This window comes from Lithobates pipiens, unplaced genomic scaffold (assembly GCF_037356315.1).
Source record: "Lithobates pipiens isolate NorthernLeopardFrog02 unplaced genomic scaffold, aLitPip1_a1.2 Scaffold_19, whole genome shotgun sequence".
In the NCBI taxonomy this organism is placed as follows: domain Eukaryota; kingdom Metazoa; phylum Chordata; class Amphibia; order Anura; family Ranidae; genus Lithobates; species Lithobates pipiens.
The window spans coordinates 591,218,898-591,290,986 of NW_027507764.1; the positions used below are offsets into that span (position 1 = coordinate 591,218,898).

At 48.2% G+C, this 72,089-nt stretch overlaps 1 protein-coding gene across 1 annotated transcript; it reads right to left on the reverse strand.

Annotated features, from left to right (window-relative positions):
- Nucleotides 1-19,019: 19,019 nt before the first annotated feature.
- Nucleotides 19,020-34,687, reverse strand: LOC143997777 (uncharacterized). Its single transcript, XM_077493567.1, has 2 exons — nucleotides 34,435-34,687; nucleotides 19,020-20,973 (listed from the first exon to the last, which is right to left on the reverse strand). Exons 1-2 carry the CDS (start codon nucleotides 34,454-34,456, stop codon nucleotides 19,454-19,456), a joined length of 1,542 nt encoding a protein of 513 aa, XP_077349693.1. The 5' UTR covers nucleotides 34,457-34,687; the 3' UTR covers nucleotides 19,020-19,453.
- Between the last annotated feature and the right edge of the window lie 37,402 nt (nucleotides 34,688-72,089).

Sequence of the window (72,089 nt, forward strand, 5' to 3'; positions counted from 1 at the left end):
CATGTGATACAGGACAGCCAATTGAGACATGACAGCACATGGACACTTGGACATTCCCCCTAACCTATAAATACACCCGATCCGGCGGCCATTTTACATTCTTTCTTCTGTCACTATAGGGACAGGTTCCTGTGTGGAGTAGGGAGAGATAAACCACTAGCTATTTGGTACACAAAAGTTCTTTTCAGGACTGGTATAGGTGTTAGGTGTTTATAGGTTTGCTGTGCTGCTGATTCTTGCAGCAGCCTGAGTGTCTTTTGTTAGTTTAGAGAAAGGGAAAGGACGGTGTATGCTACAGGGACAGCCAGATTAGTCTTTCATCATCATCATCATCATCATCATCATCATTAGCTGTTACTATCAGGTCCACAAAAGAGCTATTCCAGTAACCACTAATCGTTCCAGCCTACTCTTTTTTGCCAATTTGTATAGGGACAGGAAGGAAGCAGTGTTGTCAGGCAGTGAGGGTAATTTTAAAGACTTGCTGTTACTATTAGTTCCACAAAGGTTCTTTTCAGGACTGGTATCAGTGGTACGGTAATAGGCTTGTACACGTATAATATTCTTTCTTCCAAATATAGAAAGAATATTATACTTGACTGCTGCCCTTCTGCTGCAGTCTGCTAAACATTCACAACTCACTTGTTCCACAAAGCTCTTTATCAGGACTGGTAACTTGGTCTGTCTAGGGTGCTACGGTACATAGGCTTGAGTGCGGTACAGTCTGCTGTTCTGTAAGGACCGCTATCGGTCCACAATAGATAGGGTTGACGTGCACCACTGCTGACCGCTGCCCTATACTGCAGCAGTCCTTCAGCGGTATAGGGACTGACGTACAGTCTGCTAATCACTAACACACAACCTGCTTGTTCCACAAAAGTTCTTATAAGGACTGGTAACTTGGTATAGGGTGCTACGGTACATAGGCTTGAGTGCGGTACAGTCTGCTGTTCTGTAAGGACCGCTATCGGTCCACAATAGATAGGGTTGACGTGCACCACCGCTGACCGCTGCCCTATACTGCAGCAGTCCTTCAGCGGTATAGGGACTGACGTACAGTCTGCTAAACACTAATACACAACCTGCTTGGTCCACAAAAGTTCTTATAAGGACTGGTAACTTGGTATAGGGTGCTACGGTACATAGGCTTGAGTGCGGTACAGTCTGCTGTTCTGTAAGGACCGCTATCGGTCCACAATAGATAGGGTTGACGTGCACCACTGCTGACCGCTGCCCTATACTGCAGCAGTCCTTCAGCGGTATAGGGACTGACGTACAGTCTGCTAAACACTAATACACAACCTGCTTGTTCCACAAAAGTTCTTATAAGGACTGGTAACTTGGTATAGGGTGCTACGGTACATAGGCTTGAGTGCGGTACAGTCTGCTGTTCTGTAAGGACCGCTATAGGTCCACAATAGATAGGGTTGACGTGCACCACTGCTGACTGCTGCCCTATACTGCAGCAGTCCTTCAACGGTATAGGGACTAAGAGTTTTGTCACAGGGTGATTTAAAAAATGACAGGCAGAGGAAGAGGCAGGCCCTTCCGCAGGGGTGGTAGGGTTAGGGCAGGAGCAACAGCCTTGAGCCAAAGTGGGAAGTTGCAGAAGGTGCGTTCAATTACTTTAAAGGACGCACCAGACTTGGTTGAGTGGCTCACTCAGCCTTACTCTTCTGCACCCTCCTCATCCTCTCGATCTGCACCCTCTTCTTCACTCTCTGCTATGTGCACCCCCAAAGACACTACCACCAACAACACCACCACCACCACATACCTTCCGCTTGAGTCACAGGAATTATTTTCCGATCCATATCAAGAGGACATTTCTGATGCGCAGCCACTCTTGGTATTGGATCAGGAAGAGGAGGTAGCAACAAGCGCTACTCAGCAGTCTGACGACAGTACCCAGATCAGCCCAAGGAGGAGGTTGGTCCCCGGTGTTGCTGCCTACTCCGAGATCTCTACTTATAGCGGTGGGGAAGGTGACGTTGATGATGACGTGTCTAGTGATGTCACGTGGGTGCCCACAAGAGAGGAAGAGGAGGGGAGTTCAGAGGGAGATATGGACCAGCAGATAGGGAGGAGAAGCAGCAATGACTTACATTGCACAGCAGGGACAAAGCAGACTGCAAATGTATCAGGAGCGAGTCATCGACCATGTACGGTCACATCTGGCGCTCCCAGGACACCGGCACATGGCTCCGCAGTGTGGGCTTTTTTAACGTGTCCGCTGCTGACAATAGCGTTGCCATCTGCAATCTTTGCAGTCAACGCGTTAGTCGCGGTAAGCCCAATACTCACCTAGGGACGACCACCTTAAGAAGGCACATGAGCAGCCATCACCGAGCCCAGTGGGAGCAACGGAACATACAAAGCCACACTGCAGGCTCTCACCGTCCAGCCTCGTCTTCTACTTCTCCTTCTCCTCTCTCCTCACAATTGTCCTCCACTCCACCTTCCATCACGCCAAGCTCACGTTTTTCTGCAAAAAGGCAGGTTTCCGTGGGCCTAATGTTCGAGCGTAAAAAAATGATGACGCCGGATAACCCTCTTGCCCAACGGTTGACGGCTGGCTTGTCAGAACTCATAGCCCGCCAACTACTGCCATATAAACTGGTGGACTCGGAGGCCTTTCGCAAATTTGTGGCCATTGGAACACCACAATGGAAGGTCCCAGGAAGGAAGTATTTCTCAGAGAAGGGCATCCCAGAGCTATATGGCCATGTTCAGCGGCAAGTGAATGTATCTCTGGCACACAGTGTCGGTGCCAAGATACATCTGACCACAGACACGTGGTCTAGCAAACACGGGCAGGGAAGGTATATCAGTTTTACTGCCCACTGGGTGAACCTTCTGACGGCCGTCAAGCATGTAACCCGTGGCACCCGTGTAGATTTGGTTTTACCGCCACGGATTGCATGCAGGCCTGACTCTTCTTCTCCTCCTCCTCCTACTCCATCCTCCTCCCTCTCCTCCTCAGCTGCCTCCTCCTTTTCCGCTGCTAGCGTCTCTTCCGCTGCACCGCCCAAGCTCCCCAGAACCTATTCCACATGCCAGGTGAGACGTTGCCATGCCGTGCTGCGTCTGTTGTGCCTGGAAGCAAAGAGCCACACTGGCCCGGCACTCCTTTCAGCTTTGCGTTCACAGGCAGATGAGTGGCTAACACCGCTCAATTTCACAGTTGGTAAAGTGGTGTGTGACAACGGTGCCAATCTGCTTAGCGCATTGAAACAGGGCAAAATCACGCACGTGCCGTGCATGGCACACGTCTTAAACTTGGTCGTGCAGCGATTCCTTGTCAAATACCCTGGGGTCCAGGACATCTTGCGGCAGGCAAGGAAAATCTCGGCCCATTTCAGAAGATCTTACACGGCCATGGCTCACCTTGCTGACATTCAGCGGCGACACCATCTGCCGGTCAGACGTCTTATTTGCGATTGCCCGACGCGATGGAACTCAACCTTCTATATGCTTGATAGGCTGCTCCAGCAGAAACGTGCAGTTAACGTCTACCTGTATGAACTCTGCGAAAGAAACGGTTCTGGGGAGCTGGGTTTTTTTTCACCGCGCCAGTGGCTGCTCATGCGCGACACATGCAGACTTCTGCGGCCATTTGAGGAGATCACCAAACTGGTCAGTCGCAGCCATGGCGCCATCAGTGACATGGTACCTTATGCCTTCTTTATGGAGCGTGCATTGCGTCGTGTCATTGATCAGGCTGTGGAGGAGCAGGAGCGGGAAGATGAGGAAGTCGCAATGCTGGATAAATTCCCAGGGGGGGCTACTCTATCTGAGACAAGTCAACAACAGGAGTCTGATGAGGAGTCAGAGGAGGATGGTGCCGGGGCGGATGAGCAGGAGCAAGAAGAGCATGCTTTAAACCTTTCTGGGATCCCTGTTGTGCGAGGATGGGGAGAGGAGAATGAAGAGGACGACATTATCCTGGATCATGAGCAGGAGCCAGGCCACCACACCGCTTCCACTTTAGTGCAAATGGGGGCCTTCATGCTCCAGTGTTTTAATAGGGACCCCCGTATAAAAAGCATGAGGGTCAAGGACCAGTACTGGGTGGCAACGTACTTAGACCCCCGGTACAAACACAAAATGGCGGAAATGTTACCGCCGTCGCAGAGGGCTGTCAGAATGCAGCACTTCCAGGCCTTGCTTCGAGAAATGCTGCATTCAGCTTTTGCGTGCGCTGGCAGAGGAGCAATTCCCACTCCCAGAGAAGGATTTGCGGGTACCAATCCAACAGCGCCTGCAAGAAGAGGCCGGTTTGAAGATGTGTTGGTGACTTCGGATATGAGGTCATTCTTTCAGCCGACCCATCGACAGGTGTCATCCGGATCCAGCATCAGGGAACGCCTAGACCGTCAGGTGTCCGACTACATTGGGTTAACGGCCGATGTGGACGCTCTGAGGAGTGATGAACCCCTAGACTACTGGGTGGGCAGGCTTGACCTCTGGCCAGAGCTTGCCCAATTTGCAATCGAACTGTTGGCTTGCCCCTCATCCAGTGTCCTGTCCGAAAGGACGTTCAGCGCAGCAGGGGGGATTGTGACCGATAAGCGTACTCGCCTAGCTCACGACAGTGTTAACTACCTCACATTTCTAAAAATGAATGAGGCATGGATCTCGGAGGAATTCAACACATGTGACCAGTAGACCATGTATATGTCTATAAACTATTTTTTTAATCAAGCACACAGACCTTCTTAATTCATTTGGCTCACTTCCTTGACCCAAAAAAGCACACCGTACTATATGCCCCTACCCTCCTCTTTGAAGAGGTTGAGCGGTGTCATATTTCTACTGGGGCTGCTTATGATATCCCTGTGCTGTGCTGACTTCCTCCTGGGGGTTCTTATTATGAAGGGATCACACCATCCCTGTGCTGTGCTGACTTCCTCCTGGGGCTGCTTACGGTGCTGCTGTCAGCGCTGTATGTCACGGTGCTGCTGTCAGCGCTGTATGTCACGGTGCTGCTGTCAGCGCTGTATGTCACGGTGCTGCTGTCAGCGCTGTATGTCACGGTGCTGCTGTCAGTGCTCTGTATTACGGTGCTGCTGTCAGATGCCTCTATCACGGTGCATGTGTCATTCCGGTATGTCACGCTGCTGGTGATCATCTCCTGCACCCTCTTCTTTGCCTACCCTGGTCCCTGACCTTCCCTCTCCTCCATTGCCTTCATTAGCTCCATAGTCCTGAATTGTTAGAACAATTTCCCAAATAAAAAAAAAATGCTTGTAGTTATCGATCCCAAATTCACCTCATACATGTATTATGTCATTGTCCAGATGGTGGGACTACGTTTTACCTCCTAATAATTACCACGTGGCCGCAAATTCGACATGAAGGTTTGCAAAGTTCGCCTCCCATTGAAGTCAATGGGGCCCGCGGCGAACGTTCGGTTTCGCGAACGTTTGGGTCCGTTCGCATTTCGCGTTCGCGAAACGTCCCGTCGGAAGTTCGTCCATCACTAGTCCAGGGGTTCATCACTCCTCAGAGCGTCCACATTGGCCGTTAACCCGATGTAGTCAGACACCTGACGGTCTAGGCGTTCCCTGATGCTGGATCCGGATGACACCTGTCGATGGGTCGGCTGAAAGAATGACCTCATATCCGAAGTCACCAACACATCTTCAAACCGGCCTCTTCTTGCAGGCGCTGTTGGATTGGTACCCACAACTCCTTCTCTGGGAGTGGGAATTGCTCCTCTGCCAGCGCACGCAAAAGCAGAATGCAGCATTTCTCGAAGCAAGGCCTGGAAGTGCTGCATTCTGACAGCCCTCTGCGACGGCGGTAACATTTCCGCCATTTTGTGTTTGTACCGGGGGGTCTAAGTACGTTGCCACCCAGTACTGGTCCTTGACCCTTATGCTTTTTATACGGGGGTCCCTATTAAAACACTGGAGCATGAAGGACCCCATTTGCACTAAACTTGAAGTGGTGTGGTGGCCTGGCTCCTGCTCATCATCCAGGATAATGTTGTCCTCTTCATTCTCCTCTCCCCATCCACGCACAACAACAGAGACCCCAGAAAGTTTTAAAGCATGCTCTTCTTTCTCCTCCTCATCCGCCCCGGCACCATCCTCCTCTGACTCCTCTTCAGACTCCTGTTGTTGACTTGTCTCAGATAGAGTAGCCCCCCTGGGAATTCATCCAGCATTGCGACTTCCTCATCTTCCCGCTCCTGCTCCTCCACAGCTTGATCAATGACACGACGCAATGCATGCTCCATAAAGAAGGCATAAGGTACCATGTCACTGATGGCGCCATGGCTGCAACTGACCAGTTTGGTGATCTCTTCAAATGGCCGCAGAAGTCTGCATGCGTTGCGCATGAGCAGCCACTGGCGCAGTGAAAAAACCCCCAGCTCCCCAGAACCGGTTCTGCCGCAGAGTTCATACAGGTAGACGTTAACTGCACGTTTCTGCTGGAGCAGCCTATCAAGCATATAGAAGGTTGAGTTCCATCGCGTCGGGCAATCGCAAATAAGACGTCTGACCGGCAGATTGTGTCGTCGCTGAATGTCAGCAAGGCGAGCCATGGCCGTGTAAGATCTTTTGAAATGGGCCAAGATTTTCCTTGCCTGCCGCGAGATGTCCTGGACCCCAGGGTATTTGACAACGAATCGCTGCACGACCAAGTTTAAGACGTGTGCCATGCATGGCACGTGCGTGATTTTGCCCTGTTTCAATGCGCTAAGCAGATTGGCACCGTTGTCACACACCACTTTACCAACTGTCAAATTGAGCGGTGTTAGCCACTGATCTGCCTGTGAACGCAAAGCTGAAAGGAGTGCCAGGCCAGTGTGGCTCTTGGCTTCCAAGCACAACAGACACAGCACGGCATGGCAATGTCTCACCTGGCATGTCGAATAGGTTCTGGGGAGCTTGGGCGGCGCAGCGGAAGAGACGCTAGCAGCGGAAAAGGAGGAGTCAGCTGAGGAGGAGAGGGAGGAGGATGGAGTAGGAGGAGGAGGAGAAGAAGAGTCAGGCCTGCATGCAATCTGTGGCGGTAAAACCAAATCTACATAGGTGCCACGGGTTACATGCTTGACGGCCGTCAGAAGGTTCACCCAGTGGGCAGTAAAAGTGATATACCTTCCCTGCCCGTGTTTACTAGACCACATGTCTGTGGTCAGATGTATCTTGGCACCGACACTGTGTGCCAGAGATACATTCACTTGCCGCTGAACATGGCCATATAGCTCTGGGATGCCCTTCTCTGAGAAATACTTCCTTCCTGGGACCTTCCATTGTGGTGTTCCAATGGCCACAAATTTGCGAAAGGCCTCCGAGTCCACCAGTTTATATGGCAGTAGTTGGCGGGCTATCAGTTCTGACAAGCCAGTTGTCAACCATTGGGAAGAGGGTTATCTGGCGTCATCATTTTTTTTACGCTTGAACATTAGGCCCACGGAAGCCTGCCTTTTTGCAGAAAAACGTGAGCTTGGTATGATGGAAGGTGGAGTGGAGGACAATTGTGAGGAGAGAGGAGAAGGAGAAGTAGAAGACGAGGCTGGACGGTGAGAGCCTGCAGTGTGGCTTTGTGTGTTCCGTTGCTCCCACTCGGCTCGGTGATGGCTGCCCATATGCCTTCTTAAGGTGGTCGTCCCTAGGTGAGTGTTGGGCTTACCGCTACTAATGCGTTGACTGCAAAGATTGCAAATGACAACGCTATTGTCAGCAGCGGACACGATTTAAAAAAAGCCCACACTGCGGAGCCATTTGCCGGTGTCCTGGGAGCGCCAGATGTGACCGTACATGGTCGATGACTCGCTCCTGATACATTTGCAGTCTGCTTTGTCCCTCCTGTGCAATGTAAGTTATTCCTGCTTCTCCTCCCTATCTGCTGTTCCATATCTCCCTCTGAACTCCCCTCCTCTTCCTCTCTTGTGGGCACCCACGTGACATCACTAGACACATCATCATCGACGTCACCTTCCCCACCGCTATAAGTAGAGATCTCGGAGTAGGCAGCAACACCGGGGACTAACCTCCTTCTTGGGCTGATCTGGGTACTGTCGTCAGACTGCTGAGTAGCAGTTGTTGCTACCTCCTCTTCCTGATCCAATACCAAGAGTGGCTGCGCATCAGATATGTCCTCTTGATATGGATCGGAAAATAATTCCTGTGACTCAAGCGGAAGGTATGTGGTGGTGGTGGTGTTGTTGGTGGTAGTGTCTTTGGGGGTGCACATAGCAGAGAGTGAAGAAGAGGGTACAGATCGAGAGGATGAGGAGGGTGCAGAAGAGTAAGGCTGAGCGAGCCATTCAACCAAGTCTGGTTTGTCCTTTAAAGTAATTGAACGCACCTTCTGCAACTTCCCACTTTGGCTCAAGCCTGTTGCTCCTGCCCTACCCCTACCACCCCTGTGGAAGGGCCTGCCTCTTCCTCTGCCTGTCATTTTTTAAATGACCCTGTGACAAAACTCTCAGTCCCTATACCAATGAAGGACTGCTGCAGTATAGGGCAGCGGTCAGCAGTAGTGCACCTCAACCCTATGTATTGTGGACCGATACCAGTCCTTATAGAATAGCAGACTGTACCTCACTCAACCCTATGTACTGTAGCACCCTATACCTTACCAGTCCTTATAAGGACTTTTGTGGACCAAGTAGGTTGTATGTGAGTGATTAGCAGACTGTACGTCAGTCCCTATACCGATGAAGGACTGCTGCAGTATAGGGCAGCGGTCAGCAGTAGTGCACCACAACCCTATGTATTGTGGACCTATACCAGTCCTTATAGAATGGCAGACTGTACCTCACTCAACCCTATATACTGTAGCACCCTAGACAGACCAAGTTACCAGTCCTGATAAAGAGCTTTGTGGAACAAGTGAGTTGTGACTGATTAGCAGACTGCAGCAGAAGGGCAGCAGTCAAGTATAATATTCTTTCTATATTTGGAAGAAAGAATATTATACGTGTACAAGCCTATTACCATACCACTGATACCAGTCCTGAAAAGAACCTTTGTGGAACTAATAGTAACAGCTACTGATTAAACTGACCCTCACTGCCTGACACACTGCTTCCTGCCTGTCCCTATATAAACTGACAAAACAGAGGCTGCTGGAACAATAACTGGTTACTGGAATAGCACTTTTGTGGACCTGATAGTAACAGCTAATGATTAAACTGACTGTCCCTGCAGCACACACCGTCCTGTCCCTTTCTCTGAACTGACAAAAGACACTCAGACTGCTGCAACAATCTCTAGCACAGCACTGCCTATCCTGAACTACACCTAACACCTATACCAGTCCTGAAAAGAACTTTTGTGTACCAAATAGCTAGCGATTTGGGTCACTGTAATCTCTCCCTGCTCCACACAGCAACCTCTCCCTATAGTGACAGAAGAAAGAATGTAAAATGGCCGCCGTCTCGGGTGTATTTATAGGTTAGGGGGAATGTCCAAGTGTCCATGTGCTGTAATGTCTCAATTGGCTGTCCTGTACCCCATGATGAATGTGTCATCATAGGTCAAAGTTCTTTTACACAGTAAACACGGAAGTCCGCCGGGCGAATGGCGCCAATAGTCCGCCGAATGGGCGGACCGCGAACAGCCGAAATTCGCCGCGAAACGACCGCCGGGCAAACTGTTCGGCCATCACTACACCCAAGCAGCAAATGCACACTCTTACAGACCAAATCATCATGGAGACACCCACACTGTTGTCTTATCTCTCAGATTCTCCCCTGAATAACTGAACAACAAGATAGATCAATGAGCTATGGTACCGAGTAGTACCTATTATAAGGTTGACTCGATATCACGCATTTTACCATGCCTGACATCTGCCCTCCATCTGGATCCTATACTGTGTGCACATGAGAACCTAGGTGTTGACTAGATGTTTAGTAGATACTGTATGTTTTTTCCTTGGGTTTTCTTTATTCCCTCATAACAACCATTGTTTATTGTTTACTTATTATCTGATATCAAAACGACTGTATGATGATTCTGTAATCTTGCTATGTTGAACTTTTCTTCAATAAAATTTATTAAAAAAAAAAAAATAAAGAATAATAAAAATGATTCAATAATGTAATCAAATCCTAAAACACTGAAAAAGGGACACTTTTTTGGTTGTTATGGACAATCTCCAAATTCCAGGCAGAAAAAAAACTATTTATAATATAGAAGTTCATGCAGGGCACTGCACAGACCACTAGGGACAAAGGGGGGGTGTAATTTTTTTATACAGTACTATAATCTGTAAGATTACAGTGCTGTGTGTGTTTTGTGTCTTTTTACTTTTTTGAATTTGCCGCCGTTCTCCGCTCCCGTGCACCGTAACGTCGCAGGGAACGGAGCTTGGTGGCATTCAGTACTGTGAATCTAGTGGAGGACGGCTCGATCACACAGCCCGGAGGACATCGCTGGATCCAGGGGACAAGGTAAGTAATGCCGCGTACACACGATTAAACAATCCGGTGGAAAAGTCCGGCAAACTCAAGTCCGCCAAACAATCCCCCTGTGTGTAGCCTCCGGCATACTTTTTTGACCCGAAAGTACGGTGGACTTAGAATGCCGTGTTGCACTCCAATCTTCCCGCCGGACTCGCATTTCGGCGGACAATCCGGCCGTGTGTATGCCAGTCCGCCGTACTTTTGAAATGAGCGGACTTTTCCCCGCCCGGAGAAAAGTCCGCTCATTTCGAGCGGGTCTCCAGGTAGGCGGGGCCCGCGAAGGAGATGTCGCTGGCCCCGCCGCCTGGTATGGACTTAAAGGGGAACCCCAACGCCGGAAAAAATTGGCGTGGGGGTCCCCCCCCAAGTCCACAACAGACCCTTGTCCGAGCACGCTACCCGGCCAGCCAGGAAAGGGGGGGCGAGTGAGCACCCCCCCTCCTGAGCCGTACCAGGCCGCGTGCCCTCAACATGGGGGGTGCCTTGGGGAAGGGGGGGCGCGCGGCCCCCCCACCCCAAAGCACCTTGTCCCCATGTTGATGAGGACAAGGGCCTCTTCCCGACAACCCTGGCCGTTGGTTGTCGGGGTCTGCGGGCGGGGGGCTTATCCGAATCCCGGAGCCCCCTTTAATAAGGGGGCCCCCGGATACCGGCCCCCCACCCTATGTGAATGAGTATGGGGTACAATGTACCCCTACCTATTCACCTGTAAAATAAAAGTACAAAAAAAACACAACACACGAGATAAAATACTTTATTGCACAGCTCCGGGGCTCTTCTGTCTTCGGGGGTCTTCTCGCCGGACTCCTCCGCTATCTTCTTGTAGCTCTTTTACTAGCGGAGGAGCCCGGCATTCTTCTTCGCCGCCAGCCTCTTCTTCCGACTTCGGGGGTCTTGTCCCCCTCTTCGGTTCTTCTGCTGGGCCACCACGCCTTCTTATAGCTCTTTTACAGGCGGTGGCCCGGTCTTCTGTCGCCGCCGCCGCCGCCACCTTCCGTTCTTCTTCTTCTTCTTCTTCTTCTCCAGGAGATGTTGACTCGACGATCTCTCCGGCCGCAATGCCAGGGACGCGCTGCGCTGCCACTTATATAGGGACAAGGGGCGGTGTCACATGGGTTTATGTCACATGGGTTGGTCACATGGGTTGATGTCACATGGCGACAGTCCCAGCATCCTCCGGGACTGTGACATCGTAAGGGGCGGGGTCACCATGTGACACCAACCCATGTGACATAAACCCATGTGACACCGCCCCTTGTCCCTATATAAGTGGCAGCGCAGCGCGGCCAGAGAGATCGGCCGGAGAGATCGTCGAGTCAACATCTCCTGGAGAAGAAGAAGAAGAACGGAAGGCGGCGGCGGCGACAGAAGACCGGGCCACCGCCTGTAAAAGAGCTAGAAGAAGGCGCGGTGGCCCGGCAGAAGAACCGAAGAGGGGGACAAGACCCCCGAAGTCAGAAGAATAGGCTGGCGGCGAGGAAGCGAGCTAGCAAAAGAGCTAAAAGAAGATAGCGGAGGAGTCCGGCGAGAAGACCCCCGAAGACGGAAGACCCCCGGAGCTGTGCAATAAAGTATTTTATCTCGTGTGTTGTGTTTTTTTGTACTTTTATTTTGCAGGTGAATGGGTAGGGGCACATTGTACCCCATACTCATTCACATAGGGTGGGGGGCCGGTATCCGGGGGCCCCCTTATTAAAGGGGGCTCCCGGATTCCGATAAGCCCCCCGCCCGCAGACCCCGACAACCAAAGGCCAGGTTGTCGAGAAGAGGCCCTTGTCCTCATCAACATGGGGACAAGGTGCTTTGGGGTGCTTCCCCAAGGCACCCCCCATGTTGAGGGCACGCGGCCTGGTACGGCTCAGGAGGGGGGGCGCTCGCTCGCCCCCCCTTTCCTGGCCGGCTGGGTAGCGTGCTCGGACAAGGGTCTGTTGTGGACTTGGGGGGACCCCCACGCCGTTTTTTTTCGGCGTTGGGGTTCCCCTTTAAGTCCATATCAGGCGGCGGGGCCAGCGACGTCTCCTTTGCGGGCCCCGCCTACCTGGAGACCCGCTCAAAATGAGCGGACTTTTCTCCGGGCGGGAAAAGTCCGCTCATTTCAAAAGTACGGCGGACTGGCATACACACGGCCGGATTGTCCGCCATAATGCGAGTCCGGCGGGAAGATTGGAAGGCAATACGGCATTCTAAGTCCGCGGTACTTTCGGGTCAAAAAAGTATGCCGGAGGCTACACACGGGGGGATTGTTTGACGGACTTGAGTTTGCCGGACTTTTCCACCGGATTGTTTGATCGTGTGTACGCGGCATCAGTCTCACTGCGTCCTCCCCTGCATCGAGCGAATCGATCCCGAGTCTGGCTCGGGGTTACCGCTCCTATCAGTAAATTCCTAACCCGAGCCAGACTCGGGATTACCGCCAGGGAGGTTAATTGTGATACAGCACATACATAATTGACTTAGACAGTACATTACACAATTCATATATTTACAAAAAATATGGTATCATCAACAACAGACACAATTGACAATATTTGTTTTCCAGCTTTCATGCAATTTGACCTAAACCCCACTGTATTACAGCACATTACAGTGGGTATAGGAGAAAAAACCCAACGCGTTTCGAGATCTTGTATAAAATTCTCTTCATCAGGGGTGTACGTAATTCACATGAAACAGTGATCAAGGATTGTACATCTGAGATTAGAACAAAATCAAAGTAAATGCAACATGTCAACATCTCAAGCATCTAATAACATGGGAGATGGAATACTCAGTCAGAACTCAAGGAGACTTATTTCGTCTAAGGGGAGTGTAACTAACTTAGACAGCTTAGAACCACCCCAAAAAATAAAACTAATACAAAAATGGAAATACCCAAACACAGCGTGGGAAATGGTATAACCTCTAATTAAAGTTCTCATATTCATCAAGCTTTGTATAAACAATAAACATAAGATTGTATATCAAAGTGCTAAGTGCATCTTGTGCCTATAGAACACATTTAGTATCAAAAAGTGCTGAGCGCATATATAAAATAAAATTTCAACACACGCAATAATCTAATTGTGAAACGAATTTGCATAAAGAATGCTAAGTGTATATAATAAACACAAAGTAATTAGTGCATAACGAATCTTCTTCCACACAGGTGAATCCACGTGTAATTACCTCTCCGCTATATAAAATATAGCGTATATGTCGCCTCCTCAAAGATACAACAGGAGTCAGGGGGGGGGGGAGGAGGGGGAACTTCAGGGAACCACTCTCAGATCTCCGTCCATGTGAATTCCATCAATATACTCCACTATGGCTCAAAGAACAAATATAAGCGCAACCATAGTTTAGCAAGTTTAAAAACTGTCACTATTTTATTTAACCACTTGCTTACTGGGCACTTAAACCCCCCTCAGTCCCAGACCAATTTTCAGCTTTCAGCGCTGATGCACTTTGAGTGACAATTACGCGGTCATACAACACTGTACCCAAATGACATTTTTATCATTTTTTTCCCACAAATAGAGCTTTCTTTCGGTGGTATTTAGTTACAGCTCGGAGTTTTATTTTTTGCTACACAAACAAAAAAAGATGCAAAAAAAAAAAGAAAATAATCTTTTAATAGTTTGTTATAAAATTTTGCAAACGGGTCATTTTTCTCCTTCATTGAAGTGCGCTGATTAGGCGGCACTGATAGGCTGCATTGGTGGGCACTGATGGGCTGCATTGGTGGGCACTGATAGGCTGCATTGGTGGGCACTGATAGGCTGCACTGGTGGGCACTGATAGGCATAGTTAAGGCGGCACTAATAGGCACAGGTAAGGTGGCACCGATGGGCACAGATAAGGCGGCACTGATGGGCAAAGATGGGCACGGATGGGTGGCACGGATGGGTGGCACGGATGGGCACTGAAAGGTACCACTGATAGATGGGACTGATGGGCACTGATAGGTGGCACTGATAGGTGGCTCTGATAGGTGGCACTGCTGGGCACTGATGGGCGGCACTGCTGGGCACTGATGAGCGGCACTGCTGGGCACTGATGGGTGGCACTGGGGTGCAGCACCTTTGAGGCAGATTGTGGGCACTGTGGGTGGCACCGTGGGCACTGCTGAGTGGCACTGTGGGCACTGCTGGGTGGCACTGTGGGGGGGCGCTTACTTTTTATTAGGGTGGCACTGCAGGGGGCAGGTGGGCACTGGCAGGGGGCAGGTGGGCACTTGCATTGCTGGCCGTGATCGGGACTGATGTCCCGAACACGGCCGCCGGTGATCGGCTTTTTTTTTTCTCCTCGCGCTGTCAGCGCGAGGAGGAATAATAGCCGATTACCGGCTCCGTTATATCACCTGATCAGCTGTCATTGGCTGACAGCTGATCACGTGATAAGGGGTCGGGATCGACCCCTTGCACGGATCGGTGATCAGGCGAGTCTCACGGACTCGCCGATCACAGAGCGCGCATGCCGCTCGTACACGGGACGACGTCAATAGACGTCGTCCCGGAAAAGGAGATCCGCGCTGTAGCCGTCATTTGGCTATAGCCCGGATCTCAAGTGGTTAAAGGTTAAAATACTCACAAACAAATGGGGTGAGTCAGGCAATACTAGCAGCAAAAACAATACAAGCGAACCGCTCAGGTGCAAGCGTCACTTCCAGTCTCCGTATCCTAAGCGTTACGTCACTTCCTGTGACTTCAACTGGGATATGATGATATATGATATCCCAGCGGGGTCAACAACCGCAATTTCGTGTGACGCACAAGGCAAAACTCCACAAAGGACGCCAAAAGATAAGGATTGCAAAGAAACCAGACGTCGATACGCTCTCTTCCAAAACTCTTGAATTGTTTTTCCCCTCGTAAAAACAACTGCAACTGCACAGGAGAAGATATACTAGACCTGGCGTTTTGCAGTATTGCTCACAATTAGGGAGCACTAAGTTGGTAGTGGTGTTCATAACATGGCAGTAGCCACACCCGCCACATGTAAAAGTCCCAAAATGTCTGCATGGGTCCCTCTGGTTACCCTCCTTAAATTCACTGGACACTAGTTGGTCCCGTAAGGACCTGGCCTTCCTAATTTTCCCATTTAGCTGCTTGGTCTTTCACACGTTCTTATGCAGTGGGTTCAGCATTTCGCTGGTCACACTCTGGATGCAATTTTTGAGAACCAACTTATTTTGTGGGGTAATGGTTGGCTTCGCCTTCCCCTTACTCACTTTGTATAGAAAATATAATAATTTCCATGTTAACTAATATGGATATTTATGTATATTTATTGATAATAGTGGGTTTTCTCTCTCCCCCCCCCCTTTTTTTTTCCAGTTATCCTGCATCCTGTATATCTTTTGGCGTCCTTTGTGGAGTTTTGCCTTGTGCATCACACGAAATTGCGGTTGTTGACCCCGCTGACTCACTTTGCCATTTAAAAACTAGAGAGAGGGCTCCCTTGTCTCTGCCTGCATTATACATACCTTGTGTGTCTGTGATATACAATCCGGACATTGTATTGGTCAGTATTTTTCTCCTATTTTTCTTCTTTTTATTTATGGATGACAGGCTTTACTGATTGTTATTAGATGCTTGAGATGTTGACATGTTGCATTTCATTTGATTTTGTTCTAATCTCAGATGTACAATCCTTGATCACTGTTTCATGTGAATTACGTACACCCCTGGTGAAGAGAATTTTATACAAGATCTTGAAACGCGTTGTGTTTTTTCTCCTATACCCACTGTAATGTGCTGTAATACAGTGGGGTTTAGGTCAAATTGCATGAAAGCCGGAAAACAAATATTGTCAATTGTGTCTGTTGTTGATGATACCATATTTTTTGTAAATATATGAATTGTGTAATGTACTGTCTATGTCAATTATGTATGTGTTGTTATCATTTTAAGTATCACAATTAAAAATGATATGTTTTATTATATTTGGTAAAATTTTCTGGCCTCCTAGCCCACTTTAAAGTCCTTTCCCTAGAGGAAACAATTTGGTTTTCAAATCAAAAAGAGCTGTCAAAGGACACCAGAAACAAAATTGTAGACCCGAACCAGGTTGGGAAGACTGAATCTGCAATAGGTAAGTAACTTGGTGTGAAGAAATCAACTGTGGGAGCAATAATTAGAAAATGGAAGACATAATCTCCCGCGATCTGGGGCTCAACGCAAGATCTCACCCCGTGGGGTCAAAATGATCGCAAGAACAGTGAGCAAAAATCCCAGAACCACACGGGGGGGGGGGGGGGCTAGTGAATGACCTGCAGAGAGCTGGGACCAACGTAACAAAGGCTACCATCAGTAACACACTACGCCGCCAGGGACTCAGATCCTGCAGTGCCAGACATGTCCCCCTGCTTAAGCCAGTACATGTCCGGGGCCCATCTGAGGTTTGCTAGAGAGCATTTGGATGATCCAGAAGAGGATTGGGAGAATGTCATATGATCAGATGAAACCAAAGTAGAACTGTTTGGTAGAAACACAACTCGTCGTGTTTGGAGGAGAGAGAATGTAGAGTTGCAACCAAAGAACACCATACCTACTGTGAAGCATGGGGGGTGGAAACATCATGCTTTGGGGCTGTTTCTCTGCAAAGGGAACAGGACAATTGATCTGTGTACATGAAAGAATGACTGGGGCCATGTATCGTGAGATTTCGAGTGCAAACCTCCTCCCATCAGCAAGGGCATTGAAGATGAAACGTAGCTGGGTCTTTCAGCATGACAATGATCCCAAACACACTGCCCAGGCAATGAAGGAGTGGCTTTGTAAGAAGCATTTCAAGGTCCTGGAGTGGCCTCGCCAGTCTCCAGATCTCATCCCCATAGAAAACCTTTGGAGGGAGTTGAAAGTCCGTGTTGCCCAGCGACAGCCCCAAAACATCACCGCTCTAGAGGAGATCTGCATGGAGGACATGGAGGCCACCATACCGGCAACAGTGTGTGACAACCTTGTGAAGACCTACAGAAAACGTCTGACCTCAGTCATTGCCAACAAAGGATATATAACAAAGTATTGAGATGACCAATTACGTATTTTCGCCATAATTTGCAAATAAATTTGTTCAAAAATCAGACAATGTGATTGGCTGGATTTGTTTCCACAGTTTGTCTCTCATAGTTGAGGTGATACCTATGATGACAATTATAGGCCGCTCTCATCTTTTTAAGTGGGAGAACTTGCACAATTGGTGGCTGAATACTTTTTTGCCCCGCTGTAAATTCAAACATAGAGCAAAGCTTACATTGTATATTTCCAGGACAGTTTAAATAACTTACCTATGAATACCCTATTATTATGTTTATAATACAACATTTATAAAGCGCCAACAGCGCTTTACAACATGAAGGCAGACAGTACAGTTACAATTCAATACAGGAGGGATCAGAGGGCTCAGCTCCTTAGAGCTTACAATCTAAAAGAGGGTCAAGTGATACAAAAGGATATAACTGTGGGGGGTGGGCTGATGGAGAAAATAAATGTAGTTGTTAGGTGGGGGCCAGGTAGGCTTCCCTGAAGAGATGAGTTTTCAGGGAACGTCTAAAAGTGGATAGAGTAGGAGATAGTCAGACAGATTGAGGTAAGGAATTCCATAGGATAGGAGAGGCTTTGGAGAAGTCCTGGGGGCGAGCATGGGAGCAGGCGATGAGAGAGCTAGAGATTTTGGGAGGAATGAAGAGAACAATTTGGTTAATATTCTGATACTAGATTAGTGATGAAGCTGGCGGCCATGTTGTGCATGGCTTTATAAGTTATTGTTCGTATATTGAATTTCACTTGTTGGCTGAGCAGAAGCCAATGGAGGGATTGGTGGAGAGGGGTGGAGGACACTGAATGGAGACCAGTGGAGGGATTGGTGGAGAGGGGTGGAGGATACTGAATGGAGACCAGTGGAGGGATTGGTGGAGAGCGGTGGAGGATACTGAATGGAGACCAGTGGAGGGATTGGTGGAGAGGAGTGGAGGATACTGAATGGAGACCAGTGGAAGGATTGGCAGAGAGGGGTGGAGGACACTGAATGCAGACCAGTGGAGGGATTGGAGGAGAGGGGTGGAGGATATTGAATGGAGACCAGTGGAGGGATTGGTGGAGAGGGGTTGAGGACACTGAATGGAGACCAGTGGAGGGATTGGAGGAGAGGGGTAGAGGATACTGAATGGAGACCAGTGGAGGGATTGGAGGAGAGGGGTGGAGGATATTGAATGGAGACCAGTGGAGGGATTGGTAGAGAGGGGTGGAGGACAATGAATGGAGACCAGTGGAGGGATTGGCGGAGAGGAATGGAGGACACTGAGCCGTTGGTAAGATGGATGAGTCGGGCAGCAGCATTCATGATGGACCGAATGCTTGGATTATCCAAATGATGATAAGTTCTCTTATAGACACAACAATGCTTTCCTTTGAAACTCAGATAAAACTGTTTTTTTAGTGACTGAAGAACGCGTGGCCACTCACTAAAATTAGAAGAGAGGTTTAATCCTAAACTACATAGAGGGTTCTTTACTGTAAGAGCGGCAAGCATGTGGAATTCCCTTCCACAGGCGGTGGTCTCAGGAAGGGACATTGATGGTTTTAATAAAAAATAAGCACCTGAATGACCACAACATACAGGGGTATACAATGTAATACTGACATATAATCACACACATAGGTTGGACTTGATGGACTTGTGTCTTTTTTCAACCTCACCTACTATGTAATATCAGATATAATTTTATTGGCTCCCACATGACAATAGCAGAAAACATGCTGAAATTCCAAATGGGTCTGTCTATGTATTCACTAATTATCACATGTTCTATGGTATGGATGGGTAAAAAAAGGAAAACAACGAGTAGCGTGAGGCACACACGGGTATTGTTCTCTATCATATATAAAAATGGGTGAGATGGGAGGTATTGGGGAACTGCTTAATAAAAAAAAACAATAATTGGGACCAACAAGATTTACAATGGCACCTTATTTTTTTCAGTTTGGCCATTTGCCATTCCATATTTTACTGACATTTCCATATTTTTTAATGTTTTCTTCCATTGTTTTAATTCTCTCCAAAAATCCAGTCTTTCCTTCCTTTCTTCTCTTTTTCGATGAGCAGCTTTATGTAATCTGTGGCAGACATCGGGTTTGGTTTTAAGACGATCTCCTGGAGACGTTGGAGGATCTCAGCAATCTTCTCAGTAAGTTCCCGTACCTCATCCTCTGCCTTCCTAATGTCTTCCTTCAATTTAAATAAAACCTCTTCTAGATCCAGCACCTTCTTCCCTACTTTTTCATGTTTTTCTTTAATATCAAAACACGTTATCTTTTTGATTTCAACAAAAGTTTCCCAGTAAGACTTCTCTGAAAAGTGTCTGATGGTGCCATGTTTACACACACCACAAATTCCCAGCCAATTAAAAACGTGACAGGTATAAACCATGGAGTCCAAAAACACGGGGCAGTCTTTGTGACATGTAGAGCTGCACTCCCGGCAGTTGATTGAGGATTGGGATGAGTTTACCTTTCTTCTTACAGTTTCCTGCACTTCATACTCAAAATTCTGATTGCATTTAACCTCCGCCCTGTTTTCATTCAGAGCTCTCTCATTTTGCTCCAATTCATGCTGTTTCCCAATCACCATCACAATTTGTTGGCCAAGTCCATCCAAAGTTACCTCCAAAGCATTTATTTTTGCTAGAACTTCCTTTGTTAAAGTTAAATCTTTACTGGCTAATCCAGGCAAATATTGTAAAAAAAATTCCTCAATGCTTTCCATTGCCAATTCCCACTGCATTTCCTGAGCCTTGTAGACACGTTTGCCAACTTTATCAGGGTTGTTATCAGTGTACAGCATGCCGTTATTGACCATAAAATACACAGGTTTTCCATCTTCAGATTTTGCACAGGGAACATCAGCCTCAGTAATTGCTGAGAGAACGCTCGGTTCCTGGAAATCAGAGAAGGTGGTGAAGAAGACTATATTATCCTTGATGTCTTTCCCAAAAATGGATAAAATGTTGTCATAGATGTACTTCTGTGTTGGAGTTAACCGAGCCCAAGTAGACGGAACCACAAAACAAATCGCATCGATTTCTGTGAATGCGCATTTAGAAAAAAATTCTCGTATCTTCCTCATGATTTTCTCATCACAATCCATCCCTCTGGTGTCTCCAAACCCCGGAGTGTCAATGATGGTTATGGAGTACGGGATTCGAAAGCCATCTTCATGGTGGATCTGGTAAGTAGTGACATGCGATGTTTGGCTGTGGGCTTGACTCTTCCCACTACTCTCTTCAATTAGCTGGAACCGGAGATCATCCTTCCACTCCACACCAAAGATGTAGTTGATCATAGCATTAATCAGGGTTGTTTTACCAGATCCAGTTTCACCAAACATCATGATCACTTTGTTGTTCTTATTGAGCTTCACTTTTTCATATTCCCCTTTACTCTGCTGGTCCATTTTCCTCTTGTAAATGGTCAGAGATCCAACCTTCTCCGTGCTGCTCGTTAATTTGTTCAGTTTCTCCAGTAGAGACCTTTTACGATCTTCTACCATAGAAAGGCCGCGATCAGTACCTACAAAATCCACACAGTTATTAATATCTTTATATGATCACTACAACAAGTCACCAAACACTGAATATCATACAAGGGCACAAGCAGACAGGTTATGGTGAGGTGGGCAAAGCCCTATCACTTTCTATGCACCGAATAAGCAAAAACAACCTATTTCCTTGTCACAAACACCTATAGGACAGCAGGACAGCAGAAGCAACAAAGTTGCAACATTGTATTTTATTAATGTTCTCAAAAAAAAACCACAATGAATACATTACTGTAGCCACTGTGTGCTGCTGTTAAATATATCCTTGCAAAGGAGTACCCAGGGCACCCCATGAATTAAAGAGGAGCTCCAGCTCCCCCCCTCCAAAAAAATATTAAAAGTCAGCAGCTGCAAATACTGTAGCTGCTGAGTTTTAAATGGACACTAAAGGTTCCCTTTTTTTCTTTTTAAAATAACAAACATGTCATATTTACCATATTTATTGGCGTATAACACGCGCCCCAAGTTTAGGAGGGAAGTTTAAGGAAAAAAACTTACATTTAAATGTCCATCAATGCAGCCTTATCAGTGTCCATCTGAAGCCTTGTCAGTGTCATTTGCAGCCTTGTCCATCATTGCAGCCTTGTCCATCATTGCAGCCTTGTCTCCTTGTCTGTGTCATTTTCAGCCTTGTCTGTTTTATTTTTAGCTTTCCTTTTTAAAAATTGAGCCGCCGAGATGTCCTGTGTATCTTGGCTGCGCTCGGTAGTTCTCGGCCGCCTTCGGCCGTTCTTATTGGCTTTCGGCCGCCTTCAGCCCTTCTCGGCGTCTTTCGGCCGTTCTTGGCCATTCTCAGTGGAGGAAAGCCGATGAGAAGAGCCAAAGGCGGCCGAAAGCCGCTGAGAAGGGCCAAAGGCGGCCGAAAGTCGCAGAGAAGGGCCGAAGGCGGCTGAAAGCCGGCGGGAAGGGCTGAAGGCAGCCGAAAGCCACCGGGAAGGGCCGAAGGTGGCTAAAAGCTGCCCAGAGGCTCCAAAATGGTGGGGGATCGGCGTATAACACGCACCCACTATTTTCCCCTGATTTTAAGGGGAAAAAAGTGCGTGTTATACGCCAATAAATACGGTACATCCTCTGTGCAGTTTCTTTTGCACAGAGTGGCCCCGATCCTCCTCTTCTGGGGTCCCTCCGTGGTGCTCCTGGCTCCTCCTCACAACAAGTGACCCGTTGGAGAAGAGCTTTCCTTCAGGGGACCGTCCGTAGACACAGACAGCAGGACTTGGCGCACCCGCGTCATTGAATTTGATTGACAGCAGTGGGAGCCAATGGCTACGCTGCTATGAATCTATCTTCAACCAAGAGCCAAGACATTAGCCAAAGAGACTGTGCGCATCTCCCGAGTGGGAACAAACTGGCTCAGGTGAGTAAAACGGGGGGTCTGGGGATCTGGTGCACTACAAACACTAGGTTTTTTACCTCAATGGATAGAATGCATTGAGGTGAAAAACCAGGAGGGTTTACAACCCCTTTAATATTAGGGTACTTACCTGTCTAGACTTCTTCTCAGCCTTTTGGATAAGATCAAGTGTAGTAGACTATCCCCCCTTTCAGTCCATCATGAACGTTGCTGCCAGGCTCATCCACCTCACAAACCGCTCAGCATCCGCTATACCCCTCTGCCAATCCCTCCATTGGCCGTCACTCAGCCAATTAATTCAATTCAAGATACAAACTATGACTTACAAAGCCACCCACAACCTGCCCCTCAGCTACATCACTAACCTGGTCTCAAAATACCAACCAAATCGTTCTCTTCTCTCCTCACAAGACCTCCGGTTCCCAAACTCCCTCGTCACCTCCTCCCATCCTCGCCTTCAGGACTTCTCCAGAGCCTCTCCCATCCTCTGGAATGCTCTACCCCAATCTGTCCAAATTTCTCCTACTTTGTCCACTTCCAGACGATTCCCTGAAAACTCATCTCTTCAGAGAAGTCTATCTGCCCCCCACCTAACAGCTGTACGTTTATCTTCTCCGTCAGCCCATCCCCCACTGTTATCTCTCAACCTTCCCTCATAGATTGTAAGCTCTAAGGATCAGGGCCCACTGAAACTGTTGGCGCTATATAAATACTGTATTATAATAATAATAATAATATCCAAAATGAAACAAAATATTTTTTTTCCATTCTGCACATGTCTACTGACAGCGTGGCAGAAGAAAGTCTTCCCCTCAGCTGTGGATGTGAGAGGAGTGAAGGAATAGCCCCCTACAGCTTTGCATATGAATGAGTCAGAGGTGGGATTTGAATATTAAAGATCCACTATAGCTCATTCATATACAAACCCTCCCATCAGATCATTTCCAAATTTACATATTGCGTGTGAATTTACATGTGAATGCCCATTTTTTTTTCACGTTCGTTTTTTTTTTTTTGGTTAACCACTTGCCGCCTGCCCTATAGGCAATTGACGGTGGCAAAGTGGTTGCATAATCCTGATCGGACTTCATATGACGTGATCAGGATTATGAGCTGCTGCGTGCCCCCGGGGGCGCGCATCGCGGCGATCGTTGTTGCGGGGTGTCAGTCTGACACCCGGCAACTACGATCTCGGTAAAGAGCCTCTGACGGAGACTCTTTACCACGTGATCAGCCGTGTCCAATCACGGCTGATCACAGTGTAAATAGGAAGAGCCGGTGATCGGCTTTTCCTCACTCGCGTCTGTCAGACGCGAGTAGAGGAGAACCGATCGGCTGCTCCTCTGACAGGGAGGGGGTCTGTGCTGATCGATTATCAGCACAGCCCCCCCGAGGATGCCCACACTGGACCACCAGGGATGCCACCAGACCACCAGGGATGCCCAGCAAAAGGTAATCCTCCCTAGACCACCAGGGATGCCAGTCAGTGCCACAATGGATGCCAATCAGTGCACATAATGGATGCCAATCAGTGCACATAATGGATGCCAATCAGTGCCCAAAATGGGCATCGCTGATTGGCATGCATTATTGTTTGGCACTGATTGGCATCCATTAGTATAGTATAACATAATACAATACCGCCTATCAGTGCCCACCTGTGCCGCCTATGAGTGCCCACCTGTGCCGACTATCAGTGCCCATCCGTGCCACCTATCAGTGCCCACCCATGCCCATCTGTGCCACCTATCCATGCCCATTTGTGCTGCCCATCCATGCCAATCCGTGCCAGCTATCAGTGCCAATTTGTGCTCCCTGTCAGTGCCCATCTGTGTCGCCCATCAGTGCCACCCATCAGTGCCGCCTATCAGTGCCCACCCATGCCCATCTGTGCCGCCTATCCATGCCAATCCGTGCCAGCTATCAGTGCCAATTTGTGCCACCTATCAGTGCCCATCCGTGTCGCCCATCAGTGCCACCCATCAGTGCTGCCTATCAGTGCCACATATCAGTGTCCATCAATGCCACCTCATCAGTGCCACTTCATTGGTGCCACATCATTGGTGCCCATCAGTGTCGCCTTATCAGTGCCCATCAGTGCCCATCAGTGAAGGAGAAAACGTACTTATTTACAAAGTTTTGAAACTGAAACAAAAAAAAACATATTTTTTTTCCAAATTTTCTGTATTTTTTTATTTGTAGCGCAAAAAATAAAAACCGTAGAGGTGATCAAATACCACCAAAAGAAAACTCTATTTGTGGGAAAAAAATGATAAAAATTTCATTTGGGTACAGTGTAGCATGACCGCGCAATTGTCATTCAAAGTGCGACAGCGCTGAAAGCTCAAAATTGGTCTGGGCAGGAAGGTGTTTAAGTGCCCCCCTGGTATTGAAGTGGTTAACTTTTTTTGTCTGTCTATAGATCTATGTTTATCCCATGCATGTTTGAAGCCATTTACTATTGACTGTCTCACTACCTCTGTTGGTAGTTTATTCCAATCATCAACTACCTATTCAGTAAAATAATACTTTCTAAGATTAGTTTTGAACTTTTCTCCAGTTAGTTTGAGGTCATGTTCCCCGTGTTCTTGATTTTGGTTTCATATTGAAAAAAAACTGCCCTCCTGAACCTTATTCACCCCCTTGATGTATTTTGAAGGTAGCGCAATCTGGGACTGTTAGGAGGTAAGTCTGGACATACACTAGTAGGGTGCAGCCAAACTGCCCTGGATTCTTTTTCAGCAGGGTTCGGTGAACTTCAAAAATTTTGGATGTGGAATCCTCACCCACTGACATTAATGGGAATCAAATCTGTCCAATTAAAAACACCAATTTTCTAGTCAATTTGGCAAGAAGGTGTCAAAAAATTAATATCACAGGGGGGGGGGGGAGGGGCACTACCTTGGGAAACGTACCACTAAATTCCATTCGCCCAGGATCAGTGATTTCTTTTTTTAAATGCTTAAAGTGAACCATTAATAATGTCCAGTTACATGTTGTTATGGACCAGCGGGCATCCCGTGTCGGTGCTTCCACCTCTCCAACCCAGTGTGCAGTTGGGTCACCATATTCCCTCTGACCTTTAACCTGTACAAGATTAATATTACACCTTTCCATCCACTCCAGAAGGAAAGCTTTATTGTCCTTATTCAGAGAATGAATTCAAACCTCGCTCTCAGCGTTCATCACATTGTCCATCCTTAGAGAATGATCTTCTCTCTCCATGGGATCAGATGTGGAACTGAGCTCTTTTTCATGCTTTGTCCGGGAGAAGCCGACAAATCCCCAGTCTCCTCCATTAGCAGTGGGTAGGAGTCCCCTCCAAAAGCCCCTGTCTCCGTTGGGTCTGTCACATTTCTCTCCCCAGCAAATGTAGAATAACCAGGTCCCAGATCTCCGCCTGGTCTAGACCTGTGTTAGTCGGGCAGAGTGACACCACATAGTCCATTTTTATTCTTGGCCACAGGGAAGGGCTGTTGTCAGTAGGTGGGACAGAGGTCATGAACCCTTTGTCCAGCTGGCAACACTTCAGCTGGGTGGTCTTTACCATTCTAGGACTTGGTCTGCTGCTGGGGAGAGGGGCAACTCCCCTGACTCCCTGGAGCTCTGAAGTTGTTTCCAGTGCTGGGCAGAGGTTGGTAGCACTCTGCCCTGATGCCAGCACTTATGTTCGATCTGGCTAACTGTTGGGGAGGGAAGCCGACTTCCTCCACTCCCAGACTTTGGATCTGCCGCTGGGGAGGGAGGACAACCACCAACTCTCCCAAACTGTAGATCTGCCGCTGGGGAGAGAGGACAACCACCTACTCTCCCAAACTGTAGATCTGCCGCTGGGGAGAGAGGACAACCACCTACTCTCCCAAACTGTAGATCTGCTGCTGGGGAGGGAGGACAACCACCTACTCTCCCAAACTGTAGATCTGCCGCTGGGGAGGGAGGACAACCACCTACTCTCCCAAACTGTAGATCTGCTGCTGGGGAGGGAGGACAACCACCTACTCTCCCAAACTGTAGATCTGCTGCTGGGGAGGGAGGACAACCACCTACTCTCCCAAACTGTAGATCTGCCGCTGGGGAGGGAGGACAACCACCTACTCTCCCAAACTGTAGATCTGCTGCTGGGGAGGGAGGACAACCACCTACTCTCCCCAAACTGTAGATCTGCTGCTGGGGAGAGAGGACAACCACCTACTCTCCCAAACTGTAGATCTGCTGCTGGGGAGGGAGGACAACCACCTACTCTCCCAAACTGTAGATCTGCCGCTGGGGAGGGAGGACAACCACCTACTCTCCCAAACTGTAGATCTGCTGCTGGGGAAGGAGGACAACCACCTACTCTCCCAAACTGTAGATCTGCCGCTGGGGAGAGAGGACAACCACCTACTCTCCCAAACTGTAGATCTGCCTTTGGGGAGGGAGGACAACCACCTACTCTCCCAAACTGTAGATCTGCCGCTGGGGAGGGAGGACAACCACCTACTCTCCCAAACTGTAGATCTGCCTTTGGGGAGGGAGGACAACCACCTACTCTCCCAAACTGTAGATCTGCCGCTGGGGAGGGAGGACAACCACCTACTCTCCCAAACTGTAGATCTGCTGCTGGGGAGGGAGGACAACCACCTACTCTCCCAAACTGTAGATCTGCCGTTGGGGAGGGAGGACAACCACCTTCTCTCCCAAACTGTAGATCTGCCGTTGGGGAGGGAGGACAACCACCTTCTCTCCCAAACTGTAGATCTGCCGTTGGGGAGGGAGGACAACCACCAATCGATTAAATCCCTTTTTTCTTAAATTGTATTATACTGAACCTGTACTGTCCCCTTCATATTGTAAAGTGTTGTGCAAATTGTTCTCTCTACATAAATCCTGAATAATATAAATATTAAATATTGTGCAAAATACGACATCCAGATGAATGGAAAGTGTAATCTCTATGTATTCATTCATTTTTCATGTTTTTCCTTCTCTCTTCTTTCTTTGTTTTCTTACTTATGAATATAAAGGCAAGAAACATGTAGGAATTTTGTAAGGTAAGGTTTAAAAATAAAAAAATGTAAAATACAAAAAGATCTGAGAGACCCTCCACTACCCTCATATCCCCCCATTACCCCCTCCGTACACCCCACTACCCCCTCCGTATACCCCACTACCCTCTCTGTACACCCCATTACCCCCTCTGTATACCCCACTACCCTCTCTGTACACCCCACTACCCCCTCCGTATACCCCACTACCCTCTCTGTACACCCCACTACCCCCTCTGTACACCCCACTACCTCCTCTGTACACCCCACTACCCTCTCTGTACACCCCACTACCCCCTCTCTACACCCCACTACCTCCTCTGTACACCCCACTACCCTCTCTGTACACCCCACTACCTCCTCTGTACACCCCACTACCCTCTCTGTACACCCCACTACCTCCTCTGTACACCCCACTACCCCCTCTGTACACCCCACTACCCTCTCTGTACACCCCACTACCTCCTCTGTACACCCCACTACCCCCTCTGTACACCCCACTACCCTCTCTGTACACCCCACTACCCCCTCTGTACACCCCACTACCCCCTCTGTACACCCCACTACCCCCTCTGGAAACCACACTACCCCCTCTGTACACCCCACTACCCCCTCTGGAAACCACACTACCCCCTCTGTACACCCCACTACCCCCTCTGTACACTCCACTACACCCTCTGTACACCCCACTACCTCCTCTGTACATCCCACTACCCCCTCTGTACACCCCACTACCCCCTCTGTACACCCCACTACCCCCTCTGTACACCCCACTACCCCCTCTGTACACCCCACTACCCCCTCTGTACACTCCACTACACCCTCTGTACACCCCACTACCTCCTCTGTACACCCCACTACCCCCTCTGTACACCCCACTACCCTCTCTATACACACCACTACCCCCCCATCCACCACACTACCCCCTCTGTACACCCCACTACCCTCTCTGTACACCCCACTACATCCTCTGTACACCCCACTACCCCCTCTGTACACCCCACTACCCTCTCTGTACACCCCACTACCCCCTCTGTACACCACACTACCTCCTCTGTACACCCCACTACCCCTCTGTACACCCCACTACCCCCTCTGTACACCCCACTACCTCCACTGTACACCCCACTACCCCCTCTGTACACCCCACTACCTCCACTGTACACCCCACTACCCCCTCTGTACACCCTACTACCCTCTCTGTACACCCCACTACCTCCTCTGTACACCCCACTACCCTCTCTATACACACCACTACCCCCCCATCCACCACACTACCCCCTCTGTACACCCCACTACCATCTCTGTACACCCCACTACCCTCTCTGTACACCCCACTACATCCTCTGTACACCCCACTACCCCCTCTGTACACCACACTACCCTCTCTGTACACCCCACTACCCCCTCTGTACACCACACTACCTCCTCTGTACACCCCACTACTCCCTCTGTACACCCTACTACCCTCTCTGTACACCCCACTACCTCCTCTGTACACCTCACTACCCCCTCTGTACACCCCACTACCCTCTCTATACACACCACTACCCCCCCATCCACCACACTACCCCCTCTGTACACCCCACTTTCATCTCTGTACACCCTACTACCCTCTCTGTACACCCCACTACCCCCTCTGTAACCCCACTACCCTCTCTGTACACCCCACTACCCCCTCTGTACACCACACTACCTCCTCTGTACACCCCACTACCCCCTCTGTACACCCCACTACCCCCTCTGTACACCCTACTACCCTCTCTGTACACCCCACTACCCCCTCTGTACACCACACTACCTCCTCTGTACACCCCACTGCCCTCTCTGTACACCCCACTGCCCCCTCTGTACACCCCACCACCCTCTATGTACACCCCACTACCCTCTCTGTACAACCCACTACCCCCTCTGTACAACCCCCTACCCCCTCTGCACACCCCACTCCCCTCTCTGTACACTCCACTACCCTCTCTGTACACCCTGCTACCCTCTCTACCTCCTCTGTGCACACCACTACCCCCCCATCCACCACACTGCCCCCTGTCCACCCCATTGCCCCCCCGTACACCCTACTACACCCCTGCCCAACCCACTATCCCTCCATACACCACGCTGCACCCCTGCACACCCCACTATCCCCCCGTACACCCCACTATCCCACCGTACACCACACTATCCCCCCGTACACCACACTGCACCCCTGCACACCTCACTATCCCCCATATACCCCACTGCACCCCTGCATACCCAACTATCTCCCCATAAACACCTGTCCACCCAGCTGCAGTGGGGAGGTAGTGAAACTCACTACCTCCCCACTGCACCTCTGCACACGCCACTATCCCTCCATACACCCCACTCCACCCATGAACACCCCACCATACCCCCCATACACCCAACTGCACCCCGTCCACCCCACTACCCCTCTGTTAAATTCACTACCACCCCCGTCCACTCTCACTACATTGTACATTTCAAAAGCCAATATAAAGGAATAGTAGTGGTAAAAAAAATAAAAAATCACTTGTGGGTTTAACTTTTTTTTGCATAATTTTTCCTTTAAAGGGGTGTGGCAGGGGGCATGTCCTATGCCTACATATGTTTGCTTATAGGTGTCCCTCTCGCCCATCTCATAAAGTTGGGAGGTATGTCACCTCTGTACACCCTGCTACCCACCCCTGTCCACCCCACTGCCCCTGCACATCACACTACATCCCTGTACATGCCAATGACCCCCTGCACACCACACTACATCCCTGTCTACCCCACTGCCCCCCTGCACATCACACTACATCCCTGTACATGCCAATGACCCCCTGCACACCACACTACATCCCTGTCTACCCCACTGCCCCCTGCACATTACACTACATCCCTGTACATGCCAATGCCCCCCTGCACACCACACTACTTCCCTGTATACCCCACTATCCCTCCGTACACCACACTACTTCCCTGTACACCCTGCTGCCCCCCTGCACACCACACTACTTCCCTGTACACCCTGCTGCCCCTCTGCACACCACACTACTTCCCTGTACATCCCACTGCTCCCTGCACACCACACTACTTCCCTGTATACCCCACTGCCCCCTGCACAGCACACTACATCCCTGTACACCCTACTGCCTCCCTGAATGAATGAATGAATGAATGAATGAAATATTTGTATAGCGCACAACGCAAACTGAATCGCCTCTAGGCGTTGTGAAGAGCTTAGTTGTCATCAACTAGAAGAGGAAGGTCTTGAGTTTTTTCCTAAAGGCCTGGTGGTTTTCTTCCAAGCGGATGTTGGTTGGTAGAGCATTCCATAGCCGAGGTCCTTGGACAGCGAATCTCCGATCCCCCTTGGATTTATACCGGGCTTTGGGCACGAGGAGGAGGTTTTTGTTGGCTGATGGAAGACTGCGGTTTGGTGTGTAATGATTTATTTTCTCCATTAGGTATTGCGGAGCTTCTCTATGCACGCATTTGTGGGTGAGGCAAAGGGTCTTGAACGTGATCCGATTCTTTACGGTTAGTCAATGTAAGCTCCTCAGGGAAGGAGAAATGGATTCCCAGGTTTTTTTCCTGTTATCAGCCTTGCCGCCGTGTTTTGGATCAGTTGTAATCGCGCAAGTTGATATTGTGGTAATCCTATGTAAAGCGAGTTTGCGTAGTCCAGTTGTGAATTAATGATTGTTACAACTACCACTGCTTTGTCATTCTTTGGGATAAAAGGGAGGAGTCTGCGAAGCATGCGCAGCAGATGGTGAGATCCACTGACTACAGATCCTATTTGCGCATCCATTGACATTTGTGAGTCAAAAATGACCCCGAGACTCTTGGCCTTGGTCTTTGGGGAGGTGGGTTGCCCAAAGATGCACACCACACTACATCCCTGTACATGCCAATGCCCCCCTGCACACCACACTACTTCCCTGTACACCCTGCTGCCCCCCTGCACACCACACTACATCCCTGTACACCCCTCTGCACATCACACTACATCCTGTACACCCCACTGCTCCCTGCACACCACTTCCCTGACTCCCTGCACACCACACTACTTCCCTGTACACCCTGCTGCCCCCCTGCACACCACACTACATCCCTGTAAACCCCACTGCTCCCTGCACACCACACTACTTCCCTGTACATCCCAATGCCCCCCTGCACACCACACTACATCCCTGTACACCCCACTGCTCCCCTGCACACCACACTACGTCCCTATACACCCTACTGACCCCTGTACACCCCACTGCCCCTGTACACCACACTACGTCCCGGTACTCCCCACAGCCCCCTATACACTCCACTGTCCCCTGCACACCACACTACTTCCCTGTACACACCACTGCCCCCATGTACACCACACTACTTCCCTGTACTCCCCACAGCCCCCTATACACTCCACTGTCCCCTGAACACCACACTACTTCCCTGTACACACCACTGCCCCCATGTACACCACACTAGTTCCCTGTACACCCCACTGCTCCCTGTACACCACACTACTTCCCTGTACATCTCCCTGCCCCCCTGTACACCACACTACTTCCCTGTACATCCCACTGCTCCCGCCACATCACACTACCTCCCTGTACACCCCACTGCTCCCATGTACACCACACTACTTCCCTGTACACCACACTATTTCCTGTACACCCCGCTGCCGTCCTGCACAGCACACTACTTCCCTGTACATCCCCCTGCACACCCCACTGCCCCCCTGCACACCACACTACTTCCCTGCACATCCCTCTGCCCCCTGCACACCACACTACTTCCCTGTACACCCCACTGCCCCCCTGCACACCACATTGCTTCCCTGTACACCCCACTGTCCCTAGTACACCCCACTACATCCCTGTACACCCCATTGCCCCATCCATGTACACCCCACTACACCCCTGTACACCCCACTGCCCCCTGTACACCACACTACATCCCTATACACCCCACTGCTCCCTGCTCACCACAGTACTTCCCTGCACACCACACTGCCCCCATGTACACCACACTAGTTCCCTGTACACCCCACTGCTCCCTGTACACCACACTACTTCCCTGTACATCTCTCGCCACCCTGTACACCACACTACTTCCCTGTACACCCACTGCCCCACTGTACAGTACACTACTTCCCTATACACCCCACTGCTCCCTGCACACCGCACTGCCTCCCTGTACACCCCACTGCCCCCTTGTACACCACACTATTTTCTGTACACCCCACTGCTCCCTGTACATACCACTGCCCTCCTGCACACCACACTACTTCCCTGTACATCCGACTGCCCCCTGCACACCACACTGCCCCCGGCACACCACACTACTTCCCTGTACATCCCACTTCCCTCCTGCACACCACACTACTTCCCTGTACATCCCACTGCCCCCCTGCACACCACACTACTTCCCTGTACATCCCACAGCCCCCCTACACCACACTACTTCCCTGTAAACCCTGTACACCCACTGCCCCCTGCACACCCCAGTGCCCCCCTGCACACCACACTACTTCCTTGAACACCCCACTGCCCCCTTGTACACCACACTATTTTCTGTACACCCCACTGCTCCCTGTACATCCCACTTCCCTCCTGCACACCACACTACTTCCCTGTACATCCCACTGCCCCCTTGCACACCACACTACTTCCCTGTACATCCCACAGCCCCCCTACACCACACTACTTCCCTGTAAACCCTGTACACCCACTGCCCCCTGCACACCCCAGTGCCCCCCTGCACACCACACTACTTCCTTGAACACCCCATTGCCCCATGCACACCACACTACTCACCTGCACACCCCTCTGCCCCCTGCACACCACACTACTTCCCTGTACACCCCACTGCCCCCTGCACACCACATTACTTCTCTGTACACCCCACTGTCCACAGTACACCCCACTACATCCTTGTACACCCCATTGCCCCATCCGTGTACACCCCACTACACCCCTGTACACCCCACTACACCCCTGTACACCCCACTGCTCCCTGCACACCACACTACATCCCTGTACACCCCACTGCCCCCTGTACTCCACACTACATCCCACTGCCCCTGCACACCACACTACTTCCCTGCACACCACCCTACTTCCCTGCACACCACACTACTTCCCTGCACACCCCACTGCCCCCTATACACCACACTACTTCCCTGTACACACCACTGCCCCCTATACACCACATTACATCCCTGTACACTCCACTGCACCAGTACACCCCACAACTACCCCCCTTTACACCCCACTGCCCCCTGCACACCACACTGCCCTCCTGCACACCACACTACTTCCCTGTATACCACACTGCCCCTAAAGACCCATACACACTATCAGATTTTCTGCTGATTTTTGTCTTCAGATTTACCAAAACTATGTAGTGCAAGGGCCGGCCTGATTGCATAAATATTGAAACTCCTAAGGTTTGACCTCATATTATATGGTTTTGGTAAATCTGAAGGAAAAAATCTGATAGTGTGTATGAGGCTTTACACTACTTCCCTGTACACCCCACTGCATCCTCAGTTCATCCCATTATCACCTCTGTACATCTTTCTGCCCCCTATCAAAACAAAAAAATACAAATAGAGAAGAATGATAAACAGACTGACTGCAGAATGTATATAAGAAGTCTGTATAAAATTATATCTATTAGATGATGTGTCATTTAGTAATGATTTGCAGTGATCTGTGTCATTGTTATTGAATTCGGATGTAATTAATAAACAAAGAATACGCCTTCAATCACACCACTGACAGCCTGTCATTGTATTGTACGGGAGAAGCGGCTGCAGCTATCCGCTCACAACTGCCAAACCCAGGAGCATGTGTCAGTAAATTTCCCATGTGAATGGAGGATGAGAAAGCTGAATTGTTGGACACGAACACCAAAAAATTATTTTGTTACTTTTAGGATATAAAATGTTACAAATTTCTTATTGGACTCAAATAAAGAGGAAACCCCTCTTCCCACCAACAATGTGACTAATAAAGACCCTCCGATAATTTCCCTCCAATCCCCCCCCTGGTTATAACACTATGTAGTCATACCTGTCCCTGGAGCAGCAGCCATCGTCTCTGTGTCTGTCTGTTATCTGTTACCAGTCCTGACTCCTCTCTTATATACTCTTCACCTTCTTTCACTTTCTCTTCACCTGGATGTCGGCCAGCAGAACTTTCATCATTTTTTTTCTTACAAATAACATTAAACTTGTACTTCTCTCTCCATGAATAGTAAATTCAAAGAATACAATATAAACACCGCAATCACTATCAGCAGAGGCGGCTGGTGCTCAATACCGGGGGGGCAAATCAACTCCACCCCCCAGTGGGAGATGGTGGGGGGGTGGCCATCACTCCCCCCTGTGGGAGACGGACAGTAGTCACGCCCCGGTTAATTTTCTTTGGAGGGGGGCAGCAAAGAAGCAGTTTTTGTGCCCCCCCCCCCCATAAGCAGCCTTAATGTCCCCGACCGCTGTGAGCTGTCCCTACCTGACATGTTTTGTTTTTATTACAACATTCACAATCATTTTAAGAGGTGAAAACACAAAATATTATTATAAGACCTCAGATCACCTCAATTCCTGCACCTTCACCCCTCAGATCACCCCAATTCCTGCACCTTCACCCCTCAGGTCACCCCAATTCCTGCACCTTCACCCCTCACGTCACCCCAATTCCCACACCTTCACCCCTCAGATCACCCCAATACCCGCACCTTCACCCCTCAGATCACCCCAATTCCTGCACCTTCACCCCTCACATCACCCCAATTCCTGCACCTTCACCCCTCAGACCACCCCAATTCCTGCACCTTCACCCCTCACGTCACCTCAATTCCTGCACCTTCACCCCTCAGATCACCCCAATTCCTGCACCTTCACCCCTCAGATTACCCCAATACCTGCACCTTCACCCCTCAGATCACCCCAATTCCTGCACCTTCACCCCTCACGTCACCCCAATTCCTGCACCTTCATCCCTCCGATCATCCCAATTCCTGCACCTTCACCCCTCACATCACCCCAATTCCTGCACCTTCACCCCTCAGATCACCCCAATTCCTGCACCTTCACCCCTCAGATCACCCCAATTCCTGCACCTTCACCCCTCAGATCACCCCAATTCCTGCACCTTCACCCCTCAGATCACCCCAATTCCTGCACCTTCACCCCTCACATCACCCCAATTCCCGCACCTTCACCCCTCACATCACCCCAATTCCCGCACCTTCACCCCTCACATCACCCCAATTCCCGTACCTTCACCCCTCACATCACCCCAATTCCTGCACCTTCCCCCCTCACATCACCCTAATTCCTGCACCTTCACCCCTCAGATCACCCCAATTCCTGCACCTTCACCCCTCACATCACCCCAATTCCTGCACCTTCACCCCTCAGATCACCCCAATTCCTGCACCTTCACCCCTCAGATCACCCCAATTCCTGCACCTTCACCTCTCAGATCACCCCCCAATTCCTGCACCTTCACCCCTCACATCACCCCAATTCCTGCACCTTCACCCCTCAGATCACCCCAATTCCTGCATCTTTACCCCTTAGATCACCCCAATTCCTGCAGATTCACCCCTCACATCACCCCAATTCCTGCACCTTCACCCCTCACATCACCCCAATTCCTGCACCTTCACCTCTCAGATCACCCCCCAATTCCTGCACCTTCACCCCTCACATCACCCCAATTCCTGCACCTTCACCCCTCAGATCACCCCAATTCCTGCACCTTCACCCCTCAGATCACCCCAATTCCTGCATCTTTACCCCTTAGATCACCCCAATTCCTGCACATTCACCCCTCACATCACCCCAATTCCTACATCTTCACTATTCGGATCACCTCCCCATTCCACACTGCACCACCCTGAATGCTGTCCCCCCTTTCCTGCACACCTGTGCCCCCCCCCACCTAATGCCTGTTCCCCTCTCTAACCCCCAAATCCTTTTTACAACTGTACCTCCTACATACAGTACCTGTTCTTCACTGTAAACCCCCCCAACCAACACACACGCACCTTTGCCCTTCTGTACCTCCTACATACCTGCGTTTTCCACTGTGACCCCCCCCCCCCCCCCCGCTCTGCTGTTGTAGAACTAAGCGTGACATGCTGCATCTCCTCCTGCTACAGATTCCGATGATCGGGGAGGAGGTGGATAGAGGGGATATCAGGCAAGTAAGAACTTACATGCCGGTCTTCTGACGCACCCGCCCCGCGGCCGTGGTTCCCTAGTCATGCCGCTTGGATAGTTGCAGGCTTCTCTTTATCCTGGCTATTTCCTCTCCTGCTCGCGCTGCAGACACCTTTTTCCAGTGAGAGCTTGAGACAGTCACGGCAAATTTCAAAGTGCTTGTGCAATCTAAGTGCTTCCTTAAATTTGAATTGCCTCTGTTCCTTAATTCAGTGTCCATAAAACAACATTAAACTGGGAAGATCAGCATTAAAGTTGATCCAATACAAAGGAATAACCCTTTTTGAGCAGTCATTAAACGCTTCACTGGCAGCAGGACAACATTTGCCGTGACCGTCTCAAGCTCTCACTAGAAAAAGCATACTGACCGATTGAATTTGTTAAGCACGCTTCTCTAATGCTGTGTACACACGATCAGAAATTCGGTCAGCAAAAGACCGATGAGACCTTTTGGTTGGAAAATGCGACCGTGTGTAGGCTCCATTGGAATTTTGCTGGCTGAATTTCGGCCAGCAAAATATTGAGAGCATGTTCTAAATTTTTCACTCAGAAAAAGTTCCTATCCGAAATTGTGCAATTGGCTACTGGCTATTGAACTTCCTTCTTCTAGTCCCGTCGTACGTGTTGTAAGTCATTGTGTTCTTGACAGTCGGAGTTTGGTGTGACCGTGTGTATGCAAGACAGCTTGAGCAAAATCCCATCGGAATTCTGTTGGAAAAACTATCAGAGCTTTTTCTGACCGAAATTCTGACCATGTATAGGACAAACAGGCTCAACTGGAGGGTATTTGTTCTTCCCTCCTGCTCTTGGCACAGACATCCCCGATCAGACCTCCTGGAGGGGTTTAGGGATTATTTGGAACCATAATCATTAAGGGTGATATTGTATGTAAAGGTACTACAGAAGCTCCAGACGAAGCTACGATTGTGGTGAAACATGGAGAGGCAACCATTCTGTATTGTAACCACAGGGCTGTTTTTGCCTGAATATTTTATAGCAATTTTTTATTGTCTATGTAATATAATAAAAAAAATTTTTTTTTGATAATTTGATGTTGATCAATTTTTTCTGTACCTCAAATCTCCATCTTTCTACCCTTTCGGTATTTTTTGCTCTGGTCCTTGCTTCAGCTACTCGCTGTGGTCCCTGGTAATAAGGTCCCTTAGTGGCGACAGCTTCCCCTCTACTTCCGACCATGACAGGTTCTCCGTCCGGCAGAACCGTCACTTCTGGTTGGACTGCAAGCCGCAATCCCAACCCTGCGCTGCTCTCTTGCTTCTGAATAGGCCCTCGGACAGCCTGGCAGCCAGATGTGCCCGGGATAGGCCCACACTCCGGCCTAGCAGCCTGGGGAAATACAACACACGTCACCCAGACAACCATCCAGGTGGTACAGGACACCGATCACCTGACTCCACCCAAATATATAGGTTCTCCAAGCAGGCCAAGGGATTCAAGAAAACCCCTGCCAATTGGCTGAGATACCCCATATACCCATAATCTGACCTTGCATTGCCCTTCTCGTATTAAATGCCATCAGGTACCCGGCCACCTACCGGCGGAGGAGATGGTGTTATATGTGACACTGAAAGTGTGCTGAGATAGGCAGGAGGAGAACCAGGAAAGAGTAGAATCGCAGAGGCTAAGGAAGTAGAGTTTGTTGAGGAGGAGCAGGTGGTCAACTGTGTGATTATATAGGGGTGATTCTTTCCTATACGCACTGTACTCAGGGCCAATGGCAGGGGGGCACCGCAGCTGGTGCCAATCCTCCTGCATCCCCACCTCTACATCCCGCTAGTGGACCGACACCAAACCCCCCCCCCACTACTCCGGTCCCCCGCAGCACTCACCTCCTCTCCCTGGGTAGCTGTGCAGTATGTGGACGGGCTGGATAAAGACATAATCCTAAGCACTGAATATTGTTCTCTTAGGGCAGGATGATGAGATCAGGATAGACACCACATCCCAATTTTATGAAAGATACATGAAAAAGGATGGAAAACGATGGGACTTTTAAGGTGTAAAAATAAATGAGTAATAGATTGTATATGAAAAAACAGAAATTTTATTAATATTACAATTCATAAAAATTCCTTGTTGAACTATTAGGTCAATTCATATACAGATACAAACACTACTGCTCTACATGTTTCGCTTCAAAGAGCTTTTTCAGGAGACTTTAAAGTGTTGTATAGATTGAATGCTAAAAAAATATAACAAAAGAACAGCAAGAAAATAATTACATAAAGTTTTGAAAAAAACAAAAAATTACATTTATCATATGAGTTCCGCCTTTTAGATTTTGCGCATTCGCATTAGCACCCAAACAGGCGCCTGTGTTCCAGAAGTGACGTCAGAGGCTCCAGCAACAGTGCGGTTATATAATTTTGGCTGCAGCCACCATTACTCTGTCAGAGGGCACCTGCAGTGAGAGATTATACATATCTCTTCCCTCTTTTATGCCTCAACCCATATCCAACTGATTGGTAAGTCTCTTTCCTTGAAAAAAGTTGCTTTGTTCCCTATGTACTCTATTCTCTCACTCTTATGGCCTATTCTAAGGCCAGACCTCTCTATATTATACCCATTTTATAGTTGTGCTCCTAGTGATCTACCCTGGAGTTTATCAGTTCTGGGGTGATCAGTTGAGGAGGAATTTTAGGCGGATCAATACTACTCTGCTAATCCTCAAGACTTCTCACCAGTACCATCTTGATTTACAGGCCTTCTCTCTTCCTCCATCTAGCGCTCAATGTTTTGGGGTCTTGTTCTCCATCGAGCACTAAATATATTGATCCCATCATACTATTAGGATGAAGGTAATCTCCTGTTCATCTATTGAAGTTAGGAATACTTTTTCAATATCTATAATATATATATATATAAAATGACATATTTATGCCTCCTCTTTCCTAGAAAAGAGGCGATATTCCTTATCCCCTCTCTGTGATTTCTTGATCTATTGGATTAGGGCTTTCATCTTGTCTTGTCTGGCAATCGGAATTTCAGTATCTCTTTGATCCTATATTTGTTCTCCCGCTCTTTTCTTCCTCCGCTTTCCATCCTGTCTGCTGCCACGGATAATCTAGATGGAGAGCGGGGGAAGGAAAGAGCAGGAGAACGAGTGCCGTGGAAGGATATGTTATAACTGTGTTTGCCTGTCTTTCCGGATCGTACGATGAGCTTCTCAGTGCGGAGGATCATGTCTTTATTCAGCCCGTCCTCTGCCACATACTGCATTGCTAGCCAGGGAGAGGAGGTGATCGCTGCGGGGGACCAGAGAAGGAGGGGGAACAGAGGAGCAGAGGGGACCAGAGGAGCATGGGGGGGGGACCAGAGGAGCATGGGGGGACCAAAGGATAAGGGAGGGAAACAGAGGAGCATGGGGAGGGCAACAGAGGAGTATGGGGGGGGCAGAGGAGCATACGGGGGACCAGAGGCATACAGGGCGGACCAGAAGAGCATGTGGGGGACCAGAGGAGCATTGGGGGACCAAATGATAAGGGCGACCAGAGGAGCACAGGAGGGACCAGAGCAGAATAGGAGGGACCAGAGGAGCATGTGGAGGACCAGAGGAGCACGGGGGGGGGGGGGGGGGTTTGAGGAGCACAGGGGTACAGAAATGCGTGGGGGGGAATAGAGGAGCAGGAGGGAACATAGGAGCATGTGCAGACAAGTAGAGCACAGGGGACCAGAGGAGCATGGGGATACGAAAGAGCATGGGGGGAATAGAGGAGCATGTGTAGTACCAGAGGAGCATATTTGGTACCAGAGGAGCATGGGGAGAATATAGGAGCATGTGGGGGCCAGAGGTGTACAGGACAGACCAGAGGAGCATGTGGGGGGCCAGAGGAACATGGAGGGACCAAAGTATAAGGGGGGACAGAGGAGCAGGGGGGACCAGAGGAGCATTGTGGGGGATCAGAGGAGCATGGAGCATGGAGGGACCAAAGGGGGGATCATGTCTTTATTCAGCCCATCCGCTGCCACATACTGCATCGCTAGCAGGGGAGAGGGGGGGCAGAAGAGCAGGGGGGACCAGAGGAGCATGTGGGGGACCAGAGGAGCATGTGAGGGACGAGAGGAGTACGTGGGGGACCAGAGGAGCATGTGGGGGACCATAGGAGCATGTTGGGGGCCAGAGGAGCATGTGGGGGACACGAGGAGCATGTGGGGGACAGAGGAGTACAGGAAGGGGGGGGACAGAGGAGCATGTGGGGGAGTAGAGGAGCTTCGGGGGGACCAGAGGAGCATGGGAGTACAGAAGAACATGGGGGAAAAAGAGGAGCAGGGGGAACATAAGAACATGTGTGGTACCAGAGGAGCAGGGGGGGCTCCAGAGGAGCATGGGGGGAATAGAGGTACAAGGGATAACAGAGGAGCATGTGTGGGAGGAGCATGGGGGAAGACCAGAGGAGCAGGGGGGCAACAGAGGAGCAGGGGGAACAGAGGAGAAGGGGGGGAACAGAGGAGAAGGGGGCAGAGGAGCACAGGGGGGGACAAAAGAGGAGCACGGGGGGGCAGAGGAGCACGGGGGGGGACAGAGGAGCACGGCGGATGGGGACAGACAATTGACTTAACAGCTACAGCCTAGGAGTTTCTCACTTTCCTGCCTGATCTTGTCCTGGTATGGGGGGGGGGGGGGTGTGGAGGGGGAACGCCAAACATAGTATTTGCCCCGGGTGAAAGAATGTCTAGCTTCACCACTGAATGTACTCTTCACTCTCTTTCACTTTCTGTAGGTCTGGACATTTGCCAACAGAAACGAATCTGCTTTCATTTGCTTGGAAATACCGCTGAGATATTATATTTCTACAAAAAGAACAATGTAAACACCGCTGTCACTATCAGAGTAATTCTGATTGATTGATTGGTTGAGTTCAGGGTGGCTCCAGGCAATGTGCAACTTTCCTTATACAAAGCTTTTATTAGTTCTATACTGGAGTATATCTACGGTGTATATACTTATGGTTAAGGTTAAGTGCTGGTTGCAGTAGCTCCTCTGCCCCCAATGACTTTGATTAGATTACTGGTTCATTTCCCAGGAAGGGACTCCTTTCTGTTCTTGCAGATTGCAACTGCACTTTGAAAAGTTGACAGTCTATTTGCTTTTAGTAAATCAACCTTTCATTACCTCCATTCTCACCACATAGATATTGAATGGTTGCAAAAAGCACATTTGAAGCATATCTGTGCACCAAAATACTTCAGTGCTTGTGTAGCGGTGTGTTGCCACTAGTTACTAACAACATCCACGTATATTCACCCCTCTGCCAGACTTTCACACATCACTCTCCAGTAGACAATGAACAGTCATTTGCGTTGTTTTGTTTTATTTGGGGGATATAACTTGGTTGTGGAAGGGATATGGGGTGCCCATAGAACAGATTACATTCGCCATGTTATAGCAGTTGTGCTTTAAACTGGAAATGGTCAATTGTGACTTTGCTGATTAAACTTGAAGAATTGTTATAGTAGTTGCACTTTGCATATTCTTGAATAGAGCACTTAGAAAACTGATGGACTCTAACCTTGACAGACTTTACACTCCTCCTCTGCACGAACTCTAGGAGACTGTAAGACCCCTTTCACATTGCTGCCGGCGGCGTCGGCGGTAAAGTGGCGGTATTTTTAGCGCCACTTCAGCTCTCAGCCCTGTGCCTCTTCCAGAACATTCTCACTGAAAGCAGGGTAGGTGCCCAAGAGCTGAAGCACATGTCAGTCACATCCACTGCTACACTAACCACTCCCTGCCCCCAGATCAAAAACAGCTCACAGCATTAGGCCTGCTTAAATTTACCTGCGCCTATGGTAGAGGGTAGTGATGGACGAACTTCCAGCGGGACGATTTGCGAACGTGAACTGCGAAAAATTCACAGATAAAAAAAGAATGCTTGTTGTTGTCGATCCCAGATTCACTTCATACATGTGTTATGTCAGTGCCCATGTTGTGGGACTATGTGTGCACAGCTAGTAAGTATTTTGTGGCTGGAAATATGACCTGTAGGTTTTTAAGGTTCGCCTGCCATTAAAGTCAAAAGTTCGTGAACTTTTGACTTTAATGGCAGGCGAACCTTAAAAACCTACAGGTCATATTTCCAGCCACAAAATACTTACTAGCTGTGCACACATAGTCCCACAACATGGGCACTGACATAACACATGTATGAAGTGAATCTGGGATCGACAACAACAAGTATTCTTTTTTTATCTGTGAAATTTTGACAATTCAGGAGCGCATGAGGGCCATGGGGGAGAGGCAAGGTCAGGGCAGCCTATGAACGGGGTGCAGGAGATGATCAGTGCCACAGTCAGGGCAGCGGAGTCCTGTGCCAGTGTCCCAGTGTGCCTACCTGTGCTTGAGCCCCTTCCTCTGCCCGGCCCTTACCCCCACCTATGCAGGGCTCCACTCCGGTGGTCCGGAGGTGCCAGTCCAGTGCTGATCCTCAGCCATGGTGCTGGCACTGCCTGCTGATTGGCTTCTCTGTTGCTATCTCCCTCACTGACACCAGCACTGAGATAGAACACTGACACCAGCACCGTGATAGAGAGCACTGACACCACACCAGCACTGAGATAGAGAGCACTGACACCCCACCAGCACCAAGATAGAGAGAGAGCACTGACACCAGCACTGAGATAGAGAGCACTGACACCAGCACCGAGATAGAGAGCACTGACACCAGCACCGTGATAGAGAGCGCTGAGACCACACCAGCACCGAGATAGAGAGCACTGACACCAGAACCATGATAGAGAGCACTGACACCAGAACCATGATAGAGAGCACTGACACCAGCACCGTGATAGAGAGCACTGACACCAGCACCAGGATAGAGAGCACTGACATTAGCACTGAGATAGAGAGCAGCACTGACACCAGCACCGTGATACAGAGAACTGACACCAGCACGAGATAGAGAGAGAGAGCACTGACACCAGGACCATGATAGAGAGCACTGACACCACACCAGCACCGAGGTAGAGAGTACTGACACTAGCACTGATACCAGCAACTCGCTGTGGGACCCAAAAATATGACACCGCTCAACCTCTTCAAACAGGAGGATACGGGCATATAGTACGGTGGGCTTTTTTTGTACAAGGAAGTGAGCCAAAGGGAGAAAAAAGGTCTGTGTGCTCGTTTAAATAAATTGTTTATAGATTTAGGCATATACATGGTCTGCTGGTCACATGTGTTGAATTCCTCCGACACATCCGGGCCTCATTCATTTTTATAAATGTGAGGTAGTCAACACTGTCATGAGCTAGGCAAGTACGCTTATCAGCCACGATCCCCCCTGCTGCGCTGAACGTCCTTTCGGACAGGCACTGGACGAGGAACAGCCAACAGTTCAATTGCAAATTGGGCAAGCTCTGGCCAGAGGTCAAGCCTGCCCACACAGTAGTCCAGGGGTTCATGACTTCTCAGAGCGTCCACATCGGCCGTTAACCCGATGTGGTCAGACACCTGACGGTCTAGGCGTTCCCTGATGCTGGATCCGGATGACACCTGTCGATGGGTCGGCTGAAAGAATGACCTCATATCCGAAGTCACCAACACATCTTCAAACCGGCCTCTTCTTGCAGGCGCTGTTGGATTGGTACCCGCAACTCTTTCTCTGGGAGTGGGAATTCCTCTTCTGCCAGCGCACGCAACAGCAGAATGCAGCATTTCTCTAAGCAAGGCCTGGAAGTGCTCCATTCTGACAGCCCTCTGTGATGGTGGTAACATTTCCTCCATTTTGTGTTTGTACCGTCGGTCTAAGTACGTTGCCACCCAGTATTGGTCCTTGACCCTTATGCTTTTTATTCAGGGGTCCCTGTTAAAACACTGGAGCATGAAGGCCCCCATTTGCACTAAACTGGAAGTGGTGTGGTGGCCTGGCTCCTGTTCATCATCCAGGATAATGTCGTCCTCCTCGTTCTCCTCCCCCCATCCACGGACAACAACAGGGATCCCAGAAAGGTTTAAAGCATGCTCTTCTTGCTCCTCCTCTTCCGCCCCGGCACCATCCTCCTCTGACTCCTCTTCAGACTCCTGTTGTTGACTTGTCTCAGATAGAGTAGCCCCCCTGGGAATTCATCCAGCATTGCGACTTCCTCATCTTCCTGTTCCTGCTCCTCCACGGCTTGATCAATGACGCAACGCAATGCACGCTCCATAAAGAAGGCATAAGGTACCATGTCACTGATGGCACCATGGCTGCGACTGACCAGTTTGGTGATCTCCTCAAATGGCCTCAGAAGTCTGCATGCTTCGCGCATGAGCAGCCACTGGCGCGATGAAAAAAAACCCAGCTCCCCAGAACCTGTTCTGCCGCAGAGTTCATACAGGTAGACGTTAACTGCACGTTTCTGCTGAAGCAGCCTATCAAGCATATAGAAGGTTGAGTTCCATCACGTCGGGCAATCGCAAATAAGACGTCTGACTGGCAGATTGTGTCGCCGCTGAATGTCAGCAAGGCGAGCCATGGCCGTGTAAGATCTTCTGAAATGGGCCAAGATTTTCCTTGCCTGCCGCAAGATGTCCTGGACCCCAGGGTATTTGACAACGAATCGCTGCCCGACCAAGTTTAAGACGTGTGGCATGCATGGCACGTGTGTAATTTTGCCCTGTTTCAATGCGCTAAGCAGATTGGCACCGTTGTCACACACCACTTTACCAGCTGTCAAATTGAGCGGTGGTAGCTACTGATCTACCTATGAACGCAAAGCTGAAAGGAGTGCAGGGCCAGTGTGGCTCTTGGCTTCCAGGCACAACAGACGCAGCACAACATGGCAACGTCTCACCTGGCATGTTGAATAGGTTCTGTGGATCTTGGGCGGTGCAGTGGAAGAGACGCTAGCAGCGGAAAAGGAGGTGTCAGCCGAGGAGGAGAGGGAGGATGGAGTAGGAGGGGGAGAAGAAAAGCCAGGCCTGCATGCAATCCATGGCGGTAAAACCAAATCTACACAGATGCCACAGGTTACATGCTTGACGGCCGTCAGAAGGTTCCCCCAGTGGGCAGTAAAAGTTATATACCTTCCCTGCCTGTGTTTGCTAGACCACGTGTCTGTGGTCAGATGTATCTTGGCACCGACACTGTGTGCCAGAGATACATTCACTTGCTGCTGAACATGGCCATATAGCTCTGGGATGCCCTTCTGTGAGAAATACTTCCTTCCTGGGACCTTCCATTGTGGTGTTCCAATGGCCACAAATTTTCGAAAGGCCTCCGAGTCCACCAGTTTATATGACAGTAGTTGGCGGGCTATCAGTTCTGACAAGGCAGCCATCAACTGTTGGGCAAGAGGGTTATCTGGCGTCATCTTTTTTTACGCTCGAACATTTGGCCCATGGAAGCCTGCCTTTTTGCAGAAAAACTTGAGGACGGCATAATGGAAGGTGGAGTGGAGGACAATTGTGAGGAGAGAGGAGAAGGAGAAGTAGAAGACGAGGCTGGACGGTGAGAGCCTGGAGTGTGGCATTGTGGGTTCCATTGCTCCCACTGGGCTCGGTGATGGCAGCTTATGTGCCTTCTTAAGGCGGTCGTCCCTAGGTGAGTGTTGGGCTTACCGCGACTTATGCGTTGACTGCAAAGGCTGAAGATGGCAACACTATTGTCAGTAGCGGACACGTTAAAAAAAGCCCACACTGCGGAGCCATGTGCCGGTGTCCTGGGAGTGACAGATGTGACCGTACATGGTTGATGCCTCGCTCCTGATACATTAGCAATCTGCTTTGTCCCTCCTGTGCAATGTAAGTTCCGCCTGCTTCTCCTCCCTATCTGCTGGTCCATATCTCCCTCTGAACTCCCCTCCTCTTCCTCTCTTGTGGGCATCCAAGTGGCATCACTAGACACGTCTTCATCGGCGTCACCTTCCCCACCACTATAATTAGAGATCTCGGAGTAGGCAGCAACAGTGGGGACAAAGCTCCTCCTTGGGCTGATCTGGGTACTGTCGTCAGACTGCTGAGCGGCGGTTGTTGCTACCTCCTCTTTCTGATCCAATGCCAAGAGTGGCTGCACATCAGAAATGTCTTGATATGGATCAGAAAATAATTCCTGTGACTCAAGCAGAAGGTATATGGTGGTGGTGGTAGTGTCTTTGGGGGTGCACATAGCAGAGAGTGAAGAAGAGGGTGCAGATCGAGAGGATGAGGAGGGTGCAGAAGAGTAAGGCTGAGTGAGCCACTCAACCAAGTCTGGTGCGTTCTCGGATGGTGGATAAGCAGCCCCAAACAAGTTCCAAAGAAATTCAAGCTGTCCTGCAGGCTCAGGGACCATCAGTATCAGCGCAAACTATCCGTCGACATTTAAAAGAAATGAAACGCTATGGCAGGAGACCCAGGAGGACCCTAGTGCTGACACAGAGACATAAAAAAGCAAGACTACAGTTTGCCAAAATGTACTTGAGTAAGCCAAAATCCTTCTGGGAAAATGTCTTGTGGACAGATGAGACCAAGATAGAGCTTTTTGGTAAAGCACATCATTCTACTGTTTACCGAAAATAGAATGAGGCATACAAAGAAAAGAACACAGTACCTACAGTGAAATATGGTGGAGGTTCAATGATGTTTGAGGGTGGTTTTCTGCCTCTGGCACTGGGTGCCTTGAATTTGTGCAAGGCATCATGAAATCTGAGGATTACCAAAGGATTTTGGGTCGCAGTGTAGAGCCCAGTGTCAGAAAGCTGGGTTTGCGTTCGAGATCTTGGGTCTTCCAGCAGGACAATGACCCCAAACATACGTCATAAAGCACCCAGAAATGGATGGCAACAAAGAGCTGGAGAGTTCTAAAGTGGCCAGCAATGAGTCCAGATCTAAATCCCATTGAACACCTGTGGAGAGATCTTAAAATTGCTGTTGGGAAAAAGTGCCCTTCCAATAAGAGAGATCTGGCGCAGTTTGCAGAGGAAAAGTGGTCCAAAATTCCGGGTGAGAGGTGTAAGAAGTTTATTGATGGTTATAGGAAGTGACTGATTTCAGTTATTTTTTCCAAAGGGTGTGCAACCAAATATTAAGTTAAGGGTGCCAAGAATTTTGACCAGCCCATTTTTGTTTTGTTCCAATACACACAAAGGGAATAAACATGTGTATAGCAAAACATGTGTTACTGCAATACTTTTCTGTGAGAAATACTTGATTTTCTGGACAAATGTCTGGGGTGCCAACAATTTCGGCCATGACTGTACGCTCGCTTGATTAATACCTGGCTAGGTATTGGTGATGGTGTAGTTCATGAAACTATAGCAAAAATACTTTCAAAATTTTCTCGGCCAGACTGTATTTGTCAGCACGTGGATACGATTTTGCTGAGTAATCAGAATATCGATGAACTGGCTCTTTTGTCTGAGATGTTTATGAAAGAGCGAACAAAAGTCCTTGATGGCTTAACTCCAATGAAAAAATGCATATAAAAGCAAAGGACAAGGCCTTTAAAAAATACAAGGTTGAGGGATCATCATCAGCATTCAGACTTTATAAAGAATGCAACAAGAAATGTAAGGGAACAATAAGGACGGCTAAGAGAGAACATGAAAGACACATAGCAGAGGAGAGCAAAAAAATCCCAAGAAATTCTTTAAGTATGTAAACAGTAAAAAAGGGAGGACAGACCATATTGGCCCCAAAAAGAATGAGGAAGGACATCTGGTTACAAAGAATGGGAAGATAACGAAGGTATTGAATTTATTCTTCTCCTCAGTCTTCACAAGGGAATCGAGGAGCTTTAGTAACCAAAACTGCAGTGTTTATCCCCATGATACATCACAGGAAGCACCACCATGGTTAATAGAGGACAGAATTAAAATTAGACTTGGGAAACTTAACATTAATAAATCACCGGGACCAGATGGCTTGCACCCGAGGGTACTTGGGGAACTCAGTCAAGTCATTGTCAGACCATTGTTCCTAATTTTTACTGACAGTCTACTGACTGGAATGGTACCAGCTGATTGGAGAAAAGCCAATGTAGCACCAATATTTAAAAAGGGCCCAAAATACATCCCTGGGAATTATAGACCAGTTAGCCTAACATCAATAGTATGTAAACTCTTGGAGAGGATGATAAAGGACTATATAGAAGATTTTAGTAATGAGAACAGTATCATTAGCAGTAATCAGCATTGATTCATGAAGAATCGTTATTGCCAAACCAATCTATTAACCTTCTACAAGGAGAGGAGTTGACATCTGGATAAAGGAAGGCCTGGATATTGCAAAAGCATTTGACACAGTTCCCCATAAATGTTTACTGTGCAAAATAAGGCCCATTGGCTTGGACCATAGGTTGAGTACATGGATTGAAAACTGTCTACAAGGGCGAGTTCAGAGGGTGGTGATAAATGGGGAGTACTCAGAATGGTCAGGGGCGGGTATTGGGGTAGGGTTTGGTGCAGGGACCAATCCTGTTTAATTTGTTTATAAATGACCTGGAGGATGGGGCAAACAGTTCAATTTCTGTATTTGCGGATGATACTAAGCTAAGCAGGGCAATAACTTCTCCGCAGGATGTAGAAACCTTGCAAAAAAATCTGAACAAATTAATGGGGTGGGCAACTACATGGCAAATGAGGTTCAATGTAGAAAAATGTAAAATAATGCATTGGGGTGGCAAAAATATGAATGCAATCTATACACTGGGGGGGAGAACCTTTGGGGGATCTAGGATGGAAAAGGACCTGGGGGTTCTAGTAGATGATAGGCTCAGCAATGGCATGCAATGCCAAGTTGCTGCTAACAAAGCAAACAGAATATTGGCATGCATTAAAAAGGGGATCAACTCCAGAGATTTTTTTTTTTTTTCTTGCCATCTCAGTCCGTTACTTTATAGTCACGGAGCCTAATCAACTTAATGTTCATATCTCCGCTTATTCCTTTTGACATCATTGTGGCAATTCTTTATTTTCTTTTCATTTCATTTAATAACCTATCTTCTTTATTTATCCATTTTACATTTAAACATATATGTATACATTACATGAAATTACTTATACTCCCTTTCTTTCATTAATTCCCCTAACCTCCCCCCCTCTCCAAAACCCTTGGGCAGAAGAGGAACAAAAAAAAAAAAAAAATTTTATTGAGTGGGGAGGTCTGCCCCCCTCGCTTCCCACTCAACGTCCTCCCCCTCTCTGTCCCCCTATCCCTCGATTATTTCACGACAGTCCCCTCTCTCCAAGAATGCAAGCCATTGTTGCCACTCCCCGTGGCCCTCTTCCTCTATATCTTGTAATTTATATAACGATTCCTCCATTATCCTCGTTTGCTCCACCCTCTTTACCCATTCCACTATCTTTGGGATTTGTATGGTTTTCCAGTAACGAGGAATCAGCACTTTAGCAGCATTCAGGAGATGGGGGACTATCGTGTTTCTATATTGCGTTACTCCAAGTTCGGTGTCATGGAAAAGGCATGTCCAGGGTTTTTTATAAGTTTCTTTCGTGTCACCATGTTTATGATTTCAACAATTTTGTCCCAGAACGGTGTTATTTTGGGACATTCCCACCAAATATGCAAGAGGGAGCCCTCTTCCGAACACTCCCTCCAACACAATGCCTGCTGTGCCCCTGTAAACTTCTGCATCCTTTGGGGGGTCATATACCATCTTGATAGCAATTTATAGGACATCTCTATCATGCAAACTTCTCTTGATACTGGGTGTGTCAATTTAAATATTTTTATCCTGTGTTCATCATTCCTTAGTGAGCCTAAATCTTCTTCCCATTTCCCTAAAAATCTTGGAAATTCTGAATCCGCTTCCTGTCTTAATATTTTATATGTTTTTGATACTTTTCTAACTAAACACTTTTTATCCTTCAGTAAATTCTCCAGAGGTCTCAGATGCTCTAATCCCCGTAACGGATGTGGAAGACTTTGGGTAAAGTGCAAAATTTGAGTGTGCCTCCATTTATCTAACGGTTTATGTCCCCACACTTGTGTAAGTTCCCTATATGTGAATATCCTATTCCCCTTAATAACTTCTCCTAATTTTATTTCCTCTTTACTTGCCCATCTACTGAAATACAACCGCTCCTCTTTTCCTGGTAAAAAATAATCTGTGTCCAAAAGTGACATTAATGGTGAATTACACGTCCAGTTATGTGCCCTATTAATTTTATCCCATACTCTTAATGTGTGTCTCGTTAAGGTACTTGTGTTTGCTCCTAAGTTCCGCTGATCAGCTGGTATCCATATCATTTTTTCCAAAGGTGCCCCACTCAGTCTAGTTTCCAGGTCTACCCAACCCTTTTCCTTCTGATTATATATCCAATCTGCTACTCTGGCTATTATTATTGCCTCATAATATTTCTTGATTTCTGGTAATGCTACTCCCCCCCCTCTCTTTTCCCTTTACCAAAACTTTGTATGGTATACGCGAGCGTTTCAGAGGCCATATAAAGGCCATCATCAATGTTTTTAATTTCCTAAAGAAACACATTGGGACTGGAACAGGAATCATTTGAAATGTATAATTTATAATTGGGAGTATAGTCATTTTTATTACATTTACTCTGCCCATCCAAGATACTGCTTTATACCTCATATTTTTCATTGTACTTTTGATTTTATTAAAGCGGAGGTCCACCCTAAAATGGACCTCCGCTCATCGGAATCCCCCCCCCCTCCGGCGCCACAATCGGCACCTTTCAGGGGGGAGGGGGGTGCAGTTACCTGGATAATCCAGGTAACTGCACCCACTTCCGGGCTAGCTCTCTGCGGAATGAGCGTAGGTTATGCCCCCGTTCCGCAAGCGCCCGCCCCCTTCAGCAAGTGCCCCGCTGCCTGCTGGGAAACACACAGCTCCCAGAGGCAGCGGGGACCGTCCGGATTGCGCCGCGTGGCTCGCGCATGCGCAGTAGGGAACCGGGAAATGAAGCCGAAAGGCTCCATTTCCTGATTCCCATACCCAAGATGGCGGCGGGACCCGGCAGCCGAGCGAGCGATCGGCTTCGGGTGCCGACATCGCGGGCGCGCTGGACAGGTAAGTGTCACTATTTAAAAGTCAGCAGCTGCAGTATTTGTAGCTGCTGGCTTTTAAAAAAAAAAAAAAAAAACGCGGAGTCCCGGTGGACTCCCGCTTTAAGGAGAGGGATATAGTTTGCCTCGTACAGCCCCTGTCTTTGTGCCGTTAATTTAATCCCTAAGTACAGTAGGTCAATTCTCCCTTACACCATTTAAACGGTAAACTTGTTGCTAGGGTACTCTGTTCTTCCTCGGATAGATTCAAGTTTAAGATCTCTGTCTTCATGAGATTTATCTTAAAATTTGATAATTTTCCGTTGTGATCTAGTTCTTTCAGGACCGGGGGATCGATGTTCTTGGGTTAGCTATATATAATAGTATGTCATCTGCAAATGCAGATAGTTTATACTCTATCCCTCCAACCCGGATACCTTGGATATCCTGGTTCCTACGTATTGCTACCAATAGGGGTTCGAGGCTCAAGACGAACAGCAGCGGTGAGAGAGGGCATCCCTGTCTCGTCCCGTTGAACAACTCAAGGGGACGAGACAGGGATCCATTAACTCTTATTCTAGCAGTTGGCTGGGTGTATAGCGCCTTGATCCATCTCATCATTCTTTCCCCTACCCCCTTATAACTTAGGGTCTCATACATAAACTCCCAGTCTAGTTTGTCAAAGGCCTTTTCGGCATCGACTGACATAAGGACTGTTGGGGTCTTCTCTTTACTTGCCTCTTGGATCGGAATGATGGATTTCACCGCGTTGTCCCTTACCAGAGATAAAACGATAATTCTTCTGCTCTACAAGACTCTGGTCCAGCCGCACCTGGAGTATGCTGTCCAGTTCTGGGCACCAGCCCTCAGGAAGGATGTACTGGAAATAGAACGAGTACAAAGAAGAGCAAAGCCCTACTTCACATGCAAATTAGTCAAGGAAAGAGACAATTGTTGCAAGAAACAGATAGAGATATCACTGCAATCCCAACTCCAACAACTCATAAGGCATTGCATACATTTTTGCATAAAATAAATCATTGCAAAGAATTTGTACACTGTTTTGCAGAAAAAGTTAATCCACTATATAATCTTTTGAGGAATAAAAGGTAATATAGTTGACCAATAGGGTCCAAATTAGAAAAATGCCTTTGAAGTGTTGAAAAAAGATTTGCAGAATGATACAGCATTAAGTGAAATAGAGGTTTGTTTTGAAGCATCATTTGTTGTGAAAACTCATGTATCTGAGAATGCCATCTTAGTAACTTTGTCTCAATCATAAAAAGGTAAGGAGAAAACAATTGCTTATTTCTCCAGAGTTTTTTCATTTTTGGAAAAAAAATTGATTCAGGTGTAAAGCAACTGCTAAATGTTTACTATGCAATTAAAGCTACAGAGAGCAGGGCGTGGCCGACTTCCGGTATGTGAGGACCTGTTCCTGAGAGCTCCTGACCGCGCCAGAATCCTTACCGTATCCTGACCAGCCTGAGTGCCGGGATCGCCCCGCTGAGCAGTGCATCTGATCCGGGAACACACCGGGCACATGAGCATGGTGAATAAGTACGGCCCGCGGGTAGGTGGCAAGCCCGCGGACCGTCTGGCCCGGTTTGCACGTGAGACCAGCCAAGATGGCGCCCGGACGGGAGCGGGTACGCATGGCGCAGCGGAGCTGAATGCGGGCCGGGACACCGAGGGGGACCCAGACTGGCCTGATCTCCCGGATCCTCTGGCTGCTCCCCTGCCATCCCCTCCGCCTGCTGCGGAGGAAGGAGGCTCCGGTGCGCAGGCTAAAGAACCCACGCTGGCTCAAATTATGGACACCATCAAAAGCTGCCATGCGGCGCTATCCACCCAGATTGAAACCATCAGAGTGGACTTTGCCATACTCAAAGATGATGTCCAGAAAATCAGGCAGAGGGTCAGTGAAACTGAGCAGCGCATCAGCACAGTGGAGGCTGGCCTCAATCCCTTAATGGTGCAGGTGAGAAACACTGCGGCGGACTGCAAGTCCCAGGAGGCCAAGTTGGGGGACATTGAAGACCGCCTTCGGAGGAACAACCTCCGTTTTTTGGGGTTCCCGGAGGGATCCGAGGGGACGCAAGCGGAGGAGTTCCTGTTATCCTGGCTTAAACAAACCTTCGGTACTGATTGTTTCTCTCACCTCTTTGCTATTGAGAGGGCTCATAGAGTCCCACTGAGGCAACAACAACCTGGCAGGTATCCTAGACCCATGCTAGCTCGTTTTCTCTACTTCAGAGATAAAGAAACCATACTACGCAAGGCCTGCAACATGCCTGAGATGTTGTATAACAACAACCGGATAACTATTTTTCCTGACTTTTCGGCTGCGACACAGAAGCAGAGGGCGGCCTTTCAGAGTGTGAAAATGAGACTACGGGAGCGCAGCCTTCCCTACAGTATGCTGTACCCGGCCAAATTACGTGTGGTCCAGGGAGGGAAAACGCAGTTCTTTACATCACCCAGGGAGGCTAACAACTGGATTGAATCCTTGGGCCCGGCTTAATAAATACTGACATGCCTGTTATGGAACCGGAGAACGGCGAAAGATGTCCAGCCAGTGCTTACCTGACCTATGTTACACCTGGAAACCCACATGGCACTGTCACCTGAAGTTTTACTGCATGTGCACTGTTGATGCGGCCTGGCAGGCTGGGAGTACTCCTGCTAACGACGCGGTCTGTACTGTGCTCTTTTGGAATCACATACCCACCCTTGATCCCCCGGTCCGGCTGGACTGGGAGCATTCCCCTCTCAGGGGTGAACATGTCTATTGAGTTACAGTTGGGGGTACAGGCTCGTGGGTTGTTTGGGGCTACGGGCAGGGTGGGGGGTGGGGAAGTTCTGATCCACGGTTATGGATCACGGTTCGTTGCTGATAGATTTTTTGACTTTTGCACTATTTTGTATAACATGTTCATATGGTGGGGTCTGAATGTTCCCTTCCTACTTTGGGGGGTGGTGTTACTGCTGCTCTATGCTGTACTGGGAGGCATGGGGGGGTGGGGTGGGACGTCTTACCCGTTTTTTGTGGATCCCGCACACCCCACTCGTGGTTGCTGTTCTGCTCCTTATTTGTTGATTTTAGTACTCACTCACCATGCAATCGCTTAAGTTGATATCGTGGAATGTGAGAGGCCTCAACTCCAAGATTAAACGTGCCTTGGTGTTCAAATATATCAAACACCATAACCCAAGTATAATATTTCTCCAGGAAACCCACCTGACGGGATCCAGGACCTTGGCCCTTCATAGGGCTTTCGTGGGCAGGGCGTTCCACTCTACATATTCCAACTATGCCAGGGGGGTCTCGGTCTTGGTTTCCAAGACATTATTGTGTCATACTAAATTGGTCAAAACGGATCCTATGGGTAGGTTTGTGGTCCTGGTGTTGGAATTGGACAACAGGGTATATACATTTATAGCTGTATATATTCCCCCCCCCCCTTTTACTGTAGAAATATGGGGAATATTAATGGAGGCTGCTCTCCGAGTCGCGGAGGGTCCAATTATTCTTGCGGGGGATATGAATGTGGTGCTAACACCTGATGCCGACAGATTTGGGATGGCGCCTAGGTATGGTTCCCCGTTGGCTCAGTGTGTTGGGTCCTATAACCTGGTGGAGGCCTGGAGGTGGAAAAACCCACATGTTCGAGCCTACTCCTGTCACTCCACCACGTTTAATACTCTTTCTAGAATTGATTTATGTTTTGTATCCAATGAATTACTACCGAGAGTGCTGGAGGCCCAATATTTGCCTCGTGCTATCTCGGATCACTCCCCACTTATGGTCACCTTTGACATGGAGAGACCGAGAGGGTACGTGGTGTGGAGGCTGAGTCCGTTGTGGCTCAAGGAGGAGAGTTTCGAGAGGTCTACGCAGTCATCTATTGGGGACTTCTGGGCTGACAATCGGGTAGGGGCTCCTGTAGGAGTCACCTGGGAAGCGTTTAAGGCCACACTTAGGGGCTCGATAGCCGGGATTATTAAACAACTTAGATCAGACAGGCAGTGGAAACTTATGGAGGCAGAAAGAAAGGTGACGGATGCAGAGGTTGAATACATAGCAAACCCCAATTCTGATACGTATAAAGGTTGGAGGGAAGGGGTCCGCCATTTAGATCTTGTCTTAGTGGAGAAGACCCGGAAAAAACTTTTATACCAGGCGCAGCGCATATTTGAATTTGGTAATAAGAACAGTAGCCTGTTGGCATACCTGGCCCACTCGCAGCAATCCCCGGCTTCTATACCCCGTATATATGACATGCATGGGACCTTATGTACCGCACAAACAGAAATAGCGCAGGCATTTGTACGATTTTATTCTGACTTGTATTCTTCTAAGGTAGACTATGGGGAGGAGGAGGTGCGTGACTACTTAACCCCCATCCCGCTCTTAGAACTGGGGGTGGAGGCGGTGCAGGACTTGGAACTTCCCATTACTGTTGAGGAGACGCTCGCTGCAATTCGTGCCCTCAGCCCGAACAAAACGCCAGGTTTGGACGGTTTTCCGGTTGAGTGGTACGCAACGTATGTGGACGGCCTGGCCCCCAGGTTGTTGCAAATGTTTGTAGATGCTCTGGAACAGGGGGAGCTTCCCGAATCCCTGAGGGAGGCGCTTATTGTACTGATACCGAAGCCGCACAAGGACCGTGAGCTATGTGAGTCCTATAGACCCATATCATTGATTAATGTTGATGCCAAAATACTGGCAAAAATTCTGGCCCTGAGACTTAATAAGGTGATAGCGTCTGTTATTCACCCGGATCAAACGGGCTTTATACCCGGGAGATCGACGGCGATCAATCTTAGGCGTCTGTTTACCATTCTTCAGTCGGAGGGTCAGGATCCGGACACACGAGTAGTGGTGTCCTTAGACACGCATAAAGCTTTTGATTCTATTGAATGGCCCTATTTGCTGGCGGTCCTTGGGCGGCTGGGCTTTGGCCCAAGATTTGTGGCATGGGTGAAATTGTTGTACACTAGGCCGAGGGCGAGGCTCAAAGTGAATAATGTTATTACAGACCCTTTTGAGATTACAAGGGGCACTAGGCAGGGGTGTCCATTGTCGCCCCTGTTGTTTGCCCTGGCTATTGAGCCACTGGCGGCGAGTTTGAGGTCGAACGTAGGAATCCAGGGTTGCCAGATAAATGACAGGGAGGAAATAACGTCCCTTTATGCAGATGACATGCTCCTATATCTGGCAGACACGGGGGATTCACTGAGGAACGCGCTAGACAAAATTTCTAGGTTTGGTACATACTCAGGATTTAGAGTAAACTGGAATAAGTCCGTACTTCTCCCAATATCCCCCAACTATGATCCAGATTTACCACCGGGGGTACCCTTGCAAAAGGTCTCCCGGTTCCGTTACTTGGGGGTTGAGGTGCAGTTACCGCTGTGTACTTACACTAAAAACAATATCTCACCTCTGATCCTGAGACTGAAAGAAAATTTACAGGCATGGCGTGGTCTGCCCCTTAACCTTCTGGGTAAAATTAACATCTATAAGATGATATATCTTCCCCGATTTTTGTATCTGCTGTGGCATGCACCGATCTACATCCCTAAAAAGGTATTTCAGGGTATCAATAAAATCCTGGTCTCCTTTTTGTGGGGCGGCAAGCCGGCCAGAGTGTCACTGGACACGCTGCACCTACCTATTCGCTTGGGAGGTCTGGCTTTGCCAGACTTACAGGGCTATTATCTAGCCTCCCAATTGACACATATACACTGGTGGGGATTCCCGGAACTAGATATTGCCTCAGTGACCACCCAGGCGGCCCAGGTCCACTCCTATGAGGCGTTGATCAATGTGTTGTATAGGAACGGGCCCTATCCTACATGTGGCGCTGGTATCCTGAAGCTATCCCATAAAATATTCCATATTTACAATGCTAGAATGAAGGGATCTAGCCTAGCTGAGTCTCCCGATGTCCCCTTGTGGCATAACCCCCAGCTGGTGGAGATCTTTAAAATGCCGGATGGGGACTTTTGGGCAAAATATGGGGTGAAGTATGCACATCAACTTTTCCGAGAGGGAATTTTCAAGTCCTTTACACAGTTTCAGACTGACTACAACCTCCCCAATACATTTTTTTTAGATATTTGCAGTTAAGACACGCTGTCTGTGCACAGTATGGCGGACTGGAAGTGATACTAACCCCTTCAAAATTAGAGCAGTTAATAAAGGAGGAGGATCACGTCAAGCTCATATTGAGGTACTATTTGGCTTTAATGACATCTTCCTCTGTCAGGATGGGCAGGGTGTCCGCACAGTGGAAGTCGGACATTCCGTCCATCACAGGGGACTCCTGGGAGGAGGTCGTGGATACGGCCCTCTCCTCGGTGATCTCGGCTAGGGACAAACTGATACAGTTTCATTATCTCCACAGAATCTATTATACCCCATTGAGGCTCCACAAGATGGGAAGGACGGTCTCCCCAGAGTCTCATAGATGTAGGGGGGCGGTAGGGGACTTCTTTCATATGGTCTGGCTATGTCCGGAAATGGTAAAATTGTGGAAGGCAATCCTTACATTTCTAGAAGATGCTCTAGCCCTACCCAATATTTATTCTCCTGCTCGGTGTCTGTTGGGGGTGTTGGAGGAAGAAGGTATAACTGCATCTCAGAGGTCTCTACTCCGAATACTTTTCTGCTATGCCAAAAAGGCAATTGCTCTTAAATGGAAGGGGGCCTCCCCGCCTTCCTTGCGATATTGGATTGATATTGTCAATGGCGCACTACCGATGTATAAACTAACATATACAGCCAGAGGAAGCACTAAAAAGTTTGACAAAATTTGGGCAGCCTGGATTCAATATGCTCCGTGTGATGGAATAACGGCCTAGGGTAGGGAGAGAGGGGGGGGTAGATGGATGTTAAAGTAAAGGGTCTATTTCATGCTCAAGTTCCTGCATATACTGGTGCTTATCTCCTCTGAAAGGGAGGTAAGAAACTAATAATTCTAACTAAAAGTTTTGGTATTGGTGAGGAATATGGAGGAATGGGTTGGTGTCTAAGTAGAGCAGTGAGATGGAAATGTTGTTATCTGTTGAATATTGTGACTAACTAACACTGGCCCCTGGAGGCCAGAGGCAATTCCTTGATGTACATTTGAACATGTTATATACGGATATGGAATGTTATTTTTGTTTATTTGTTTGTTGTGAAAGAAAAAACAATAAAATTTAACCTTTAAAAAAAAAAAAGCTACAGAGAGCATAGTAAAATCAAACAAAATCATTGTACAGACACCCGACTGCTCACTAAAAGGTATTTTTGAAAAAGATAGTTTTAAAGAATGTCGGAAAACATTTCCTCTATGGTTCAAAGCTTTATCATCCAAACACATTCAGATAGATGTAAAAGGAAGACATCTTCAGGAATGTACACCAGCACATGTTTATACAGCTGTATCTGAGAAGTCTTTACCTCAGGTTTCCAGCATAAGAACAGAGAAAGACATTGAGCCAGTATTTGTTACTACAGAAGAGTCTAACACTAGAATAAGAGCTTCAACACAGAATACAGGTACACATATTTCTAATGTTTTAGAGATAAGAACAAAGGCATAGTCCATTCTCAACTCTGGGGTGATACAAAACCTTTCTTTGTTTGTAAAAACAAGGATTTGTATCATGACCAAAAGGAGGTGTTGCGTCCTGTCATACCTAAACTTCACAGTACATATGTTTTATAGTTTAGGCCATCTTAGACAAGATAAGGACATTGTCATACAGAAGTTCTCTTTGAAGGAAAATATAAGATAGTATTATTTGACATATAGTTTAACAAATTCACAAAGCTATTGTTGAAAAGAAAGGAGAAAAAAAAGTACAAGAACGAATGTAGATATTTTATGCCTAATTAATGATACTGCATCTCTTTTACAGAAATGGCATCTAAAATTAAATAAATATGGAAGATAACAAGCTCATATGAAGAGCAAAGAGAATATCAGGAAATTCAATGTTAAAGAAGGAATCCTCTCGGGAAGAATATTGGACAAAAGATTTATACTTCGTATTTATGTTTTATCTTACTCAACAAGGTTTTTCTAACCTAACAGAACTTGAAGAAGAAATTTTAAAGACATTTCATGGATAAACTTTATCTCTCTACTATAGATAAATAATTTAGGACTGAAACATTTGTCCATATATACATTTTTTGATTATCCAATTATTCTGATATTAACCACCTCAATACAGTGCACTTACACCCCCTTCCTGACCAGACCAATTTTCAGCTTTCAGTGCTCTCACAGTTTGAATGACAATTACTCAGTCATCCAACACTGTATCCATATGAAACTTACGTCCTTTTTTCCACACAAATAGAGCTTTCTTTTAGTGGTATTTAATCACTAGTGGGTTTTTTATTTTTTGCGCTATAAATAAAATAAAATGTAAATTTTGTGAAAAAAAAAGGCCTTTTTCTTTGTTTCTGTCATAAATTTTTGCTAATCAGTAATTTTTCTTCATAAATTTTGGCCAAAATTTATACTGCTACCTATCTTTGGTAAAAATAACCCACATTAGTGTATATTATTTGGTCTTTGTGAAAGTTATAGAGTCTACAAACTATGGTGCCAATCACTGAAAATTGATCACATCTGATCAGGCCTTCAGTACATCAGGTGTACCTCATTTCTTGAGACACTAAGTTAGGAAAATACAAATACCCCCCCAAATGACCCCTTTTTACAAAGTAGACATTCCAAGGTATTAAGTAAGTAGCATGGTGAGTTTTTTTAAGTTGTCATTTTTCCCACAATTCTTTGCAAAATGAAGATTTTTTTTATTATTATTTTTTTTTACAAAATTGTCATATTATCAGGTTATTTCTCACACACAGCATATGCATACAACAAATTACACTCCAAAATACATTCTGCTACTCTTCCCGAGTACAGCGATACCACATGTGTGAGACTTTTACACAGCCTGGCCACATACAGAGCACCAACATTGATGTAGTACCTTCAGACGTTCTACGAGCAAAAATGACGCATCTCATTTCTCAACCACCTATTACACTTTTGAAGACCCTGGAGTACCAGGACAATAGAATTTCCCATAAAATGACCCCATTTTGGAAAGCAAACACCCCAACCTATAATCTGTGAGGCATAATGTGTCTTTTGAATGGTTCATTTTTTTCCAGACGTTTTTGGAATATGTGGAAAAAAATTAAAACGCATTTTTTTTTTACACAAAATTGTCAATTTATAAGATATTTCTAACACATAGCATGTATATAGCAAAAATTACACCCCAAAATACATTCTGCTACTCCTCGCGAGTATGGCGATACCACATGTGTAGGACTTTTACACAGCCTGGCCACATAGAGAGGCCGAACATTGAAGTAGTACGTTCAGGCATTCTAGGAGCATAAATAACACATCTCATTTCATTCCTACCTATCACACTTTTGAAGGTCCTGGACCACCAGGACAGTGAAATTACCCACAAAATGACCCCATTTTGGAAAGCAAACACCCCAACGTATATTCTATGAGACATGGGCTGCAAATAGGTACTCGGATACTCTGATGGCCTGGTGACAAGTACTCGGGTACTCTGATGGCCTGGTGACAGGTACTCGGGTACTCTGATGGCCTGGTGACAGGTACTCGGGTACTCTGATGGCCTGGTGACTGGTATTTGGGAACTCTGAAGGGCGGTGACAGGTACTCATATGGACTGTGACAGGTACTCAGGTACTCAGATGAACTGTGACAGGTACTCGGGTACTCAGATGAACTGTGACAGGTACTCGGGTACTCAGATGGACTGGGACAGGTACTCGGGTACTCAGATGGACTGGGACAGGTACTCGGGTACTCATATGGGCTGTGACAGGTACTCGGGTACTCAGATGGGCTGTGACAGGTTTTAGGGTACTCGGATGAACCGTGACAGGTACTCGGGTACTTTGATGGGCTGTGACAGCTACTCGGGTACTCCGATGAACCGTGACAGGTACTTGGGTACTTTGATGGGCTGTGACAGGTACTCGGGTACTCTGATGGACCGTGACAGATACTCGGGTACCATGATGGACTGTGATAGGTACTTGGGTACCCTGATGTACTGTGACAGGTACTCGGGTACCCTGATGGGCGGTGACAGGTACTCGGGTACCCTGATGGGCGGTGACAGATACTCGGGTACTCTGATGGGCCGTGACAGGTACTCGGGTACTCTGATGTGCCGTGACAGTAACTCGGGTACTCTGATGTGCCGTGACAGGTACTCGGGTACTCTGATGGGCTGGGACAGGTACTCAGGTACTCTGATGAACTGTGACAGGTACTCGGGTACTCAGATGGGCTGGGACAGGTACTCGGGTACTCAGATGAACTGTGACAGGTACTCGGGTACTCAGATGGGCTGGGACAGGTACTCGGGTACTCAGATGGGTTGGGACAGGTACTCGGGTACTCTGATGGGCTGTGACAGGTACTCAAATACTCTGATGGACTGTGACAGGTACTCTGATGGACTGTGATTGACAGGTACTATGAGGGGTGGTGACAGGTCCTCTTTATTGGGGTGGGGGGGCAATCAGTGTGCTTGATGTGTACTGTAGGCGGTAACGAGATGTTACCGCAATTTCCTCCTCACACACGATCGGTGTGTGAAGAGGAGAACCCGGTAACATCTCGTTACCGCGGTTTGTTTACATTTTAGTGATCATTTCACAGCCGATCATGTGGGTAAACAGCCGGCCAATGGCTGTTTACCAGCGTCAGTGACGAGCAGTGTTCCCAGGGAACACGCCGCCACCGATGTGCACGCGCATGCGCCGTGCACAGTCGGGGTGTGACCATCTGTGATCGGCCGTGACTTCATCACGGCCGATCACGTGGTAAACAGCCATAACCAATGGCTGTTCACCCCCTTCGGTGGCGAGCGGTGTCTACGTGACACGCCGCCACCGAAGAAACAGGGATGCGCGCGCACGATCGTGCGCATTCCCTGTTTAAACGGGAGGCCGTCATATGACGACCTCCCGCCACAATAGCTGCGCCGCCTGGCCATCATTTGACAGCCGGCGGTCAGCAACTAGTTAATGTTCATGTTAAATTAGGATTAAGTTAGGATTAAGTTAGGATTATCATTATTATTTTACCTTATTCATATATTGAATAATTTTTAGTTTACAACTGCACAATCATTCTAGTTAATAGAACATCTTTTGTTCATAACTTAAGAAACATATCACTCTTGAAAGAACAATGGAACATTATGACAAGTATTAGAGTGTAAAGTATATTTCCAAAGAGCTAAAATATAATTTGAGCACAAATATGGAAATATATTATTGCATCCTTTACTTATATTATTATTATTATTATTATTATTATTATTATTAATAATAATAATAATAATAATAATAATAATAATAGTTATTGTTATTAATATTATTATTAATAATAATAAAAATAATTATTGATATTAGTTATCTTTATGTCATACATTTTTAAAATCTATACCATTATTTTAAGATTTTGAATAGATAGATCTAAGAGGAGTTAATAGTAAAGTGAAAAATGTTCAGAAGGAGAGCTATTTCTAGCTGCTTCAATTTTAAGGAATATTGTGTCCGATCATTTGATACAAGGATGTGTATATATGACGTGAATGATATTTTGAATGTATTAATAATAATTTAATACGATTAATCATAATTCAGGGGGGTTGTTATAATATTATTCCAAATTCATAATTTCGCATATATGGTTGTTATATTATATTCATGGAAAGCTTACAAAACATATTTGGTTTTATGATTAGTCATAATAAATATAGTATGTGTGAATGACCTTGATCAATTGATTTGATATGAGTCTTCATCTAAAGCTGAGTATTGCTAGAAGTTTCTGGTGTATGAGAATGACATATAAGGTATCTTAGCATAGAATAGGGATGAGCTTCGTGTTCCAGTCAAAGCCATGTTCATCTCGAACATCGCCTGTTCGACTGTTCGGCGAATTCCAAACATTATGGGCCAAATTCAAGTGGCGCGCCACTGCCCATAATTCACTGCGGCATCGTAGTGCATTGCTGGCTGATGATTGGCCAAGCATGCACTATGCCCCGCATGCTTGGCCAATCACAGCGCCATCTGTACAGCGAGCTGTAATTGGCCAAAGCCAGTGGCCCCACACTATATAAGGCCTTGCGTAGTGTATTGCGTCGGTGGAGAGAGAGATAGACGGAAAGACAGTGTCTTTGAATTTCATTTGAAGCTCTTGCAATTACAGTCGGTTTATTGTGCCACCTGCACAGTGTACACCTAAAGCTACCCCAATTGCTGGTGTTCTGCTGGTCCTATACTACAGGCAGCTGTAGTAATTACAGTGGGTGTATTGTGCCACCTGCACAGTGTACATCTAAAGCTACCCCAATTGCTGGTGTTCTGCTGGTCCTATACCACAGGCAGCTGTAGCAAATACAGTTGGTGTATTGTGCTACCTGCACAGTGTACACCTAAAGTTACCCCAATTGCTGGTGTTCTTCTGATCCTATACCACAGGCAGCTGCTGCAGCAATTACAGTTGGTGTATTGTGTCACCTGCACAGTGTACACCTAAAGCTACCCCAATTTCTGGTGTTCTGCTGGTCCTATACTACAGGCAGCTGTAGTAATTACAGTGGGTGTATTGTGCCACCTGCACAGTGTACACCTAAAGCTAACCCAATTGCTGGTGTTCTGCTGGTCCTATACCACAGGCAGCTGTTGCGGTAATTACAGTCGGTGTATTGTGCCACCTGCACAGTGTACACCTAAAGCTACCCTAATTGCTGATGTTCTGCTGGTCCTATACCACAGGCAGCTGTAGCAATTACAGCTGGTGCATTGTGCCACCTGCACAGTGTACACGTAAAGCTACCCCAATCGCTGGTGTTCTGCTGATCCTATCCGCAAGCAACTGTAGCAATTAGAGTCAGTGTATTGTGCCATCTGCACAGTGTGCACCTAAAGCTACCCCAATTACTGGTGTTCTGCTGATCCTATACCACAGGCAGCTGTAGCAATTACAGTAGGTGTATTGTGCCACCTGCACAGTGTACAGCTAAAGCTACCCAATTTCTGGTGTTCTGTTGGTCCTATACCACAAGCAGCTGTAGCAATTACAGTTGGTGTATTGTGCCACCTGCACAGTGTACAGCTAAAGCTACCCCAATTGCTGGTATTCTTCTGATCCTATACCACAGGCAGCTGCTGCAGCAATTAGAGTCGGTGTATTGTGCCATCTGCACAGTGTGCACCGAAAGCTACCCCAATTTCTGGTGTTCTGCTGATCCTATACCACAGGCAGTTGCAGTATTTACAGTGGGTGTACTATGTCATCTGCACAGTGTACACCTGAAGCTACCCCAATTGCTGGTGTTCTGCTGGCCCTTTACTACAGGCAGCTGTAGTAATTACAGTGGGTGTATTGTGCCACCTGCACAGTGTACACCTAAAGCTACCCCAAGTGCTGGTGTTCTGCTGGTCCTATACCACAGGCAGCTGTAGCAAATACAGTTGGTGTATTGTGCTACCTGCACAGTGTACACCTAAAGTTACCCCAATTGCTGGTGTTCTTCTGATCCTATACCACAGGCAGCTGCTGCAGCAATTAGAGTGGGTGTATTGTGCCACCTGCACAGTGTACACCTAAAGCTACCCCAATTGCTGGTGTTCTGCTGGTCTTACACCACAGCCCGATGTAGCAATTACAGTCGGTGTATTGTGCCACCTGCACAGTGTACACCTAAAGTTACCCCAATTGCTGGTGCTCTTCTGCTCCTATACCACAGGCAGCTGCTGCAGCAATTACAGTTGGTGTATTGTGCCACCTGCATAGTGTACACCTAAAGCTACCCCAATTGCTGGTGTTCTGCTGGTCCTATTCCACAGGCAGCTGTAGTAATTACAGTGGGTGTATTGTGCCACCTGCACAGTGTACAGCTAAAGCTACCCAATTTCTGGTGTTCTGTTGGTCCTATACCACAAGCAGCTGTAGCAATTACAGTTGGTGTATTGTGCCACCTGCACAGTGTACAGCTAAAGCTACCCCAATTGCTGGTATTCTTCTGATCCTATACCACAGGCAGCTGCTGCAGCAATTAGAGTCGGTGTATTGTGCCATCTGCACAGTGTGCACCGAAAGCTACCCCAATTTCTGGTGTTCTGCTGATCCTATACCACAGGCAGTTGCAGTATTTACAGTGGGTGTACTATGTCCTCTGCACAGTGTACACCTGAAGCTACCCCAATTGCTGGTGTTCTGCTGGCCCTTTACTACAGGCAGCTGTAGTAATTACAGTGGGTGTATTGTGCCACCTGCACAGTGTACACCTAAAGCTACCCCAAGTGCTGGTGTTCTGCTGGTCCTATACCACAGGCAGCTGTAGCAAATACAGTTGGTGTATTGTGCTACCTGCACAGTGTACACCTAAAGTTACCCCAATTGCTGGTGTTCTTCTGATCCTATACCACAGGCAGCTGCTGCAGCAATTAGAGTGGGTGTATTGTGCCACCTGCACAGTGTACACCTAAAGCTACCCCAATTGCTGGTGTTCTGCTGGTCTTACACCACAGCCCGATGTAGCAATTACAGTCGGTGTATTGTGCCACCTGCACAGTGTACACCTAAAGTTACCCCAATTGCTGGTGCTCTTCTGCTCCTATACCACAGGCAGCTGCTGCAGCAATTACAGTTGGTATATTGTGCCACCTGCATAGTGTACACCTAAAGCTACCCCAATTGCTGGTGTTCTGCTGGTCCTATACCACAGGCAGCTGTAGTAATTACAGTGGGTGTATTGTGCCCCCTGTACAGTGTACACCTAAAGCTACCCCAATTGCTATTGTTCTGCTGGTCCTATACCACAGGCAGCTTCTGCAGCAATTACAGTTGGTGTATTGTGCCACCTGCACAATGTACACCTAAAGCTAACCTAATTGCTGGTGTTCTGCTGGTCCTATACCACAGGCAGCTGTAGCAATTAAAGCCGATGCATTGTGCCACCTGCACAGTGTACACCTAAAGCTACCCCAATTGCTGGTGTTCTGCTGATCCTATCCGCAAGCAGCTGTATCAATTAGAGTCAGTGTATTGTGCCATCTGCACAGTGTGCACCTAAAGCTACCCCAATTGCTGGTGTTCTGCTGATCCTATACCGCAGGCAGCTGCAGTAATTACAGTTGGTGTACTGTGTACTCTGCACAGTGTGCACTTAAAGTTACCCCAATTAAGTTACCCCAATGGGGTAACTTAAAGTTACCCCAATTGCTGGTGTTCTGCTGATCCTATACCATAGGCAGCTGTAGCCATTACAGTAGGTGTATTGTGCCACCTGCACAGTGTACAGCTAAAGCTACCACAATTGCTGGTGTACTGCTGATCCTATAACACAGGCAGCTTTAACAATTTCAGTCGGTGTATTGTGCCACCTGCACAGTGTACAGCTAAAGCTACCCCAATTGCTGGTATTCTTCTGATCCTATACCACAGGCAGCTGCTGCAGCAATTAGAGTCAGTGTATTGTGCCATCTGCACAGTGTACACCTAAAGCTACCCCAATTGCTAGTGTTCTGCTGACCCCATCCGCAGGCAGCTGTAGCAATTACAGTCGGTGTACTATGTCATCTGCACTGTGTGCACCTAAAGCTACCCCAATTGCTGGTGTTCTGCTGAACCTATACCACAGGCAGGCAGCTGTAGCAATTACAGTCGCAGCTGCAGTAATTACAGTTGATGTATTGTGTCATCTGCACAGTGTGCACTTAAAGCTGCCCCAATTGCTGGTGTTCTGCTGATCCTATACCATAGGTAGGCAGCTACAGTAATTACAGTTGATGTATTGTGTCATCTGCACAGTGTGTACTTAAAGCTACCCCAATTGCTGGTGTTCTGCTGATCCTATACCACAGGTAGGCAGCAGCAGTAATTACAGTCAGTGTATTGTGTCATCTGCACAGTGTGCACCTAAAGCTACCCCAATTGCTGGTGTTCTGCTGAACCTATACCACAGGCAGGCAGCTGTAGCAATTACAGTCGCAGCTGCAGTAATTACAGTTGATGTATTGTGTCATCTGCACAGTGTGCACTTAAAGCTGCCCCAATTGCTGGTGTTCTGCTGATCCTATACCATAGGTAGGCAGCTACAGTAATTACAGTTGATGTATTGTGTCATCTGCACAGTGTGCACTTAAAGCTACCCCAATTGCTGGTGTTCTGCTGATCTTATACCACAGGTCGGCAGCAGCAGTAATTATAGTCAGTGTATTGTGTCATCTGCACAGTGTGCACCTAAAGCTACCCCAATTGCTGGTGTTCTGCTGATCCTATACCACAGGCAGCTGCAGTAATTACAGTCGGTGTACTGTGTCATCTGCACAGTGTGCACTTAAAGCTATCCCAATTGCTGGTGTTCTCATAGTAAGAATACTACAGGCAGGCAGTTGATTCTGCTAGCTGCAGTATAATCAGTATATACGTCACAGCTTTGTGTAGCTACATCTCCCTGCAGACCATTAGTATGTCTGGAAGGCCAACAAGAAGAGGCAGGCAGTCATGAGCCAATAAAAGAGGGCTAGCAGGCTCTGTGTCTAGAGGCAACAGTGCTGGTCGTGGACACGGTGCATCCTCATCATCATGTGGCCATGGGACACGCTTGTCCTTATTTTCGGCAGCTGGACGTGTTGAGCCGCAACATTCCGAAGACTTGGTAGAATGGATGACCAAGCCATCCTCATCCTCCTCATCCTCTCTCACCCAGGCTCAGGGTACTGGCAAAGCAGCTGCCAATGTGGCCTCTTCCCTTGTCTCAATGGCGTCAGTCACTCATTCCCAAGCCCCACCATGTCCTCCTGAGGTGTCCCCCAAACTGTTGGAGCACAGTGTTGGGTACATGCTCCAGGAGGATGCCCAGCATTTTGAAGGCTCTGATGATGATACCCAGCTAGAGGAAGGCAGTAACGTGAGACCAGAGAGAGGGAATGCCCAAGTAGGACAGCAATCTGGCAGTCATGTTCCCCCAGCTGCAGCATACTGACAAGTTTGCTCCAGTGATGAGGAGGGAGGGGATGATGAGGTCACTGACTCCACATGGGTGCCTGATAGGAGAGAGGAGGAGGAGGCACATCTCCAATGAGGCAGGATGCCCTCCAGGGGCCAGCTTAAGGGCAGCACACCGACTGCATCACACCGCAGAGCTCCGCCTGTGCAGAGCACTGTCTCTGCGGGTTATTTCAAAAGTTGTTTGGTGTGGGCCTTTTTTGAGGCGAGTGCATCAGATCGCACCGCTGCTATTTGCAACATATGTCTCAAGCGTATCTCACGTGGCCAAAACATCATTGGGCACCACATGCTTGACCAGACATATGTTGGCCTGCCATGCAGTTCTTTGCCAAGCACACCTAAAAGACCCACACCAAAGAACAAAGCGGACCTCTCCTTGCTCCTCATCTGCTGGGATCTCCAATCCCACTATACCTTCAATCATCTCTGAAACCTGCACTGAGAGGAATGAAGGTGTAGAATTAGGTGTGTCACAGCCAAGTACTTGCGGGCAATCTGCTATCGGTACCTCGATGTCTGATTGTACCAGGCAAATTTCCCTGCCCCAGCTGCTGCACCGCCAGAATAAGTTCACTCCCAGCCATCCACATGCCCAGCTTGGCTAAATTGCTAGCACTTCAACTGCTGCCTTTTCAGTTGGTAGACTCTGCCCCCTTCCGTTTGTGCAATGTGCGGTTCTGAAGTGGCAGGTTCCCAAACGCCACTTTTTCTCACGGAAGGCGATTACGGCACTCTACTGGCATGTGGAAGGCCTCCCTGGACATGGCGGTCAGTGGTAAGGTGCATATTACCGCTGACTCATGGTCCAGCAGGCATGCACAGGGACGTAACCTATCTTTCACGGTGCATTGGGTGGCTCTTCTGGCAGCTGGGAAGGATGCAGGACAAGGTGCAGTAGTGTTGGAGGTTGTTTCACCACCACGCCTCCAAAATGCTACTACTGGTGATTGTGATACACCTCTCTCCTCCACCCCCTCCTCTTCTTCTTCCTCCATGGCCTCTTCCTGTGCTTTGTCCTCGGAACCAGTGGTGCTCCGTAGGCATTCAAGTGGCTATGCAAGTACACAGGCAAAAAGATGCCGTGCTTGCGCTGGTGTGCTTGGGAGACAGGAGACACACTGGGGCAGAGATTCTGTCAGCTCTGCAGAGGCAGGCTGAGAGGTGGTTGATGCCACGCCAGCTTAAGCCAGGAATGGTGGTTTGCGACAATGGCACCAACCTCCTCTCCGCCCTCCGACAGGGACAACTGACCCATGTGCCCTGTCTGGCTCACGTCTTTAACTTGGTGGTGCAGCGGTTCTTGGGCAGGTACCCGGGCTTACAGGATGTCCTGAGGCAGGCCAGGAAAGTCTGTGTGCATTTACGCCAGTCATATAATGCCAGTGCTCGGCTGGCTGACCTCCAAGAGGAATTGAACCTGCCCAAGAACCACCTTAGTCTGTGACATGCCCACCAGGTGGAACTCAACATTGGCCAGGCTGCAGCAGCTGCACATGCAGCAGAGGGCCTTAATAGGTACCTGTGCGATTACAGCACCAGGACAGGGTCAGGGGAGCTTATTTTTTTCCCCCATGCCAGTGGGCCATGATCAGGGATGCATTCACTGTCCTGTCACCATTTGAGGAGGCCACGAGAATGGTGAGCAGTGACAGTGCATGCATCAGTGACACTGTCCCTCTTGTCCACCTGTTGTGGAATAATGGACAGGTCACTTGAGGCAGAACAGAGGCCTCTCAAGGCCCCTTTATCCAGACAGTGTTCCTGCTGGCCCGCCGATCACACAGGAAGAGGACGAGGAGGAGGAAGATTGTGTCAGCATGGAAGTGGAGCCTGGCACTCAGCAACAGCAGCAGTCTTTTAGGTATGATTTACAGTCCCAAGAAACCCGTGAACTTGTACGTGGCTGGGAGGAGGTGGCTGCAGATCATGTCGTCCTTAGTGACCCAGAGCAGTGGTCATCAACCCTGTCCTTGTCAGGTCACCTAGAGGCGAGGTGACAGGTGCACCCCGTAGGGATCCGGAGTGCACCGCAAGGTAGTGGACCCTACGGCTGACTGCTGCAGACGGGGGACAGATCCCACTGGGGTAAGAGCGTAAGATTCCCCGGGGCGCGGAGTCTAAGAGCCAGCTGGTGTTCACCAGAGCTTCGAGTGGTGAAGATGGTCTTGGCTGCAACTGGCTCCAGGTCGCGACCCCCAGGGTCCCCCAGCTCACACCCACAGTAGGGAACAGGAGGATAGGGATGGTGAGGGACAAAGCCAAAGTCGGGGCCACAAGCAGAACAGAATAGTCGGGTACACGCCAATAGGTCAGGGTCACAGGCAAGCAGGGATGGTCAGAACACGCCAAGGTCGGTAACGGAAATCAGTAGCAGAGCACACAACAGGAAACAGGAAGCTAATACACAAAGGAATACACAATGGTTGATCAGCACTGAGCCCTGCAGTGCACAGGTTTATATAGGCTCCCTGATAGGGCCTGGGGTGGAGCCATGCTTAGAGGAGAGGTTATAAAAACCACCAGGTGGAAGTGGCTGGCTTCTTAGTCTGAAGACATGAGGGAAGGTAAGCAAACACAGGAAGATCACTGCATAACCATGACAGTCCTCAGGGCCCACTAACAGGCCAGGTTTTATTTATTACCTTGGGAAGATGCAGACTAGAATACTGCAATCACTGAGCAGCAAATGATATCACCTGTGATGTATCTCAGTTATCTTGCAAAGCTGGACTGTTAGTGGGCCCTGAGGACAGGGTTGATGACCACTGACCCAGAGGACTCTGGACCGAATGCCTCAGCTAACCTACACTGCATGGCCTCCCTGATCCTGCAAAGCCTGCGGAAGGATCCTCGTATTCATCAGATCAAGGAGGGGGATCATTAAAATAGACACGTATCTATGTAGCCTATGTATAAATATAACTGCTAGTTAAAACCCAAGTAAGGGAAAAAGAAAACCCAGTGCAAAAAATTGCTAAGTTAGTAGGTAACAATACACATGTGAAAAGAAACAATATTGCATAACAGAATGGATAGGCCTTGGAAACCAGAAGTGGGATCGAGAGGGTATGAGTGAGCGTGTTCCCAGAGCTGGGAGAAGGAATAGGACAATATAAAGGATGTAGAACCATGGTAAGGTAATTCCAAATTTTTATGGTTGGCTTAAGACCAGACCACTTTTTGCGATTCGGCACTGCGTCACTTTAACTTACAATTGCACGGTCGTGCGACAATGTACCCAAACAATTTACGTCTTTTCTTTCCCACAAATAGAGCTTTCTTTTGGTGGTATTTGATCACCCCTGCGGATTTTATTTTTTGCGCTTTAAACAAAAATAGAGTGACAATTTTGAAAAAAACACATTATTTTTTACTTTCTGTTATAATAAATATCCCCCAAAAATATATCCCAAAAATTTTTTTTCCTCAGTTTAGGCCGATACG

Bases quoted from the DNA above. Each gene is read 5' to 3' on its own strand.
- LOC143997777 (XM_077493567.1), bottom strand. From the start codon at position 34,456: ATGGCTGCTGCTCCAGGGACAG. The intron at 20,974-34,434 runs GTATGACTACAT...TGGATTTTGTAG, and splicing joins GGCTGCTGCTCCAGGGACAG to GTACTGATCGCGGCCTTTCT.